This window comes from Hordeum vulgare, chromosome 7H (genome assembly GCF_904849725.1).
Source record: "Hordeum vulgare subsp. vulgare chromosome 7H, MorexV3_pseudomolecules_assembly, whole genome shotgun sequence".
In the NCBI taxonomy this organism is placed as follows: domain Eukaryota; kingdom Viridiplantae; phylum Streptophyta; class Magnoliopsida; order Poales; family Poaceae; genus Hordeum; species Hordeum vulgare.
Window position 1 is genome coordinate 510,975,513 of NC_058524.1, and position 72,089 is coordinate 511,047,601.

Genomic DNA, 72,089 nt, shown 5'->3' on the forward strand with positions numbered 1-72,089 from the left:
TCCACCTTTTACCAAGTATATAGGTGCATTAAATTAAATAGCATTTAATATGGTGATATAACAAGGAACCCATGTTCCACATGGAAGCAACTGCACCTCCAACTAGCAACGCTATCAACAGGGTTAAGCAAGCAGTAACATAGCCAATCAGTGGTTTGCTAGGTTGAACAGGTTGAATGTTTCATGGCATTGGTGAGAGGCTGATATTTAACATGTGGTAGGCAACGAGACATAAACGATAGCAACGGTAAAACTAGCATGGCAATGATAGTAATGGTATCTGGGGAAATGATCATCTTGCCTGAGATCCCGCTTGGAAGAAGAATGCCTCCGTGAATCAGACGAACCGACGTAGTCGAACGGGTCCTCACATCCGACACGCTTGCGGAACTCTATCGAGACGGAGGGAAACGGAAACAAGCATCAACACACGATATACACCACACGATGCAAGACACACATGATGCATGAACGGTCTAATGCAAGGCATGACAATCACAACAATCAAACACTACACATTAAGTGAAGCTCAATATGCAACGGGTTGCATATTGACGAAACTCCATGTTTAATTATTTAGTTCTATCCCGATTAAATACACGGCAATATTAAATGTGGTTAAACATGGCAAGAGGTTAAGCGTAAATAAACTACCTATCTAGGCATTTCAAATGAGGTCGGAAACGACATATAGCATCTCCGAGACGACCTCACATGTTAATTTACAATTCTGTCCAGATCTGAATTAACACCTTTAATTAGTTGTTAAACAGCAAAACAAATAGGTTCACGTGATTCTACGCGTCAAGGCAAGCAATCTACACGTAAAGAACATCTCCAACGGAGCTACGGTTCAAAAGATACAAGCACCGCAAGATATGATGGCATGAATGCAATATGTGTGCAACGACGGCTACGAGCACTTCAAAACAAACAACCCGCAAGAGAACAAATGAAACTACAGAAGATTCTAAGCAAGTTTCATGTAGGACACGATCAAAACGGAGCTACGGTTCGAAAACTACGAGCATAACAAGAACTCACTACAATCTGCCAAAATCAGCCACATAGCATTTTCTACGCCTCACAACTTCGGATACACAACTCCGATAAGCTCAAGCAAGGCATGGCACGGAAGAGGGCAAGAAGCACTACTACAAACATCTAACAACAACTAGCATGGCAGCAAGGAGCACTAGGAAAAGAAGACACAAAATGGCATCTCACACACTATTTCAGACTTAGTGAAAATTACACCTCATGAAAGTGCAGTTTTCATCCTGAAGGCATATTGACAGCAGAAAACTCCATAGCTACAGGACTCCAAATGGCATGAAAATTTACAGCATGCTAGAGAAACATAAGGGGTACAACTAACTCCATAGGACCAACCTCAAAATAGCTACAGATCACAAGATGCAAGCAAGACAAGACAGCAACAAAATAATAACAGATTCCAGACTTAGGAATATTTCAGCTCCTCTAAACAGCACTATTTCTAGCAACTTGAGAGCTAGCAAACAACACCTAAACATGCATTTCTATTGCAACCAAAAAATACCAGGGGCTAAACAAAACATCCAAGATCAACTCACTAGTTGACAACTAATTCAAACGAGGCACGGAATAACGCCTACGAATTAATCAAAAGGGCAACATAGCAAAATATCTCGCGAACTAACTTACTTGAAAGTTAAAACTAATTGCACAGAAAAATCCATGGGATTTTTCTACCCCGGAAACATTTAAAATATGTGGGGTTTGCAACACAAAATAATGCCACACATTAATGCCGGAAAATAACCTATATACGGGAAAATAAACTACCGGCAAATCCCTACACGCAAAAATACAAATGACTACTCTAAAATACACGGAAAAATGATTCCTATAACGCAGACATTTAATCTACGGTATACGGGCAGCCCGGACACGCACGACAAATTATACGGGTCGAAAACATAATAGGGCAGCACGCTAAACTAGGCAAACAGCATGCTAAACAACCTCAAATAAATATGCAAGTTGTGGAAACAGATTCTACGCGAAATTCTACGCCAAAACCATATAAAGATCACCTCGATCCGACTTACGGAATATAAGTTACGGGGGTTCTAATATATGTCTAATTCTGAAATTATCTAAACCGAAAAATAAATAAATAAATCCTATAGAGCTACTGGGCCGAAACTGAGGCGTCAAATTAACTAAGAGGCGCCTATGCGTAAATAAAATAAAAAGGGGCTGGGGATCTCACCTAGCGGGCCTCCACTTGGGCCTGCCTGGTGCTGCTGGTGGAGCAGGCGGGGGGAGAGGTGAGGCGGGGCCGAGCCGGCTGCTGGGCCTGGCTCAGGCGCTGGGGGGAAGCTGGGCCGGCGGGGCCCACGCGCGGGTCAACGGGGCGGTTCTGGGGAGAGCGGGGCGCAGCGCCTCGTCGTGCCCGAGGCACGAGCCTGGCGGAGGCGCGGCCTCCAGCGGACGGCAGCGACGAACTCCCGGCCGACGGGGCTGCAGGCGACCGGCGGGGCCGAGGCGGCGGTGCTCCGGCGTGAGGCACGGCGGGGCCCAGGCACGGCAGCGCGCGACTGCAGGGAGGCCCGACGGGGATACAACTGGCGGCGGAGGAGGAGCTGCTCCCGGGCGCAGCTGCGGCCCTCCGGCGAGGCGCTGGGGACGGGGCGGCGTGACTGGGCTGGGGCACCGCCGGCGAAGGGGTTGGAGAACGGGAGGAGGCCGGCGGCTAGCCGGGCTGGCGGCGCTCGAGAGGAACTCGGGAGGCAGGGAGCTCGGCAGATCAGGCGGCGGCGGCTCGGGCCCGGGTGGCGGCGTGCGGATGGGCCCGGCGGGCTCCAGATGGGCCTGGGCGGGCCTGTGGGAGGAGAGAGGAGGCTGGAGGTGGATGGCTGCGCGATTAGGGTTTCGGGCACGGATTTCGAGGCACAGCAAGGGGGCTGTCTAAAATTAAGGTGGAGGGGTATTTATAGGGAAAAGAGGGGCTCGGTTAACCGGAATCTCGTTCCGGATCCAACCGCGGGGTCAGATTCGGACGATTCCGAACGCGGGACATGCTAAGTGACCGTGTTGTGTAGATGTCCGGAGACGAGAGGGAGAACGGGCGGCGCGGCAACGATTTCTTTTAAAACACCGACACACGTCCGACGAACAACCGGAGACGGTGCCGCTACGGTCGACCGTTCGAGTACGAGACGGTCTCCGATCGCGACGAAATTCGACAGGCGGCCCAGCTATATCTAATCGCGACCGCGTGCCACATTTCACCTCGATCAGAGAAAGTTTTAAACGCACTTTAAAAACAGGGTTACGACGGTGCCACGGGCGCGTGCGTGTGCGGTCAGGCTCAGAACGGACAACGACGAAAACCGGCAACTAACAACGGATGCAAGTTTTTAAAACTGGCGGCAACGAAGATGCCAATGCAATGCTGATGATGCGCATGATGCGATGATGACAGGACAAATGAAAATACCCACACGACGAAAATGGAAAGAAAGGGGAATCTTCTGGAACGTCGGCATCGGGTTGTCACAAATGTACCTGCGCAAAAACAAACAAACTTGCACCCAACGCTATAAAGGGGTTGTCAATCCCTTCACGATTAATTGCAAGGTGAGATCTGAAGGTGGAAAGTGCAACAAAGTAAAAGTGTAGAGCTGCAAATATGATGTAGAGTAGACCCGGGGGCCATAGTGTTCACTAGAGGCTTCTCTCATGATAGCAAGTATTACGGTGGGTGAACGAATTACTGTCAAGCAATTGATAGAACCACGCAAAGTCATGATGATATATAAGGCAATGATCATACATATAGGCATCACGTCAGAAACAAGTAGACCTATACTGTCTGCATCTACTACTATTACTCCACACATCGACCGCTATCCAGCATGCATCTAGTGTATTGAGTTCATAACAAACAGAGTAACGCCTTAAGCAAGATGACATGGTGTAGAGGGATAAATTCATGCAATAGATATAAACCCCATCTTTTTACCCTTGATGGCAACAACACGATGCGTGCCTCGCTACCCCTTCTGTCACTTGGTGAGGACACTACATGGTATGAACCCAAAACCAAGCACTTCTCCCATTGCAAGAATTATAGATCAAGTTGGCCAAACGAAACCCACAACTCGAAGAGAATTACAAGGATATGAAATCATGCATATAAGAGATCAGAGGAGACTCAAATAATATTCATAGATAATCTGATCATAAATCCACAATTCATCGGATCTCGACAAACACACCACAAAAGAAGGTTACATCGGATAGATCTCCATGAAGATCATGGAGAACTTTGTATTGAAGATCCAAGAGAGAGAAGAAGCCATCTAGCTACTAGCTATGGACCCGAAGGTCTGTGGCGAACTACTCACGCATCATCGGAGAGGCAATGGTGTTGATGAAGAATCCTTCCGTGTCCGAATACCCCCTCCGGCAGGGCACCAGAACGGTCCCGAGATGGGATCTCGCGGAGACAGAAGCTTGCGGCGGCGGAAAAGTATTTTCGTGGCTCCCTCTGGTAGTTTGGGATTTTTAGGGAATTTATAGGTGGAAAAGGTAGGGCAAAGGAGCCACGGGGGCCCACAAGCCTGCTAGGCGCCCCCCCCCCCCCCAGGCCGCGGCTAGGGGGATTGTGACCTCCCGTGGGGTCCTTTGCCTTGGTTCTCAAGTCCCGTGTGTATCTTCTGTTATGGAAAAAAAAACTTTCCGAAGGTTTTATTATGTTTGGACTCCGTTTAATATTCTTCTCTGAAAAGGGTCAAAAACACGGAAAAAACAGGAACTGGCACTTGGCACTGAGTTAATAGGTTAGTACCAAAAAATATATAAAATAGCATAATCATGCATATAAAACATCCAAAGATGACAAGATAATAGCATGGAACCATCAAAAATTATAGATACGTTGGAGACGTATCAAGCATCCCCAAGCTTAACTCCTGCTCGTCCTCGAGTAGGGGAGTGATAAAGACTGAATTTTTGATGTGGAATGCTACCTAACATATTTGTCCTTTGTAACTTCTTTCTTGTGACATGAATGTTCAGATCGGTAAGATTCAAAACAATAGTTTACTATTGACATGAAAACAATAGTACTTCAAGCATGCTAGCAAAGTGATCATGAACTTTTGAAATAACAAGGCCAAAAAAAAGTTATCCCTACAAAATCATATAGTCTGGCTATGCTCCATCATCCCCACACAACGAATTTAAAACATGCACAACCCCGGTATTGGCCAAGTAATTGTTTTCGCACTCTTACTTTCTCAAACTTTTTCAACTCTCATGCAATACATGAGCGTGAGCCATGGATATAGTACTATATGTGGAATAGAGTGTGGTGGAGGTTGTGAGGCAAAAAGGAGGAGATGGTCACATTGACTCGGCATATCGACGGGCTATGGAGATGCCCATCAATAGATATCAATGTGAATGAGTAGGGATTACCATGCAATGGATGCACTAGAGCTATAGGTGTGTGAAAAATCAAAAGGAGAACTAGTGGGTGTGCACCCAACTTGCTTGCTCACAAAGACCTAGGGAAATTTTGAGGAAGCCCATCATTGGAATATACAAGCCAAGTTATATAATAAAAATTCCCACTAGTATATGGAGGTGTCAAAACAAGAGACTCTCTATCATGAAGAACATGGTGCTATTTTGAAGCACAAGTGCGGAAAAAGATAGTAGCATTGTTCGTTCTCTCTTTCTCTCTCTCTCTCTCTCTCTCTCTCTCTCTCTTTTGTTTGGGCTCTTTGGCCTCTTTTCAAAAAAAAAATTTGGGCATCTTTGGCCTCTTTTTTTTATTTCCTCACATGGGACAATGCTCTAATAATGATGATCATCACACTCTTATTTACTCACAACTCAATACTTAGAGTAATGATGACTCTATAGGAAATGCCTCCGGCAGTGTACCGGGATGTGCAACGATCTAGCTTAGCGTATGACATTGAAACATCTCGCTAGCTATCTTACAATCATGCAATGGCAATATGAAAGTGACGGCAAAAGTCATGAGACGGAACGGTGGAAGTTGCATGGCAATATATCTCGGAATGGCTATGAAAATGCCATAGTAGGTAGGTATGGTGGCTATTTTGAGGAAGGTATATGGTGGGTTTGTGCACCGGGGAAAGTTGCGCGGCACTAGAGAGGCTAGCAATGGTGGAAGGTGAAAGTGCATCTATACCATGGACTCACATTAGTCATGAAGAACTCATATACTTATTGCGAAAGTTTTATTAGTAATCGAAACAAAGTGCTAAACGCATACTCCTAGGGGAAGGGTTGGTAGGTGTTAACCATTACGCGATCCTGACCGCAACACAAAGGATGACAATCAATAAATCAATTATGCTCCGACTTCCTAACGTAACGGTTCACCATACGTGCATGCTACGGGAATCACTAACTTCAACACAAGTATTTCTAGATTCACAACACCCTACTAACATAACTCTAATATTACCAAATCCATATCTCAAAACTAATTGAGAGGAATCAAACTTCTCTTTACTAATCAATGCACATGAATATGAAAGTTTTTATTATATCCTCTTTGGATGCCTATCATCTTTAGGACTCTTTCATGGCACACGCCAACTACCAAGTTACTCAGAGAGAGCACTCTCAAAAAGATATAAGTGAAGATCGAGAGTTCTTATTTCTCCAAAATATGACACCGCCGTGCTCTAAAAAGATCTAAGTGAAGCACTAGAGCAAAGTTATCTAGCTCAAAAGGTATAAGTGAAGCACATGCGAGCTAAATTGCCTAACTCAAAAGATATAAGTGAAGCTCAATGAGTATTCTAGCAAATTCACGATGAGTGCATGTCTCTCTCAAAAAGGTGTGCAGCAAGGATGATTGTGACAAAACAAAAAGAAAAGACTCCTATAATACACGACGCTCCAAGCAAAACATATATCATGTGGTGAATAAAAATATAGCTCCAAGTAACGTTACCGATGGATTGAAGACGAAAGAGGGGATGCCTTCCCGGGGCATCCCCAAGCTTAGGCTTTTTGGTGTCCTTGAATTGGCTTGGGATGCCTTGGGAATCCCCAAGCTTGAGATCTTTCCACTCTTTATCCCATTGTCCATGAGAACATCACCCAAAACTTGAAAACTTCACAACACAAAACTTAAACAGGAACTCGTGATATCATTAGCATAAGAAAACAAACCACCACCTCTTTAGGTACTGTAGAAAACTTGATTTCTATTTATATTGGTATTATATTACTGTATTCTCACTTTTCCATAGCTAGTACCCCCCCCCCAATACTATCCATAGTTTCATCAAAATAAGCAATCAACACAACAAAAACAGAATCTGTCAAAAACAGACCAGTCTGTAGCAATCTGTATACTTCGTATACTTCTGGTATCCCAAAACTCTTAAAAATTACGAAAATTAGGGAAATTGGCATATCAACCAGAAGCAAAAAGAATCAACTCAAAAGCTCTTTCTGGATAGGAATGAAAAATAATTTCATGAGCGCAAAGTTTCTTTGTTTTTCAGCACGATCAAACAACCATCACCAAAACTAGTCATAAAGGTCTTACTTGGCTCAAACACAAAAAACACAATCATAACATAATTATGATGCTGTGGACACAACAAAATAGAAAGCAAAAATCAAAGATAAATTCATTGGGTTGCCTCCCAACAAGCGCTATTGTTTAACGCCCTTAGCTAGGCATAAGGCGATAGAATCAAGTATCGTCGTCTTTGGTGCTCAAACCATAAGTATCCCTCATCATGGATTCATAAGGCAATCTTATTTTCTTTCTAGGAAAGTGTTACATGCCCTTCTTTAATGTAAATTTAAATCTAATATTCCCTTCCTTCATATCGATGATAGCACCAATAGTCCTAAGGAAAGGTCTACCAAGAATAATGGGACATGTCGGATTGCAATCAATATCAAGCACAATGAAATCTACGGGTACATAGTTCCTATTTGTAATAATAAGAACATCATTGATCCTTCCCATAGGTTTCTTAACAGTAGAATCCGCAAGATGCAAATTAATAGAGCACTCATCAATCTCGTTGAAGCCTAGAACATCACATAAAGACTTTGGAATGGCGGAAACACTAGCACCCAAATCACACAAAGCATTGCATTCATAGTTTTTAATATTGATTTTGGTAGTAGGTTTCCACTCATCATGAAGTTCTCTAGGAATAGAAACTTCCAACTCAAGTTTCTCTTCAAGAGATTTCATCATAGCACCAACGATATGATCGGTAAAGGCTTTATTTTGGCTATAAGAATGTGGAGAGTTTAGCATGGATTGCATCAAGGAAATACATTCAATCAAAGAGCAACTATCATAATTGAATTCCTTGAAATCCAAAGTAGTAATTTCATTACTACTCAAAGTTTTGATATCCTCTACTCCACTTTCAGTGCTTTTAGCATCAATACAAATAGACTCCGAATCATTGGGGCGTTTCTCAACCAAAGTGGATTCATATCCAGCCCCATCATCATTAGGTTTGACATTTGAAAAGAAGGATTCAATGGGAGTCACACCAAGCACTTTAAGATCTTCGTGATTCTCATCACGAGAACACTCCTTTTGAAGCCATTCATGTCTAGCATGAATTTGGGCGGATCTTTCTTTACTCTCATTCGTGGAAACACGCATAGCTTTCAAAGTTTCATCCATGTTTATCTTGGGAGGAGCACATATCAATTTCAAAGCAACAATATCAAGAGACATTCTATCAACGGTCCTAGCCAAGTCATCAATTTTGAGAAGTTTTTATTCTATGGACGCATTGAAAATCTTTTGCGAGTTGATAAACTCTTTAATATTACTCTCAAGATCAGAGGGTAATTTATTGTAATTTCCATGAATATTGTTGTAGGAATTGCCAAAGTTATTAGAGGGATTACTAGGAAAAGGCCTAGGAATAAAGTTACCTCTATAAGCATTGTTGTTGCCAAAATTGTTCCTACCAACAAAATTAGCATCCAAGCTTTCATTGCTACTCTCAATCAAGGAAGACAAAGGCATATCATTTGGATCCAATGGAGCACTTTTACTAGCAAAGAATTTCATTAACTCATCCATCTTAGCACTCAAAGAGTTAATTTCTTCTATAGCATGCACTTTTTTACTAGTAGGTGACCTTTCAGTGTGCCATTGAGAATAGTTTGTCAAGATATTGTCTAGGAGTTCTGTGGCTTCTCCTAACGTGATTTTCATGGAAGTTCCACCGGAGGCGGAATCCATGATATTTCTAGAAGCAAAATTCAAACCAGCATAGTAGATTTGTATAATCATCCAAAGACTCAAGCCATGAGTGGGACAATTTCTAATCATCAATTTCATTCTCTCCCAAGATTGTGCAACATGTTCATGATCTAGTTGCTTAAAGTTCATGATATCATTACGGAGAGAGATAATCTTAGCCGGTGGAAAATACTTGGATATATAAGCATCTTTACACTTGTTCGAAGAATCAATATTATTTTTGGGCAAAGATGAAAACCAAGTTTTTGCTCAATCTTGTAATAAGAACGGAAATAGCTTAAATTTAATCACATCGTTATCCACATCTTTCTTATTTTGCATATCGCATAACTCAATGAAGGTATTAAGATGGGATGCGGCATCTTCACTAGGAAGGCCAGAAAATTACTCTTTCATAACAAGATTCAGCAAAGCAGCATTGATTTCATATGATTCCGCACTAGTGGCGGGAGCAATCGGAGTACTAATAAAATCATTATTATTAGTATTCGAGAAGTCACACAATTTGGTGTTTTCAGTCATGGTGACTTCAGCAAGCAGACAAGCACACAAGCGAACACAAAGCAAGCGATAGAAAAAGGCGAACCAAAAAGGCAAATATTTTTGTAAATTTTTGTTTTCCAGAAGTGGGGGAGAGGAAAACGAGAGGCAAAAGGCAAAAAAAAGTAAATGCAAGAGATGAGTTTGCGAAAGTTACTTGGATAAGCTTCACTTAGAATAGTCCTCGGTGCGAGAAATTGACACGTTGAAGGGAGACTATTCTTGACTTGATACTCCCCTGCAACGGCGCCAGAAATTCTTCTTGCTACCTCTTGAGCTTGCGTTGGTTTTTCCCTTGAAGAGGAAAGGGTGATGTAGCACAGTACCAGTAAGTATTTCTCTCAGTTTGAGAACCAAGGTATCAATCCAGTAGGAGTATCAAGACAAGTCACCAATGTACCTGCGCAAAAACAAACAAACTTGCACCCAACGCTATAAAGGGGTTGTCAATCCCTTCACAATTAATTGCAAGGTGGGATATGAAGGTGGAAAATGCAACAAAGTAAAAGTGTAGAGCTGCAAATATGATGTGGAGTACACCCGGGGGGCATAGTGTTCACTAGAGTCTTCTCTCATGATAGCAAGTATTACGGTGCGTGAACGAATTACTGTCGAGCAATTGATAGAACCGCGCAAAGTCATGATGATATCTAAGGCAATGATCATACATATAGGCATCATGTCCGAGACAAGTAGACCGATACTTTCTGCATGTACTACTATTACTCCACACATCGACCGCTATCCAGCATGCATATAGTGTATTGAGTTCATAACAAACAATGTAACGCCTTAAGCAAGATGACATGATGTAGAGGGATAAATTCATGCAATAGATATAAACACCATCTTTTTACCCTTGATGTCAACAACACGATGCGTGCCCCGCTACCCCTTCTGTCACTGGGTGAGGACACCGCACGGTATGAACCCAAAACCAAGCACTTCTCCCATTGCAAGAATTATAGATCAAGTTGGCCAAACGAAACCCACAACTCGAAAGAATTACAAGGATACAAAATCATGCATATAAGAGATCAAAGGAGACTCAAATAATATTCATAGATAATCTGATCATAAATCCACAATTCATCGGATCTCGACAAACACACCGCAAAAAAAGGTTCCATCCGATAGATCTCCATGAAGATCATGGAGAACTTTGTATTGAAGATCCAAGAGAGAGAAGAAGCCATCTAGCTACTAGCTATGGACCCGAAGGTGTGTGGTGAACTACTCATGCATCATCGGAGAGGCAATGGTGTTGATGAAGAAGCCCTCCGTGTCCGAATCCCCCTCCTGCAGGGCACCAGAACGGTCCCCAGATGGGATCTTGCGGAGAGAGAAGCTTGCGGCGGCGGAAAAGTATTTTCGTGGCTCCCTCTGGCAGTTTGGGATTTTTAGGGAATTTATAGGCGGAAGAAGTAGGGCAAAGGAGCCACAGGGGGGCCCACAAGCCTGCTAGGCGCCCCCCCCCCCAGGCCGCTGCTAGGGGGCTTGTGACCTCCCGTGGGGTCCTTTGCCTTGGTTCTCAAGTCCACTGCATATCTTCTGTTACGGAAAAAATCTTTCCGAAGGTTTTATTCCGTTTGGACACCGTTTAATATTCTTCTCGAAAAAGGGTCAAAAACAGGGAAAAAACAGGAACTGGCACTTGGCACTGAGTTAATAGGTTAGTCCCAAAAAAGATATAAAATAGCATAATCATGCATACAAAACATCCAAAGTTGACAAGATAATAGCATGGAACCATCAAAAATTATAGATACGTTGGAGACGTATCAGACAAGCGGCTAGAACTATGGCACGGGGCTAGGCACGCGCGGTCCACTGAGGTGACGGGAGAGGCAAAGGAGATGCACATGTAGCGTTAGGGATGCGCGGGCGCGGACGGGGCGATGATACTTGTGATCTACGTGGGTTTTCCGTGAAGAGGGATGGGTTATAGCAGCACAATGTGGGTAAGTATTTCCCTCAGTTACGAACCCAAGGTTTATAAAACTAATAGGAATACTGACCACAACCGTCTTCTGCGGCTGCACACAAAAGAACAAACAACTTGCACCCAATCCGGGCAAGAGGGTTGTCAATCTTCTTGTCTTGTTATTTGCAAGCAAGTGAGGTGTCTAGATAATTGTTGATAGAAAGATAACATAAAATAAGTAAATGGTAGCAAGGTAATGAAGGTTTTATCAATATGTTGTGAGTAGACCTAGGGGCCATAGCTTTCCCTAATGGCATGTCTCATGAAAAATAGCAAACAATAAGTAAACAAATTACTATTGGGCAATTGACAGAAAAGCGGATAGTTATGCAATATTCACGGCAATGATCATGTGTATATAGGCGTCACGTCCATAAAAAAATAGGCTGACTCCTGCCTGCATCTATTACTATTACTACACTCATCGACCGCTATCCAGTAGGGATCTAGAGTATTAAGTAAAAGAGAGTAATGCATGGAGAACGATGACATGATGTAGACAAAGTAAACTCAAGCAATATGAATAAACCCCATCATTTTATCCTTAATTGCAGCAACACAAAGATGCATATTGTCCCCTTCTGTCACTGGGATATAGAAATTCACTAGGTTGAACCTACCACAATGCACCTCTCTCATCGGAGAAATATCAGTCTAGTTGGCCAAACTATTTCAATACATCGGAGATAAATATGAAGCTATCATAATCATGCACATAACAATCATATAAGTACTCAGAGGAGACTCAAATATTTATCATGAATAATCTGAACGTAAACCCACAATTCATCGGATTCAAACAAAATGTACCACACAAAAGTAATTACATCATGTGGATCAAAGCGAAGATGCGATGATCATTGTATTGAAGATCAAAGAGAGATAGATTGCCATCTAGGTACTGGCTATGGACCCGTAGGTCTGTGGTGAACTACTCACACATTATCATGAGGGCGGCAAGGTTGATGAACATAGACTTGTGGTGGCGTAAAAAGTGTTTCGAGACTCTCTCTCTCTCTCTCTCTCTCTCTCTCTCTCTCTCTCTATCTATCTATCTATCTATCTATCTATCTCTCTCTCTCTATGTGGTGTTTTTAGGTTAGCTGAGAATTTATAAGCCAAAGAACGGAGTTGGGAGGGCCACGAGGGAGGCACAAGCCATGAGGGCGCCCCCTAGGTCGTGCCTTATTGTCTTGTGGGCCCCTCATGAGGCCTCCAGCCTTCTTCCGATGCTCGTTGGTCTTCTTTTGTTCCAGAAAAAATCACCAAAAATTTTCAGGGCAATTGGACCACGTTTGGTATGGAAAACCTGCAAAGTGAAAAACACACAGAAAACAGCAACTCGCACTTGGCACTAGGTCAAAAGGTTTGTCCTCAAAAATAATATAAAATGGTAAATAAATATCCCAAAAGTATTCTAGAATGACAATATATTAGCATGGAACAATAAAAAATTATAGATACGTTGGACACGTATCAAGCATCCCCAAGCTTAATTCCTGCTCGTCCTCGAGTAGGTAAATGATAAAAACAGATTTTTTTTATGTGAAGTGCTATCCATGGTGTAACTGTATCCATGTATGCTCATTGAGAAACGATGAATTGAGAAGTATTAACATAGCAATACTTATAGGCATAAGCACAAAATCATTAATCTTTCAAAAGTATATGGTCCTCAAAGATTGTTTTACCCCACCCATCCATCTTTATTATATTATCAAGGCATGGCTCCATCATTACCACTTCAATACAAATTTCAACCACCACGGTGTTCAAGTCAGGCAGTTGGATCGCACTTTTTCAATATGCATCAACTTTTTTATTTTTCATGCAATACATGAGCGCGAACCATTGTACATAGCATAAAGGTGGAATAGAATATGGTGGTAGGTTTCAAAGTGGTAAATGTGGAGAAGATAGTCTCACACCAACTAGGAGTACCAACGAGCAATGGAGATGACCGTCGAAAGATATCGATGTGAGGAGTAGGGATTGCCATGCAAATGATGCACAGTAGTTATAAGTGTATGAAAATCTCCACTGCAACTAAGTGGGGTGTGCATCCAACTTGCTTGCTCATGAAGAACTCGGGTATTTGAGGAAGCCTGACATCAGAATATAAAATCCAAGTTTATGAAAAAGTGATTCCCACTAGCATATGAATGATATAACATGACACTCTCTATATGAAGAACAAGGTGCCACTTTGAGGCACAAATGTGGTAAAGGATAGTAGCAAAGTCCCTTCTCTCTTTTTTCTCTCATTCATTTTTTTATGGTGGGGTCATTTGGCCTCCTCCATTTTTATTTCCTCACTAGGACAATGCTCTAACAATGATGATCAACACGCTTTTATTTACTTACAACTCAATAGGAAAACTGATAGGACGATATGACTCTGTACTAGGATGTGCAAATATCTAGCATGACATGTATCAAAAATATGATGGACGGTGGCTTTGCCACAAATACCATGTCAACTCTATATGACCATGCAAAGCATTATGATGATGAACGAACTAGTCATGTGAAGTGATGATGGCATTTGCATGGCAATATATCTCGGAATGGCTATGGAAATGCCATGATAGGTAGATATGGTGGTTGTTTTGATGAGGATATAAAAAGGTTTATGTGCAACAGAGCGTGTCATGTCACGGGGTTTGGATGGACCGGCGAAAGTTGCACCGATCCTCAAGGTCAGAACAGGTGATGCACGGTACCAAAAAGGCTAGCAAATATGAGGAGGTGAGAGTGCATATGTCCATGGTGTTGCATTTGTCATGAAGAACTCATAAACTTATTGCAAAGTTTTATCAGTTTTATTACAGATCAAAGTACTACTCGCATGCCCCGAGGGAGAGGGTTGGTAGGATTTAACCATCGCGTGACTCCGACTCAAAACAACACAAGGATTTCAACGAGGAATAGAAATGCTCACACATCATCACCATGACCGTTTAAAAAAATTAGATGAGCAAGAAGTTTAACATCTCTTAATATCGACATCTATCTGAATTAATAATAAAGCACTCACAACTTTCTTCATATCACCACATCAATATCAATAACCCATAATTTCTCTATATGTGCTACATGATGGTTTTAATTATCATTCATTGAACACCTATTATTTTTGGTCTAGTCTTATGACCATGCAAATTACCATCACTATTTATTTAAATCTTAAACAAATATAAGTAAAGAACGAGAGCATAATATTTCTATAAAATCTACACGCCATCGTGCTCAAAAAGATATAAATGAAGTACTAGAGCAACTGCTGAGCTCAAAAGATATAAGTGAAGCACATAGAGTATTCTAACAAATTGTGATGATCTGGTACCTCTCTCAAATAGGTGTTTCCTAGAAAACAATTATTGTGGAAAACTTAAAGTAAAATCAAACGACGCTCCAAACAAAACTCATATCATGTGATGAATAAAAATATAGCTCCAAGTAACATACCGATGGATTGAGATGAAAAGAGGGGATGCCTTCGGGGCATCCCCAAGCTTAGATGCTTGACTCTTCCTAGAATATTACCTTGGGTGCCTTAGGAATCCCCAAGCTTAGGCTTTCGCTACTCCTCAATCCTTTGTCCATCAGGACAATACCCAAAACTTGAAAACTTCAATCACATAAACCTCAACAAAACTTCGTGAGATCCGTTAGTATAAGCAACATATCAAATACTTTTAGGTGTTGTTACAAATTGATTCTTATTTTATTTTGACATAGGGTACTGTATCTTAACTCATCTATGGCTTATACCCCCCCCCCCCCAATACAATCCATAGCATCATCAAAACGAGCAAACTATGCAAGCAAAAATAGAATCTGACTGAAACAGAATAGTCTATTGTAATCTCTAATGAACCAATACTTATGTAACTCCAAAAATTCTGAAAAATGAGGCCGGCCTCTGGAATTTGTATAGAAATACTTTGTAAACAATTCAGCTTAAGAATACGTTCCACTAAAATCAGAGAAATTTTGCACTGGATGTCAAAGCTTCTATTTTTGCATCGTATCAATTCTACTCATCATAAAAATCATCCCAAAGGCTTTACTTGGCAGAAGCACTAACTAAAACATAAAAACACAATAATTACGGAGGCAATAATCATGGTATCACAAAAAATGATAACTATTGGGTTGTCTCCCAACATGGTCTTTCTTTATAGCCATTAAGATAGGCTTGAGATAATAATGATGCGCACCTAAAAGACAAGAACTGAAGCACAAAGAGAGAATCAAAAATCAAATGAAAATAACATTTAAGTCTAACATGCTTCCTATGAATAGAAATTTTGTAATCAAACATATTTTCAAGACAGGAAGTGTCTAGCATAAGCAAGTAGGAAGAATGAAGCATTAACAATTTGAATATCAAGAGAGGTAAGTGAGTAACATGAAAATTTATGTAACCATATTTTCCTCTCTCATAATGATTACATGTAGGATAATATTCCAATTCAACGATATAGAAATCATGCTTTCATTCCAGGAACTATCATGAATCGCTTTATAAATTTGACAATTTTTGGATTCATGATTTTCAATCAAGACCGCAGAAACACAATCTAGTACACTCTCACTAGCAATTGTTTCAACAAAACAACTCTTTTGAAAAGATTATCTAGTGGATGAGGATCTATTTATCCTAATCTTTGCATCTTACTTTCTGTTTTGGTGTCACAAGCATAAAGATAACATAGCTAGACAAGTAAACTAGAGAGGAAAGATGCCAACTAGTGACAAGCAAAGGTAGATATTTTAGTATTTTTGTTTTTTATGAGACAAACTAAATATACCAGCAAATAAAAAGTATAACAATGGAATGAAAATTTGTGGAGTTACTTGGTAGTTGGTGATGATATTCCCCGGCAACGGTGCCAGAAATTCTTCCTGATACTTGTGATCTGCGTTGGGTTTTACTGAAGAGGAACGGGTTATCGCAGCACAATGTGGGTAAGTATTTCCCTCAGTTGTGAAATCAAGGTTTATTGAACCAATAGTAATATCAATCACAACCGTATTCAATGGCTGCACACAAAAGAACAAACAAGAGGGTTTTCAATCCTCTTATCTTGTTATTTGCAAGAAAGTGAGGTGTGTAGATAATTGTAGATAGCAATATAAAATAAAATAAAAGTAAATTGCAGCAACATAATGAAGGTCATATCAATATGTTGTGAATATACCCGGGGGGCATAGCTTTCCCTAATGGCATCTCTCATGAAAAATAGCATACGGTGGGTAAACAAATTACTGTTGGGCAGTTGACAGAAAAGAGGATTGTTATGCGGTATTCACGGCAATGATCATGTGTATATAGGTATCACATCCATAATCAAATAGGCCGACTCATGCCTGCACCTATTACTATTACTTCACTCATCGACCGCTATCCAGCATCCATCTAGAGTATTAAGTAAAACAGAGTAATGCATGGAGAACGATGACATGATATAGACAAAGTAAACTCAAGCAATATGAATAAACCCCATCGTTTTATCCATAGTAGCAGCAACATAAAGATGCGTCTTGTACCGATCTATCACTGGGATATAGAAATTTGCCAGGTTGAACCTACCACAACGCACCTCTCTCACTGGAGGAATATCAATCCAGTTGGCCAAACTATTTCAATAGATCGGAGAGAATTACAAAACTATCATAATCATGCACATAAGAATCATATAGGTATTCGGAGAAGACTCAAATATTTATCATGAATAATCTGAACATAAACCCACAATTCATCGGATCCCAACAAACGCATCGCACAAAAGGAATTACATCATGTGGATTAAAACGGAGATACGATGATCATTGGATTAAAGATGAAAGAGAGGGAGATTGCCATCTAGGTACTGGCCATGGACCCATAGGTCTGTGTTGAACTACTCACACATCATCGTGAGGGCAGCAAGGTTGATGAAGAGGCCCTCCATGACTGATCCCCCTCTAGCAGGGTGCTGGAACGGAGCTTACAGTGGACTCTCTTCAGAACAGAGACTTGCCGCGGTGTAAAAAGTGTTTCGGGACTCTCTCTCGTGTTTTTAGGGATGAGAATTTATAAGCCAAAGAACGGAGTCGAGAGGGCCACGAGGGAGGCACAAGCCATCAGGGCGCCCCCCGGGTCGCACACTATTGGCTTGTGGGGCCCTCATGAGGCCTCCAGCCTTCTTCCAATGCTCATTGGTCTTATTTTGGTCCAGAAAAAATCATCAAAAATATTCACGGCAATTGGACCTCGTTTGGTATGGAAAACCTGCAAAGTGAAAAACACGCAGAAAACAACAACTTGCACTGGGCACTGGGTCAATAGTTTAGTGCTCAAAAATAATATAAAATGCTAAATAAATACCCCAAAAGTATTCTAGAATGATAATATATCAGCATGGAATAATCAAAAATTATAAATACGTTGGAAATGTATCAGGCGAGAACATGGGTATCCGGCCACATGACACACGAAGCACTCGCGGGCACGATGGCTGGCGCCGGTGAGGCAGCTTCTGGAGGGCGGTGACAAGTCATGGGGCTACGTGGGTGGAGGATAGGGTTGGACGACACCAGGGTACGCTAGGAAACGGTCAGGAAGACGAAGCCCGACGCTAGACGACGTGCAGAGCGCGGCCATAGTGGTAGAGCACGCGCGCTGGCATGTGAACATCGCGGTCACCGTGTGGCTTAGAGCGGAGACAGAATGAGGTCATGAACAAAGTTGTCTCTGCTGTAGTCCCTTCACCGTGGAGAATCTCTGATGCATTGGTTCGATAAAAGCAATTTTGTGCTGATGCGTAACGTCAACAAAAGTTTGCTGCAGCAGGCTTAGACTAGAAGTTGGGGTCCAACTACTTGATCCATAAGGAAAGGAAGTTGTCACAGGGATTTAGGGAAGGAAGAAGTATAATCCCGTGGAGTTGGAAATGATTTGGACCATAATTTAACATAGTTGCTTCACAACTATCAATTTGTTTCAGAAAATGGAATTGGATGATGCAATCACATGGAGTACTAAATTGGGCCAAAACTAGGTAGAGCATGTTGATTTTGGCATATGAAGACACTGTAGAAGTTTCATACCATTTGAGAAAATAAAAATGGTACTTCCTTCAGAGTGTTTTATTATGGATAGAATCTTCGGGAAATTGTTGAGAGTAATTGGCGAAATGAAATGACCCCAAATGTTTTACAGGCAAGTGATATAGGTAGGAGAATGTCCTCATAAATATAAAATATAATTGCTTCACAAGCTAAAAATATGAACAGAAACAAAGATTTGATGCCGAGATCACATACATCGTTCGATGGACGTGAAATTTCTGGAGAGTCATTATTGGAGCATAAGAAGATGCAGGAAAAATTTCAGCTCATTTGAGTAAACATAGCTCGTACTTCCTTCACAAAACTTCGCTTGGGACAGAAACTTGGAGAAATTTTATGCGGAATATTAACTAGTCAAATGGTGTTGAATTTTGTCATGTGGCAATGATTTGGATATGAGTGAGTGCTCCAATAGTTTGAGGGCGATAAAGGAAAGATAAATGGCACTTCCTTCACAAAGTGCCATTCTAGACAAAATAGGAAAATGAATATTCTTGAAATACTGTTGAACTCGAAAAGGAAAAGTTTTGACATATTTGAGGAAGATGTGATCCAAATAATTTATGAGAATTTTGTGGGAATTTTGGGGATGGCAAAAATATAGGTTCCTTCACAACCTAGGTCTAAAAGGATTATTCCTTTAATAGAAAAAGGAATATTCCCAATAAAGTAATATTGGGGTTGGGCTAGGATGGAAATGACATGATCTTGGAAAGTCTTACTGGTATGTCAAAACCAAAGAGCCACGGAATAAGACCAAAGAGCCACAGAAAATAAATTCCAAAGCAAAATACAAAGAAATCCGAAAGAAAAAGGAAGGGCCAAAAACGGGTATGTTACAAACCTCCCCCCCCCCCCCCCCCCCCTAAAGAAATCTCTTCCTCGAGATTTGGTGGCTCAGAGAACAAGTATGAATATTCTGACTTAAGAAAACTGTTTCCAACTCGGGTATCTTTTTCCTTTATAAATTGTTCCCACAAAATTTTATATGACTGCTTTGCTCTAGGGTGGTTTGCTTCACCGTATCCACATCCTAACAGGTCTTTCCTGATTTGTACAATATTATGTTGACTCCAATTTTTTCATATCTACTTACTTACGTGATATATTATCATGACTCGAACGTGTCATCTTATCTCACAAGTCCGGGAGTGATTTCCACTTGGCTTGTCATTCTTTTATCCAGTACTGGTAGCAGCCCATGGAGTTGTGAACAAATTTTCCTCGGTAGACACAAACATGTACTCCTTGTATCAGGTTACTCTAGTAGATGCATGTCCTCTGGGTTGAATATGATGCTGGGGATCATAACTGTTATCTCGGCAGAACTTGACTACCTGCAGGGATTTCTGAATCATCTTGGTAGATTCCACTGTCTCGAGTATCAAACCATACAAAAGATTCGATTGTCGTCTATCGTGACTAGAGTAATATCTTATAGCGGTAGCTTCTATAACTTGGCTGACGGTGGTTCTGGCGGAAGAATCTTTTTCACGGCACGCTATCATTTCATTTAGTAGCATATGTGAGGACACATGATCCGAGACTTCTATCTCGCCTTTCGATTACCCGTTATGTCGGTATATCCATAGGTCATGTGATGCTTTAACATGGTCACTGAAGCCAATATGTTGAGTTGGCCTTTGGTAATGATATGACATACTTGTATATCTTGTACGGACAGTTCTGAGCATAAGAGTTGGACAAGCGGGTTACCTTGATTTGCAGTCCTTACAAACAGAGTAAACCCCTTGGGTGTTCCATCATGGTGATTGATGCCGAATCAGACTCTCAAGGGTGGTTGCACCATGTTGTTCATGCAACAATTATTGTTGTCGATCTTGTCCTTCAGTATTTATTTCTTTGTCTGGATCCTTTTCTTATCTTATCGGGCGTGAGGAAGCTAGCCTTAACAACCACTGCCTAGATTGGCGTACCAATGTGGCCTTTCTTCATAGCATGTTAGTCCTGGCAGTACACTGGGGTGTATAACTCGCTTTCATAACTCATGTGGTTGTTGGATTTTCTCCGTGCTTGCATCATCGTATGAGTGACTTGCATGACTTGGGCAGCATGCTCATGCTATATATGTGATAGGTCTCTAACGTATCAATAATTGTTTATTGTTCCATGCTAATATATTATCATTTTAGGGTACTTTTGGGGTATTCATTTACCAATTATATTATTTTTTAGCACTAACCTATTGACCCAGTGCCCAGTGCGAGTTGTTGTTTTCTGCATGTTTTTCACTTTTCAGGTTTTCGAAACCAAACGAAGTCCACTTGACCTGAAATTTTTTGGAGATTTTTTTGACCAAAAGAAGACCAACGAGTATCGAAAGACGACTAGAGGCCACCCGAGGGCCCCACAAGCCAACCCGACGCGGCATGGGGGGCTGCGCCTCGATGGGTTGTGGGCCCTATCAGTGTCAAAACCGGCTGATCTCGAGTAGGGGGTCCGAACTGTGGATCTAAGGTTGATGGGTAACAAGAGATGAATAAGACGGTGTTTACCCAGGTTTGGGCCCTCTTTATGGAGGTAAAACCCTACGTCCTGCTCTTGTTGGTATTGATGGAGTAGTACAGAGTACATAATTGATCTACTTCGAGATCGGATGTTGTGGTCTAAACCCTAATCGTAATAAGCTTAATGTGTCCTACGAATTATGGCCCCCTGGCTTATATAGATTTCGAGGGTGCTAGGGTTACACAAGGTCGGTTACAATAGAGAAGAAATATGTCGATTACTATATCGCCTTGGATTGTACGCCAAGTCTTCGGAAGAATCGATCGTGAGTCCGATACTTTTACTGATGGTCAAACAAGCCCGGGAGTCCGGCCCATGAGAATAAGAAGATGGCCCAAGGACCCCCCCCCCCCTAGTCCTAGACTCCCTCGGTAGCCCCTGAACGGGCCTCCAATGCTAAAACCTTCTTCTTTGGTCACTTCATGGGGACTATGGCTTGCGAGGCGAGTTCCTCTCTTACTTTAACCGATGATAGCTCGGTTGCCGATGACATACCCTCCTTCAAATGCATAGACAAAGATGTATATATAAAAAATTTAATTTCTAGGCCGACCGCTCGACAATTAGTAGCATATTTCCTTATTTGAAAGGTCGTGGTTGTTCAAGGCATGTAGTATTTTATGAGAGAGCGGTTCGAGATCGTTTTACTGACACGTTCCATCACGGAGATCGTGCCCCTCTTTTCCAGGGATATGGGTTATGATTTGGGTTTATCCCACGCCCCCGCAGTCGCATGATTTTATTGGTAGGTGGCGGAGTTCACGGTGCAATGGTGGGCCCTTCGGTATTCTGGCGAGCCATAATAAGTAAAACCGTTCCTCGGCCCCTTCACGCACCTAAGATCTCGCAACACCATCGCCATTCCTTGCTCCCAAATCTCCAACGCCCAGGCTTCCCTTCTCCTTCCCTCCTTTTGAATCCCTTCATCAATCCGGCAATTGAAAGCGCCGGTTCCAAGGGCAAGTGGGAGGCCTCCTTTGTTCCAAGGACATTCTGGAGCTGAAGAGCGCCGGCTACCTACCGAAGAACATAGCCCATCGTGCTCCGGAGAAGGACCAGGTCATCCCCACACCCAAAGATGGGGAAAGGGTGGTTCTTATTCCTCATTTTATTCGGGGCTTAAGTTTTCCCCTCCATCCATTCGTTCGGGGAGTCATGTTCTATAATGGGCTTGACTTCCACGACCTCCCCCCGAACTCCATCACCCACCTCTCAGCCTTCATCAACATCTGTGAGGCATTATTACAGGTCCAACCCCACTTCAGCCTTTGGCTGAAGGTTCTCAATGTCAAGCCGAAGGTCGTCAAAGGCGATCAGGCGAACACGCACGGGGGGGTGGGGGTGGGGGGTCGATGATCAGCAAGCTCAGCGGGGCCACATGGCCGGAGGGCACATTCATTGATACCATCAAGTCTTGGCAGAAGGAGTGGTTCTATATCACCGAGTCGCGCAACGCACGCGAGGCGGCTCCTCGTGCATTTAGATATTTCCCTCCCATCTGTCTCGTGTCCTGGACGAAAAAGGCCCTAGATTAGGGGGAGGCAGTGAAGGTGAGGGAGCTCACGAAGAAGATCTCCAATCTACTCGAGAAAATCAAGCTCATCGACGTAATCGAGGTGATGTTACATCGCCGCCTTCTCCCTTGCCAGCGTCGGCCCGTCCCAATATGGGACTTCCACCCGAAGGATCCGTATAGTGCGGTGGGCCCTGTGTGGAGGTTTTTCTGCACTACTCGTGTCGTCATTTTCATATAGGGGGTACCCTGACGGCATATGCTAGGGGATGGCTAATCGAGGTAAGGGCAAGGTTGTCGTGGAGGATCCGGGACGGGATAGGGTAATAGTACACGGTGGTTTACCCAGGTTCGGGGCTCTCCGAGAGATAATACCCCTACTCCTGCATGTGTGTGTGTATGATGTATATTGGCAGTACAAGGTTGCTCCTAGAGCTGTATTGGAGGAGGAAGAGAGTTGAGCGCCTCCTCCTTGGCCTCATGTCTGAGTGTGTATGTGGGGGAGTGAGAGCCTGGCCTGATGTGAGAGCAGCCTAAGGCCTTTTGTATGGATGCGTAGCTTGGTATGTAAGCTACGGTGGGTAGCTTACATACCAAGCTGCTTGGCATGTAAGCTACTATGGGTAGCTTACATGCCAAGCTATATGTAGCTTCGGAGCTAAGCTATGCTTGTCCCGTGGGGCACTTTATAAACCAGCGCCCAGGTGACAAGTTACACTGTAGATGAAGCAGTATGATGCCCGAGAGGACGTCGTAGTTGACTACCGATAGCCGTCAGGCTGGCGTAGCCGGCTGGTCAGAGGAGCCGGACGTGGGCGAAATGGGAGCAGCCGGCCGGGGCAGGCAGGCACCCAGCTCGACTCTGCGTCTTTGGGGTACCTGGGGATCATTCCCCGACAGTAGCCTCTGAGCCTCCGTGCGACTCAAAGAACCGGACGGAAGGTTTTCGCAATCGTTGTTGATGCAGAAGTTGTCGATGATGGTCGATTGCAAGCCGGGAACGGCGTGGCTTGTTTTTAGCGGGGGCGCGCCAGCGCACCCGCTGGGTGTAGCCTCCGAGCCTCTAGGCGACTCGAAGAGTCGGGAGGAGGGTCTTTGTTGTTGCTGGAGTAGACGGTAGCGTCGGGGATGTCGGGCACGGACGCAATGTCCGCCGACTGATGCGCGCGAGGCGCTGCCGGGCACGGGCGCGGGGTCCGCCGGCTGGTGCGCGCGAGGCGCTGCCGGGCGCGGACGCGGGTTCCGCCGGCTGGTGCACGTGAGGTGCTGCCGGGCGCGGACGCGGGGTCCGCAGGCTGGTGCGCGCGAGGCGCTACTGGGAGCGGACGCGGGGTCCGCTAGATGGTGCGCGCGAGGCGCTGCCGGGCGCGGACGCGGGGTCCGCCGGCTGGTGCATGCAAGGCGCTGCCGGGAGCGGACGCGGGGTCCGCTGGCTGGTGCGCGCGAGGCGCTACCGGGCACGGACGCGGGTCCGCCGGCTGGTGCGCGTGAGGCGCTGCCGGGAGCGGACGCGGGGTCCGTCGGCTGGTGCACGCGAGGCGCTGCCGGGCACGGACGCAGAGTTCGTCGGCTGACTGTTTCCATCGGGGGCGCGCAAGCGCACCCGCTGGGTGTAGCCTCCGAGCGACTTGGAGAGTCGTGCGGAGGCTTCTTGCTGTTGTTGTAGCAGATGTTGACGATGTTGGCCGGCCACGGGTCGTGGCCGGCAAGGCTCTAGCCGAACAGGAGTAGCCAACGGCCGTAATGGCCCCAGCCGGCGAGTAGTCGGAAGCCGGCCGGGCTCCAGCCAGCCGGGTGATGGGAGGTCCCTGCCAAGATGATCGTGCAAAAGACAAGGTTAGCCGATGCAGACATGTCTAATATTTGGTATTGGGAGTGCAAGTTTATGCAAAGGGCGTCGGCTCGGTTTCGACTGAGCCCCCTTAAGTCTTTTTCATGTTCTCCCCGCTCTTTGGCTTTTGCTCTTGCTAGCCGGACAGCCGGGAGCCGGTCTGTAGCTGAGGCGAAGAGTGTGCCGCGGAATGGAGTGTACAGTACTCGGACTCTGGGAGCAGACTCGACCGAGCAGATACTCACAAATGAAACGACCGAGCCCCCTTAAGTCTTTTTCATGTTCTCCCCACTCTTTGGCTTTTGCTCTTGCTAGCCGAACAGCCGGGAGCCGGTCTGTAGCTGAGGCGAAGAATGGGCCGCGGAATGGAGCGGACAGTACTCAGACTCTAGGAGCAGACTCGACCGAGCAGATACTCACAAATGAAACGACCGTGTCGCCCAAGCCGTTTTCTCCCTCGGCATTTTTCGCGTGTGGTGACCTCCAGCTTTTTCTCTCGCTAGCCGGACAGCCGGGGTGCGGTCTGTAGCTAAGACAAAGAGTGGGCCTTCGGTACCGTACAGGCTACTAAGCCGTCCCGTGGAAACGAACGTATCGGACCAAGCGGCCAACCCCGGGCCGAGACTAGCTAGCACCGGGATGAACAGTAAAGCAACTGAAATAGATGCGGGGATGGCCTTCGAGGGTCGCTTGGGGTATCCATATTTTGTGCATGCTGTAAAAATATGCGGATGAACATCTCACATTGCTTTTTTGGAGTCGCAAGGCGGTTGTTGTGGCCTTTATCCAATGGAGCGCGTCGGGGCACCCGCTGGGTGTAGCTGCCGAACCTCTGACGGTCGGCGGGAGACGTGGATGGAGTGGAGCGCCACGAAGCGGAGCCTTAGAGCAGCCGGTCAAGCTTTGCATAAAATGTGCGCAGGAGCCGGAGCAGAGCGCACGAGCCAGGGCAGCCGGACGGGCAAATTGCAGATGGGCAGCCGTAGCCGGCCAAGCAGCACCACGCAGGGCGTGTGTGCATGCGGCCATGTAGCAGCCGGCCCGGGCATGCATGCGTGCGCGCACGCGACCATGCAATGGCAGCAGCCGTCTAGTGTTGTGGCCATGCAGCCGGCAAAGCTACGGCGGCCAGTCGAGCAGTGGCAGATGGCCAGGTAACCGGACGAGCGCAAGCCGGAGCCGGCTGGAGCGGCGAGCCGGCACGGGCGAGAGAAGCCGGGCCGGAGCCTTGACGAGGCTTGTGCGATCCTGAGGAGGTCGATGGACGCACCGCGGCCGCGGGGCGGCTGCGCTCGCGACGTCGCCGCCCGCTCGCACATGAGTCATGCTAGATAGCCAAGCCAGCATTCACGTAGATGAATGGATTGGCCTTGCCTGCTAGCTAGCTTGCTAGGCGCAACTGTGCGCACGTACATACACGGAGATGGCCAGCTTGCGTGCGCACAGAGGCATGGCTGAGGGGAGATCAGAGCGGGACGAGGCCGACGACGAAGACGCGCCGACCTGCGTGGTCGGTAAGGCGTTGGAACGGACTGGAGATGGACGAAGTCGATGGCGGGGACGCGCCGTCCCGTGCGGCCGCCCCAAGGGCATGTTGGTGTCGAGCCCCCGAGCAACGCCGGAGAGATGGCGGCAGCACCGTGTTGGTGATGACGAAGAGGGTCCTCCTCGGACCGCGGTTCCAGCGGCAACTGGCCCCACGATCGACGCCAAATGTCGTCGTTTTCATATAGGGGTACCTGACGGCATATGCCAGAGGATGGCTAATCGAGGTGAGGACAAGGCTGTCGTGGAGGATCCAGGACGGGATAGGGTAATAGTACACGATGGTTTACCCAGGTTCGGGACTCTCCGGAGAGATAATACCCCTACTCCTGCATGTGTGTGTATGATATATATTGGCAGTACAAGGTTGCTCCTAGAGCTGTATTGGAGGAGGAAGAGAGCTTAGCGCCTCCTCCTTGGCCTCATGTCTGAGTGTGTATGTGGGGGAGTGAGAGCCTGGCCTGATGAGAGAGCAGCCTAAGGCCTTTTGTATGGATGCGTAGCTTGGTATGTAAGCTACGATGGGCATCTTGCATACCAAGCTGCTTGGCATGTAAGCTACTATGGATAGCTTACATGCCAAGCTATATGTAGCTTCATAGCTAAGTTATGCTTGTCCCCTGGGGCACTTTATAAACCAGCACCCACGGAACAAGTTACACTATAGATGAAGCAGTACGACGCCCGAGAGGACGTCGTAGTTGACTACGGATAGTCGTCAGGCTGGCGTAGCCGGCTGGTCAGAGGAGCCGACCGTGGGCGGAATGGGAGCAGCCGGTCGGGGAGGGCACGCACCCCGCTCGACTCTGCGTCTTTGGGGTACCTGGGGATCATTCCCCCGACAACTCGTGAGAAGCTGTGGAAAGCGCTTTTTAAGCCACAAACGACTTGGCCCGCCGGTGAGGAAGATGAAGGCCTTTCCCTCCTCAACCATTGAGGGCCGATGAGGTTTTAACCATATTTTTTAGATTCCATCCCTTCCTTTTTTGACGAGGTGCTCACTTCTTCATTCCCCCATGCTTGCAGACCTAGCTGAAAAAGTCCGAATAGATTAACTACCCGACACCTTTGCCTGAAGACGACATGACCCCACTGCCGGCGGCCATGTTAGCCGAGAATCCTTACACGACTCCGAGAGGGAAGGGGAGCAGAAGAAGGGGAAGAAGAAGATCCGAAAGGGTCTTTGGTCAAAGGACCCCCCGGATACTAAGTCCGAAGAGACGCTGGCTCCTTCCAACCTAGATGAAGAAGAGGATGAGGAGGAGGTGAGCGACTCCTCCCATAGAAAGAAATGAGCGACGTCCAAAGACGCCAAGGGAGATCTAGCTCCCGTTATTTCAAAGAAGCAACGTAAATTAACGGAATTTACAGGGCAACTCTCTTCTGCTTTTTTAAGAAATCGAGATCCTTATGGCCGAATTTCAAAGAAAAAAATAGATTAGTTGGTCTAAGGGGTTAGATAATCCAAGTATTGAATGTTTCCAGTAATTTTCTCCCTGAACCATGACGGCGCTACCTCATTCGCCTCGTGTCTCCTCTGCCACAAGTATTGGAGGTCAGGGTTTCGGCGAGTAATTTTGGGGATGAGCATGTAAGTACCTGGCTACCAAACGGGGCATGTGGGGAATTTAAGGGATTTCTGCACCGGTCGGCAATGTTTAAGAAATCGGTAACCCTACTCGGTCGTCTTGGGAGTAGCCATTAATCGGTGAATCGGTTTATTGACTGGATTAATCGGTCGATCATTAATCGGTAGATTAAATAAAAAATTCCAACTTATATCTTGATTTTTAATGTATTATACCATAATTCCACGCACCTACACTAGTGGAAAACGGGCCTTTGGCCGGGACCCTTTAGTCCCGGTCTGCCTCTGGGCCGGGACTAAAGGCCCGGCCACGTCGCCCCAATTCTCAATGCCTCCCTCGAGGCTTTAGTCCCGGCCCGTAAGGAGCCTTTAGTCCCGGTTCATGTCCCAAACCGGGACTAAAGGGCTACGCGGTGGACAGTGGTGGTGGCAACCGTTCGTATCCCCCTTTAGTCCCGGTTGGTGGCTCAACCCGGGACTAAAGGCCTAACACGTGGCCTACCGTAGTGGTGGCAACCGTTGGTATACCTCTTTAGTCCCGGTTGATGGCTCAACCCGGGACTAAAGGCCCAAACGGTTTGCATCCCGCGTCGTTTCGGGCGATGAAAAGCACGAATCGAAGCAGAGTCGCCATTTCTCGGTTTCTTCTTCTCTCTCGCTCTCGCTCTCTGTTCTTCTCCTCTCTTCTTCCCTTCTCTTCTTCCACCATGCCAACTCGCTTTGAAGAGGTGCTCGCACATGGCACGACCATGCTCGATGTCGTGTACACGAACGAGAGCAGGGAGATGCCGTTTTTTCTGAACAGTTGAAGGAACGATGGCTTGACGCCGCAATGGATCATGAGAAGTTCTTGGGGCTTGATCTGGAGTACACGGCCGATCAACGCGGTGTTGTCATCATCCAACTATGCTTCGCACACCATGTCTTGATCTTCCAATGGGCGAGGTAAGTTTTGAGGCTTTCTTTGATCCAAGATAATGACATTGTAAGTTTATTTGTTTCAATCATAGTTGGTTCCCTTCAAATAGTTGTAGTGAAACAATTTTGATTAGTTGAAGGGGAACACAATCTAATTGGAATAGTGTTCCATAATCTGAAAAATCGTATTAGAATCAACTAGTGTTTAATATGTTCCATTGGAATCATAGTTGGTTCCCTTCAAATAGTTGTAGTGAAACAATTTTGATTAGTTGAAGGGGAACACAATCTGATTGGAATAGTGTTCCATAATCTGAAAATCGTATTAGAATCAACTAGTGTTTAATATGTTCCATTGGAATCATAGTTGGTTCGCTTCAAATAGTTGTAGTGAAACAATTTTGATTAGTTGAAGGGAACACAATCTGATTGGAATAGTGTTCCACAATCTGAAAAATCTGATTGGTTCAATATGTTCCATTGAAATCATAGTTGTAGTGATACAATTTTATGCGGTGTTCTTTGATCCAAGGTTATGAAAATTGCATATAGCTAGTGATCTCTCTAGGTTCCATTGGATAGCAATATGATATGTCATAGTCATGAAAATTGCATATAGCTAGTGATCTCTCTAGGTTCCATTGGATAGCTATAGTGATCTCTCTAGGTTCCATTGCATATGTTCTATTTGAATCCTAAAGATAATTTTCTCTTTAGTTGTAGTGAAACATGTTTCCTTATTGCAGCAGTATGTAACATTTGTTCCATTTTAATTTGTTTCTGTTGCAGTAGTGACAAGCATTGTCCAGAACTCATGGACTTCCTTCGCAGCGGCATCACTTTTGCTACCATTGACATAAGGAACGACAAGCTGAAGATGAGGTACAGCTTCGGTATTGAGATACCAACTGGTTGCCTCATTGATCTCCAAACGGTATTCAGGCTTCGACATGTGAGGACTTCGATGGCTCATATGGCAGTTGCCTTGATCGACGAGGAATATGGTGATACGAAGACCAATTTCCCAAAGTCTCAGCACAAACTTTGGGAGAAGGCCCCACTTGATCGTATCAACATTGAGTATGCAGCAAAAGATGCATACGTTTCATACGAGTTGTACCGCAAGATTCGAGTCGTCAACTATGGCCAGCGTCACCTCGAGGAAGGTGGACATTCGGATTCAGACGATTCAGACGAGTAGTGTTCTCAACGTCGAACACTTGTATATATATCTATGGTAGCTATTATTATGTACTGTTTGGACTAGTATCATGTACTGCTTGGACCAATTTATATATGTCTAGTTTCTGTTTGTGACATTATAGTTTCCAAATTTGAATGGTTTAGCCCTTTCTAACTTCATTTGCTACTTTTGAATGGTTTAGCCCTTTCTAACTTCATGGTATCATGCATTTCGACCACATATATATACAAAAAGTCTTCAGTTCAAATAAGTTCAAAAAATGAAATCCCTTTTGTAACAGATCTGTTTTTGATTAAAACAGTCATTTAAAAATGAAAGACCATTAGTCCGACGTGGCGTGCAGCGGAACCACGTGGCGTGCAGCGGAACCATGTGGCGTGCCGCGGAACCACTTTTGTTGTGGGGGTCGCTTTTCCTTCTTCTCCTTGTGCTAGATATTTGTTATGCATTAGGGAAAGAAGGAATAGCGACCATCATCGACGGTCAAAAAATCAGGTGAGGGAGTGTCCACCATACATGAGAGAAGAAGAATGCCGACTGTTTTTGTGGGGGTTGCTTCTCCTTGTTCTCTTTGTGCTAGATATTTGTTATGCACTAGGGGAAGAAGGAGTAGCGACCATCATCGGCGGTCGAAAAATCAAGTGAGGGAGTGTCCACCATACATGAGAGAAGAAGAATGTCGACTATTGCTGTGGGGTGTCGTTTCTCCTTCTTCTCCTTGTGCTAGATATTGGTTATGCACTAGGGGAAGTAGGAGTAGCGACCATCATCGATGGTTGAAAAATAGTTTTGCATTATTTATTCAATTTCAAACACTTTTCATTATCATAGTTTTGTCAAATTCTCAAATATGCAAAAAGAATTTTAATAAACATAGTTTTTAATTGAATATAACAAAATAGTTAATAGTTTGGATAGTCAAAATAATTACTTTTGAAAATAGAAAATAATTTTGAATTATTTATTCAATTTCAAACACTTTTCATTATCATAGTTTTGTCAAATTCTCAAATATGCAAAAAGAATTTTAATAAACATAGTTTTTAATTGAGAATAGCAAAATAGTTAATAGTTTGGATAGTCAAAATAATTACTTTTGAAAATAGAAAAAAGTTTTGCATTATTTATTCAATTTCAAACACTTTTCATTATCATAGTTTTGTCAAATTCTCAAATATGCAAAAAGAATTTTAATAAACATAGTTTTTAATTGAAAATAGCAAAATAGTTAATAGTTTGGATAGTCAAAATAATTACTTTTGAAAATATAAAATAGTTTTGCATTATTTATTCAATTTCAAACACTTTTCATTATCATAGTTTTGTCAAATTCTCAAATATGCAAAAAGAATTTTAATAAACATAGTTTTTAATTGAAAATAGCAAAATAGTTAATAGTTTTGATAGTCAAAATAATTACTTTTGAAAATATAAAATATTTTTGCATTATTTATTCAATTTCAAACACTTTTCATTATCATAGTTTTGTCAAATTCTCAAATATGCAAAAAGAATTTTAATAAACATAGTTTTTAATTGAAAATAACAAAATAGTTAATAGTTTGGATAGTCAAATTAATTACTTTTAAAAATAGAAAATAGTTTTGAATTATTTATTCAATTTCAAACACTTTTCATTATCATAGTTTTGTCTAATTCTCAAATATGCAAAAAGAATTTTAATAAACATAGTTTTTAATTGAAAATAGCAAAATAGTTAATAGTTTGGATAGTCAAAATAATTACTTTTGAAAATAGAAAATAGTTTTGCATTATTTATTCAATTTCAAACACTTTTCATTATCATAGTTTTGTCAAATTCTCAAATATGCAAAAAGAATTTTAATAAACATAGTTTTTAATTGAAAATAACAAAATAGTTAATAGTTTGGATAGTCAAAATAATTACTTTTGAAAATAGAAAATAGTTTTGAATTATTTATTCAATTTCAAACACTTTTCATTATCATAGTTTTGTCAAATTCTCAAATATGCAAAAAGAATTTTAATAAACATAGTTTTTAATTGAAAATAACAAAATAGTTAATAGTTTGGATAGTCAAAATAATTAATTTTGAAAATAGAAAAAAATTGAAACTATATGAGAATTTATAGAGAAAATTCAATCTAAATTCAAAGTGAACTCACTTTGTTCGAAGTGAACTCACTTTGAATTCAGGTTGAATTTTCTCCATAATTTCGAATATAGTTTCAATTTTCAGTGAGTTTAGGCCCGTAAGCCTGCTTTAGAGAGGAGCTCGATGGAGAAGCTGCGACGGGGCTTATAAACAAGTGTTAGTCCCCCTCGCTGGGCGAGGTGGGACTAAACTTATTGTGCAACCGAGGAGGGGCTTTAGTCCCAGGTGGAGCCACGACCCGGGACTAAAGCCCCTCGCCTGCCGCCTGCCGAGGAGGGGCTTTAGTCCCGGCTGGAGCCACGCACCGGGACTAAAGGCCCGTGCTTCCCGCCTTCTGGTCTGCCCGAAAAAGGGCCTTTAGTCCCGGATCGTGGCTCCACCCGGGACTAAAGGGGGTCTTTAGTCCCGGTTCGAGCCACGAACCGGGACTAAAGATCCACCTATATAAGCGGGAGTTAGAAAATTTCCAACCCAAATCGCATTTCCTTCTCTCCTTCTTCCTCGTTCTCCTGCTCGGCGCGGCACAGCGACGAACTCGACGACGCCGTCAGGCTGCCCGCAGTCCTGCTCGCCGCCGCCTGCCGTCCTCCTCGCTGTCGCCGTCGTCCTCCTCGCCGCCGCCGTCCTCCTCGCTGCGCACCGCCCTCCTCCTCGCCGCGTGTCGCGCCGTCCTCCTCGCCGCGCGCTGTCGACACCTCCGGCCGGTAAGCCCCCCGCCCCCTCCTCCCCAACACTCCGGCAAGTAGAAGAAAAGAAGAAAAAGGAGAAGAAAAGAAGAAAAAGGAGAATAAAGGAAGAAAAAGGAGAAGAAAGGAAGAAAAAGGAGAAGAAAGGAAGAAAAAGGAGAAGAAAAGAAGAAAAGGGAAGGAGAAGAAAATAAGAAAAAGGAGAAGAAAAGAAGAAAAAGGGAAGAAAGGAACAAAAAGGAGAAGAAAGGAAGAAAAAGGGAAGAAAGAAAGAAAAAGATTTTTTTTGTCATTCAATTCCTATTGTTATTAGGTTTGTGCTAGATTATTAGGGTTAGTAATATTTAGAATTAGGAAAAAGGAAAATAAGAAGAGGAGGAGAAGAAAAGAAGAAAAAGGAGAATAAGAAGAGGAGGAGAGGAGAAGAAGAGGAAAAATAGAAGAAGAGGAGAAGTAGAAGAAGAGAAAAAATTAGAAGAGGAGGAGAGGAGAAGTAGAAGAAGAGAAGAGGAGAAGTAGTAGAAGAAGAGGAGAAGTAGAAGAAGAAGTAGAAGAAGAGGAAAAATTAGTTTAGGGTTACAAGAAGAAGAAATGTTTTTTTTGTCATTTAATTTTGCTATTGTATAGTGTATATGCTGAAGTGTTAATAGTGTTTCTTAGATTATTGCTTAATTTTGCTATTGTATATGCTTAAGTGTTAATAGTTTAATTTTGCTATTGTATATGCTTAAGTGTTAATAGTTTAATTTTGCTATTGTATATGCTTAAGTGTAATAGTTTATTTTTAGCAAGAAAATTAATAGAACTAGTTTATTTTTTTAGTTCATTTTACGATGCCTATCCCGCATCCTCGTCGTCGACTCGGCGAAGGACACCTGCTTGATCAGAGGGGCCCTGTCCGGGACTGGGCTCCGCCCGGCTGGTATTGGGAGGTGCTACCTTCCGGAGGGTGTAGGTTGGTGAGGAGCCAGCCCGTCGTTGACCCGATCCTTGTTTGGTGGCGGTCGCGTGGGCCAGTGAGGGTGTCGAGGCTTCCGGACACCGCGGAGGTGGTACGTCACCGTGTGAGCGAGGAGGATGAGCACATTCGTCGCTACATGGTTGCGTTGGAGGGCAGGTTCGAGCATACCTGGCAGGTTCTTCGGGGATCTCACTGGAGCTATGATCCTGTGATGGTTCCTTCTCTTTGGGTGTCCACCGCCCGCGTCGATACCCGTCGGGCGCTACGGTTCTAGATGTATCAGTGATGCTATATGTATGATAGTATTCGAGGAGTATTAGTGATAATATTCGACGATGTACGGACAAAAGAGATGATGTATTTGCTTATAATTGAATGCATGCTAATTTGAATACTACTTTATTTTACGATTTGGTTTTGCTTATTGAATGCTCAAATTGGAAAAGTACTCCTACTTTGAATACTATGCAGAAATCTAGGAGTCCCGGTCCACCCGGGACTAAAGTTGTTTTGGAACGGAGTTCCTGATAGAATAATTCTTTTTTGGTACAAAGGTTAAGAGAATCCGTTTTTTGCAGAACTATGGATCCACATATCAGGAACCTCGAAGAGGAAGAACTTCTCGAAGATATAATCAAAGACGGCCACGACGTTGAACCAGCTGAATCTCCGTCGTCATATCTAAACCCCGACGTTGGAATGGAGGTCGAGTGACACGAAGATGAAGCCGATGGGGCAGGAGATAGGTCCAATGACGGAGAAGGTGATAGCTCCACTGATGGAGAATCCGGTGAAGAAATAATAAAGTCCGGCGAGGTATACATATGAAGTTCGACAATCACTTGTAATATGTGAAAAATATTGGAGATAGCTCTATATTGTATACATATACATTCATTTGACGAATGTTTCTCCCTCTTAGGCCTCCACATCAAGCAAAGCTACGAAACGAGGCCCGACTAGAAAGTTGGATGCACGGACGCATTACACCTTTGAGGTGATATTGCCTACGGGCGAACCCAAGCTTCCTAAGAATGCTGCTGACACATTCAAGAAGCAATGCGGAGTTCTCGTTAGGGATCACGTCCCGATCAGCGTTCGAGAGTGGAATAAGCGCAAAGGGGCAGCCGATAGTGACTATGTCGCCGAAAGGTACAAAGATAAACTTTGGAATGATCTCATGTCACATTTCAACCTGCCAGAATGTGAGAATGAAGACGCCGCAGACAAACTGAGGGCCAAAGTCAAGCGGTGGACTCTAAAGAAGATGGTCGAACTGTTCCGTAGCTCGAAGAAGAAGCTATGGAAAAACTATCTGAAGACAAAGAAAGTGCCAGTATTCGAGGGGTATCTAGCCAAGCACGCGAATCACTGGAAGGCATTTCAAGAGTACAAGGAGTCAGAAGATGCCCAGGCATTATCAGAAAAGAACAAGATAAATGCAGACAAGAAGAAATATCACCACAAGCTGGGGCCAGGGGCTATGAGACTGCCATCCCAAAGTGGGATAAGAAAGAGCAAGATCTGCTAGATAAAGGCATCGTACCTGAACCACTCCGTGATGAGTGGGAATTGAGAGCAAGAAATTGGTTCCTTGCGCATGGTGGGTCGTACGACGAAAAAACAGGGGACCTCATCTGCAGTGACGGTCTTAGGATACCCAGGGAGAATTGGAAAAGGATAGTGAAAGAAATTAAGGAGGGAAAAAGAAAGTTCACTGCAGATAGAGAGAAAGATTTGCTCACACTGGTCCTCGGCAATGACGAACATGGAGGACGAACGCGAGGCTTCGGTCCTTCTTACCCGTGGTGGCTTGGGTTTGCCAGAGACCAAGACACTTACAGAAGCCGAGAGAGAGCAAAGAAACGGCAGCAGGATGAGGAGAATGACAAGTTCAACCAGTTGCTTGCCAGGATTAACGAGCAACAGAAGCAGATTGATGAGCTTAGAGGAGTAGCGCGCCAGGAAGATCCTGCACTTGATATTACCGGCGCCCCACCTAAGCGGAAAAGCAGTGTGGCTGAATCTGAGGCCCCGCCGGCGATGCACGAAGAATGATAGAGGGCGGTCCCGGCTACCCCGTGGATGGAATCAATGAGTCAACATCATGTGAACTCCATCAGAAATTCAAGAACATATCCATGAAGGTGGCCGTCGGACAAGCTTTACCTTCTGGCCCTGATGCACGCTGGCATGGCCGTGAGATTCCAGCTGGCTTTGCTAAAGTCGGGGTGGATGAAATCATGACGGGGTTTCATGATATGGAGCTCGACATAGCTGGACCCGAAGATGAGAGGACACTCGGAGAAGTACTGGGTGGAGTCATCCTATGGGACAAGAACTACATCAAGCTTCCAGGCTCGGCCCCAAGGACAACACTGCCTCCGAGTCGTCGCAGGTCACCTACACCTCCATTACCTCCAAGCCCTCCACATGACGTCGGCCAGCACAACACGAGTCCATATCGATCACCGCCGCCGGACTTGGGTCGTCCGTCTCCGCCGCCGCCCGCACAGGATACTAAGCGGAAGCGTGCCACCAAGAATGCTCTGCTGACGATTCCTAAGCGACGGAGCCCCCCAAAGCGCAAACGGTCGCCCCTTCCAAAGGTACCTCATGCTAATCTTCCTATCAGACCTTATGATCGTACCCCCGAGGAAAACGCCAGGATAGCAAAGGAACATCATGATGCGCAGATGAAAAGGAAGGAACCCGAGCCCCGCCCGGAATACACCGAGAAGCAAATAGCATGGGCAAAAAGACTTCACGACCCTTCCATCACAGTATGACTTACACCATAAGCCTGATGACTATACACGAAGATTGCAGAAGGAAGTGAAAAAGAGCAGATCACGTGCAAGTGCAAGTGGGAGCAAATCAAGTTCAACTATAAGCAAGAAAAAATCAGACGTTCCTCAGCTTGGACAACAGGCCAAATAGTCGATCCCACCCCTCAAGGTGTTAACCGAGAATGTTCCCCCTCCGGTGCAGGGGCAAGCTTTTGAAATAGCAAAGGAGTGGGCGGCTGAATGTGGTGTCTCGGTTGAAGATTTGCTGGCTTCCCAAGACGATAGGATACCCAAGGCTGTGGTAGCCCCTAAGCCACAGTTTGTCATGGGAGAGCCTTTGGTCAGCAAAGATGATCTCCCAACAAATATGCGTTACTTGCATCAATGGTACTTAAGTGAATCAAAGAATGGGAGAACGATGATCGTGCTGAGTGTCCCACGGGAGTACTACGGCCGCCCCAAAGAAATCCATATCGACTTTGATGAACTCTTCCAGATGTACAATGACGACGCCCTCGACAAATCACTTATGAGTTGCTATTGTCTGTAAGTTTTTCAATTCGTTGTCTACATATAACTTGTTTAGTTATTTCAATTCATTGTCTATATATAACATGTACTCTATTATGCAGAATGAAGATTCTGGATTGTAAAAGTAAGAACATCCTAAATATTGGGTTTATTGACCCAGATAAAATACATATAGCGACGCTAACTGATAAACCCAAGGAGACGGAGGAAAACCTTCTAAGGTTTCTAACAGATCAAAATTTCTGTGACCACATACTGTTTCCATACAACTTCAGGTGAGGGTCCTTACTCTGTTGTGTCCATTCACTTATAAGTGTAATTGATAAGTTACTGACGCATATATATATATATATATATATATATATATATATATATATATATATATATATATATATATATATATACATGTGCAGCTTCCATTGGATTCTGTTGGACATTCAAATTGATAAGGGAAGAGTTGATGCCTTCGACCCATTATCGAGACCCTTGGAACAGTTCCAAAGCCTGCAGGACATGCTCCAAGGGTAATTTCAATCATTCTTGCGCTCTATCGGTCTCTTTCGATGATTTTCTGATATATCAATTAATGAAAAACTTAGCAAATCATTATCCTTGTCGGGCAGGGTTTGGAAGCGGTTCAAGTGCGTGACTCCCGGTAACTTTCCTAAGAAGCTGACCTTTAGAGCGGCTCAGGTAAGTAGTAGTATGATATACTTCTATTTTCAATACATTTATGATGCTAGATTATTATTTTGATTATATATATTCTATTCCCGTAAAGTGCGACCAGCAGCCACGGGGAACGCATCTATGCGGATACTATGTTTGCGAGACCATTCGCACGTTTACCTCTGAGCATAAGGATCACAGATTCGACGTAAGCAATGAACATTCACACCTCTATTTTTACCCGTCATTCTTTGTTATCATGATTGATATTCATATTCATCTCCTCTTCTTATATAGCACACGGCCATGAGGACGAAGGTCCTACTAGAGCAACGCGCGATTGCTGTTGCAGAGGAGCTTGCGGGATTTCTGAGGACGGAAGCTATAGATGACAAAGGACGATTTAGTGTAGCTAGGGGCCATTACTGATGTTCGTCCATGTAATCGAATAGACGGGCTCTAGTCCCGATAATTCAGATCTCCATATAATTGTATATATATGCTCGCTTGTAAGATAAGTTAATCATATATATATGCATAATTATTTCTATTTAAATTATATGAAAACTAATTCCCGAACACCAAACGAGGCATCACGTTAATCTCCCGAACACCTAAACCCTAAAACCCTAAAACCCTAAAATAACTTCATTCAAAAAAAAACCCAAAAATAAGCAAAATCTGAAACTCTTTAGTCCCGGTCCGTGTAACGAACCGGGACTAAATGGCCTGCCCCTGGGGCGGCTACGAGGCGCCCACGTGGAGCACCTTTAGTCCCGGCTTGTAACAGGGCCGGGACTAAAGGTTAGGCCTATAGTCCCGCCCCTTTAGTCCCGGTTGGTGAACCGGGACTAAAGCCCCTTACGGGCCGGGGCTAAAGGCCCCGTCCCCACTAGTGCTAGCTATGTAATATACCAAAATATTCTGTTGTAGGCATATAAAAGAATAGACAAGAGGTAAAATTAATAATCGTTATACATCCAAATATATAAAATCTCAAAATTCAAAATTATCAATTAAACATTTAAACTTATCTACATACTTGCTAACATACATCACACGATATACTCCAGATAACAACCAAAAACAACAGTTCCATCCACCCATCTACAAAATTGTAATTCATAATCTACTAATATATGAATGTGGATTCTCTACTAAGATAGAGGGAAAGATGGTAGTGCCTTGCCTACTGGTGATGTCATTGAGGAAGAGATTGTGAAGCATCCCATGTGAGGGGATGGGGAGTGGCCAAGTGGGGTGGGGTCTAGGCAAGCGACCAGAATGACGGAGCAACTAGATCTTGCAATTGTAGTGTGATGACTGACACTGGTGAGGACACAACTAACCCCAGCCAGGTTAGGAGGGGATGAAAGGAGAATGAGGAAGCGGGAGGAAGGCCAAACCTTAGGTATTTAGTAGCAAGAGGGGGTGGTAGGGGTTACGTGCCAAAATTTTGGGATTCGTTTGCCCACCAATAGTAATTAATCGGTCTGGCAACTGATTAATCAATATGACAACTGATTAATCAATCTAACGGGCCAATTAATCAGCATGGCAAGTTAACATGATGAATAAGTGTTATTCGATTTAATCATCCTAAGAGTAGCAATTAACTAGCAAGTTAAGTGGTTAATCGAAAGAATTCTTAAACAATGACTGTCGGTAAAGTACTTTTTGAAACATGAAAATACTTGGTGACAAAACGAGGCCTAAAGTGCTTAAAATAACAATTTGGACCACGAAGTTCATGTAACGAATCAGAGATAACAAGAAAAACAAAGCACACTTATACTGCTGACTTATTTCAACAATCAAATGAATAGAACAAGAAATAGCTACAATCACTGAGTATCACTCGTCTATCATCCAGACAATTGAAGTTCTAAACAACTGATTGGTCCTGTCTATGCTGAACTACATGAAGAGATGAACCAAATAAGACAAGGCCCTGCAGTGCAGCAGATCCGGTCCCGTCCTTTGCCACGGGAACCGGCACAAGGTGACTTTCTATCTTTTGATCTGTTCCCTCGACTGCAGATTTGAGGTGACACAACAGCTGTGATGAGAGCGAGGCAAGACCAAAAAAAATCATATAATTTACACATTTACTAATGAATCAACAGGGGCGCAATCCGCTAGCACAGCAACCAGGCAATCTTGGACATCGGCTGTCTCTTTTGGCCCCGAGGGAGTATCTGACACTGCCCTGCACTGTCCCTCTGGTTGAGTGCGGAAGGGCCTGGCCTTTGAGGGCGGGCAATGCGGCAAACCAAGAACGATAAATTTTCTCTAGAGAATTTTCTACGCATAATACATATACAGGCTATTTGCAGCAGCGCATGCAATGGAATTCTCGGTGGGGTGCCATGCAAGGTGGAGCAACTTCGTCGAGAAGTCTAATGAGTTTCCATTGGCATCAACACCTAGATTTTCCCCACCTGTAGACAAATTGTCTCGGGAATGAAGCTATAGATAAAAAAAAAAGAACTGCAGAAATTTCTGAGTCAATGTTCAAATAAAGACACTCACCTCTTCGCACACCACGGGTCATAGAGGTCAGCGTCCCCCGCGTGGGTCTGGTTGGGTTTGCAATCTGACGTCTACATGGTAGCCAAATCCAACAATGAAACACAAGTTCGGACAAATTATAAAACAGTAATTGCATGACTAGGCATGACAATAAAAATTGAAGCAGGCAGTACTATTGTAAGAGTTGCTTCCAAACAAAGACCACTGAGTATTGTTAGCTCCAGAACGGAGAAGGTAAAGTTGCTCCTGCTAGGAGCTTTGTTTGAAACAGTCCAGGTTCAATTCCAGATTTAAAAAAATATGATAAAAGGTATCTCAAGCTCAACGAGTATACCTCATCGGGTTCCTGCTAGCTTCCAAAGTGGTCACCTCCGTGCTACCAGGAGTAGAACCAAAAACACGGAATAGATTACTGCATTTAAAGACACAAGCATTTTGAATATATAAGCATTAACAAACAGGATTGTAACGTTGTACATGTAGACAATAACAAGAACAAGGAGTTACCCATAAGAGCCAGTTGCAACATGAAGTCCATCCCCACTAAGACAACACTCAAACTTGTCAAATATTGAGTCGTTCTCATACAGATCACAAAGCTGAAAATAGTGATATCATGTGACTAGATTATATATCGGTCATCACATCACATGACTGCTTTGCTAATCATTCAGTTGAAAAAATCTCACCCTTGGTCTTAGATGTTCATGGACCTGGAAGGTTGAAACAGGGCCTGAATCCATGTTTAGATCCCATAGCTGACAGAAAAAAAGACGAGATTAAACATGAAGTTTTAATGTTTGAAGTAAATTTACCAAACAAGAAGTTGAAACATGATCCTGAAAGAAAGATCTAATCTTCAACTACAAAAAAATAATGAAACACCACAAATTTCAATGCATAGAAAGGACAACGACTAAAGGCAGACCCTTAGGATTTAAAACATTTTTAGCAAAAAAAAGCAGCGCCATATTTTTAGCGTTGCTAAACATTCGCTAGTTTTAGCAAACATTTATTTGTATATCAGGCAACCAACTACTTCCTCCGTCACGGTTTAGAAGGCGTGCTTGGAAATTCTCTGGAACCTAGGTTGTTATTGATTGGCTATGAGACGGGCTAAAAAATAGCATTCACACTACAACGGAGTACTAATTAGCTGCTAGGAATAAATGCAATGCGCCCTAAACCTTGTCCATTGTGGAAATGCACGTAAATTTAACTCTCATAATGGGGCTAGAGTGAAGGAAACAAACAGTAGTCTGAAAATCTATTTCCTGTTAGTTACTTATAGGATAATTTAGAGTAACTAATACTCCCTCTATCCCAAAATAACTAGTACAAAATTGTACTAGCTCTAGTACAAAATTGTACTAAGCTTAAGACACTTATTTTGGGACGGAGGGAGTAGTTCCTACTCCATGCTGGTGCTACAGACAAGCTGGTGCCACTGAACCACTTCCATAACCATTAACCACAGCTGAGTCTGTTTCATTTTCCAATACAAGCATTCAATCTTGAACCATATTCCTAATACGGAACGACACACATTTCGATGTGTGTTCGAGAAAAAAAAAGATACTCAACCATATTCTATTTTATCAAGTTACTCAGTACCATCACAAAGATGCATCTGGAAAATACTATATTGGTGAGGCAACAGGTAGGGCCTAGGTCCACATGCCAGTGCACATTGCTTGTATTTCCCAACTCAGTTGATCTTTGCAATGGTACAGAACAGAAAAGTACTCTTGACTTGAAACAGTGCCAAAACATTAGAATGTGTCAAAACTGAACTAGCACATGGATTTGAACAACTGTGACTACTAAACAGCTAAATAAGAACACTGAGATAAAGGTAAGTGAAGAAGCCAGTAACATACTTTGAGAGTCATATAATCACGACTAAGAAGATATCTTCCGTCCCTTGAAAACTTTACATCTGAAATTGATGCTATTATCTCCGTAAAGAACGATCTTGCTCCAGGTGCTTCATGTTCCTCAAATCTGTTTACAAGTTCTTGTTAGCTCATACAGCATGTTGTGAGATTTTAGCAATATAACTGAACACGTTCCAATCCTCCAGTCACATCAAGTTTTTGTCCAGCACGGATGGATAAAATGTTGCAGGGAAAGGTATAGGAGAAATTACTAACATTTTGGAATGGTTGTCACACAATGCAGACTGTCGCAGATCGATTAGCCGGATAGAACCCTTTGAGCTACTATAGGCCAGTGTATTACAATGAGTGGGGTGGAACTCCGCACAAGTAATCACCTCTGAAATTTCAACAAATTACATCATGCAGTGCATATTGATTGCCAAGACATGAAGAACAATACTTGCAGTAATTTTGAAGAAAAAAAAACATGAGGTTCAAATCATCTCACTAGAAAAGGAACTAAACCATTACTAATTTCCTGTCTAATGTAAACAGCAAAATACTCCCTCCGTCCGGAATTACTTGTCGCACAAATGGATAAAAATGATGTGTCTAAAACTAAAATACATCTAGATACATCCATTCCAATGACAAGTATTTCCAGACGGAGGGAGTATCAATTAACAGACTGACAAAAATGGCATGTGATCATATGGATAGTGTTGACTTCATTCACTTGGCTAAATTCTCTAATGAACAACTATCACCAGATTTCCCATAGAAAAATTTCTACTGTGTAATTTCAGTATACAGCTTCCACTCTACTGGAAATTCACCAATTAGATCAATAAAACTGATGTCCCATGAATAGTAACTTTTATTAGCTCAGCATCCATGGCACTATAAGCCAATCCAAATGAACAAAGATTGATAATATTCAAACCCTACCAACCAAAGCTACCACGCTATATGGATCAAACCAATGAGCTAAAAACAACGAATACCCAAATAAAATACTATTATACAATGGCCTTCATCTGCTATGTCATATGATATCCATAGCTTTTGTCTGGCAATGATATATTTCATCAGCCCACCATTACTTTATTTAAGACGTAGTCAGGCTGAGTAACCATGACATGGCCACCAGGCACAATATTCTGATGTTAATTCTTACTCAAGTACTGAACAGAGAGGCACAGGTTACTATCACGGTACAACAACAAAAATCACTTAATGATGAAAGAATATTCAGTTACTCACTGTAACACATGTGTGGAGTCAGTATGCCATCGTGCGAGAAACATGGCAGGACTTCACAATAAACAAAGGTAAAGAAACTATAGAAGTCCTACGCCAAGTCAATTTTACCATGTTGCACTACAGAAAGAGATTAGGAGACTAAGTTGAGTTACCTGTTAGATCTTCCATGTTTGTAGGCTTCACATCAACAATGTTAAAGCTCTGGCTGTTTATGTCCAAATTCCATAGATTTATTCGCAGATCATCTGCTGATATGAATGTTTCACCATCACTGGAATTAAAGGACAGAATATGTATGAGCACAATGTCCACAGATGACAGATCACAGCATGGCAGAGCAGTTAAAAGTTACGAGCACACAAGCTTCAGAAAATTAGGTTTATAACACTGTAGCAATACGAAAAACATAAAGAATTGCTAGGGTATACTTCTCCGGTTCACAAATCAGAATCGAGTTCACCTACTCTAGCATGTGTCATATTATATAGCTACACAAGAGACCTCCGAGTTCCGTACAAAGCAGATCCTTGCATAACATGTAAAAAGGAAAAGAAAGAACAAGACCAGACTGGGTGGTCTCCATCCAGCCAACTGGGACCACTTCCAAGTGAGCTCTACCCTGAATTGGGAGCAAACCCGGACACTTCCAAACCACGATGTAAATTAGTATTCAAAGAGGTTTTGAGCAAATCCGGTAACTATGTGTAGGATATGCATACATGTTGAAATGCCCAGATTGGGAAACGTCTACCATGATCCTTAGTAGGTAAAGTATGAATACTACTGTACTGATGCATGACAGCACAATACATTACAAAGGCACTACATGAGTGACACAGACAGTTCTTTTTCTTAAAAGCACAAAAGTTATATCTGATTTGCCTATCTAAATGTTCATTTGGTAGAAGATGCAAATGATTGCACAGTACCTGCTGAGACCTACAAACTTGGAAGCGGTACTGTGGTAGCAACACAAACAAATGGCTTATTCCATTTTAATCAATAAGTGATACTTGCTTAGAGATTCATATAAATTTTACAGGAATTGGTTAGTAAATTACACATTGAGTTTTAAGAAGATAGATGTTACTAGCTTTGGTGTATTCTTATCTTGTTTCTGCAAGAAAAAGACCAACATAAAGGGAAGAAATATGAAAACTCATAGAAAAATAATGCAGAAGGGATCGGTTGACAAGACTAAAACTCAATGCTCGTGGCAAGACTAACCTATTATTCGAAATAGAATTAATATGGTAATCATGAGCATGGGCATATACGCGTCGACATCTAGCAACAAGGTTCACATCTTGACTAGTAATCTGCATGTGGTTGGAAGCGAAGTCAGTTGGACTTGATAATAGCTTGATAAACAATTATATAGTGTCAGCTTCATGCACTAGAGCTGATAGACTTTTGGTACAGTTACCACAGGTAAACGCAGCGATGGGTAACCTCCAGGTGGAAATACGAGATTACTGTTGAGGCTATCAGAATTTTTTGAACATCCACCATTTGGAAGAGGAGGCTCGGAAGTACTGGTACTCGCATGACTAGTGGTACCATCCCCTACAGTTTGGGAAGTGTCCAAAGCCATAACTGAAACTTGTTTTACCTTTTTCTCTTGGACCTGCAAGGACAGCAAAGCAATAGGTCAATACAGATGAAACTTGATAACGGCCCACAATTTAAAAATGCAAATTCAAGGTTCGCACTAGTTAATCGGATAGAAGAATGTCTACTTCATTTGTGGTTGCAAAGGCCCAGCGATAATAGTAAAAAGGAAGGCCTGAACATATGGGCCTACTAGTACTCCCTCCGATCCATATTACTTGTCTTAGATTTGTCTAGATATAGATATAGACAAATCTAAGACAAATAATATGGATCGGAGGGAGTATCAATAATTTCATTCATTGACATTACTGCAACAAATATACAGTTCATCTACGGTAGAGCTAGACTGCCAGCATATATGAAACAGTAAGGAAAAGATTGACATGCGCAAGAGAACTTAAAATGCACCCTGACATACCTTCCAGTATTTGATAGTCTTATCATTTGTGGACAGTAGAAAGAGTGCATTGTTGGATGTCTGGCACCACTTGATTTTGTTGATCTTCTCCTCTATTTCCAAACTTTTGAGGTAGTCAAACTACAATTATTTCATACAAACGAAACAGCACGGGTATTAGCTTCCATCTTCCCTGCCATGACTAAGTTAAGGAAACCTTTTCCGTACACCAGCTTCCTAAGTTTATTGTGGAACTACAACTTTAATGGAGATAGAATAACTTATATGGACTACAAAAACCAGTCTAGATTGATATATACCTCAGGTTCATGACTCTGAAACTCCGTTTTATAGCGGAACTCAGGATGTCTAGTAATTGGAACATCCTGTCTCTCCAGTTCTCTCCGATTAGCATGCTCCTGTTAGATTAACTTCATGAGGGCAAAATATTTAAACTGAAACCCTTATAAGTTCAACTACATGGTGCTTACATCCCGAGCATCTGTTCTCTCAAATAGAACAACACGTCCTCCTCTGTCTCCGGTGGCAAGATGATCACCAGATTTATCAAACTCGATTGCAGAGATGATGTCAACTGAAACAGAACAGCATACCCAATCAGCACGCAAGCAAGTATTCAATTGAAATGCAAATGGATAAACCGACAAAGTAGCCTTAATCAAGGCTATGAGTGTTTATCATGCACGTACGAATCCCAAATAAAATAAGCTAATAATCAAATGAAGATGCTTTCTGATTCAGAAAATGAAAAGGTTCCCATCGTAAGGATTAAAATCTTTAACTGCGTCAAAGTGGATGATCAAATCAACACAAACGGACCAATGCAGCATCTCTATCTCTACATCTACAACTCATAAAAGTAGTGAGTCCTAATTCTTCTAGAGCCACCAAAGTTAGTGAATCCAGAACAACCCACGTCCTATGATCTAATCAATCTATTTAAATCTAAGAGTTGATATTGCTTCCGTGGTCTGCCATCAAATCCAAGGGCTCATATTCCATGTTCTGCCACAGCCCCACGCACGTCCTGCCCAGTCACGTAGCCACGACCTCCCTCACACAATCCTCCCCTAATTAATAGCATACCTAATATCCATGCTAGCGCTAACCAATTAATTATATCCTGACTAATATTAACATGCAACTAAATCATGTCAAATATTAGTGTGCAGTGCAATTAATACATTGCCTAATATTAACGTGCATTGCACATACACGATTACTAGTGGACATATAAAATATTAACAGTGGACAGTTTCTCCCATGCACAGATGGAAAGCATGTATGTCCTGTCAAATACATCCAAATCCGACAAAAGATCAAAGGCACTGTGAGCCCATGCAAAATCATGCTAGAATCATCCTAAATAATCATAAGCTTCTCCCCTTACGTGATCAACACGGTAACATAATTCAGTTCAGGTTGCCACCAAGTCATCATAACCCTTAAGAAGAGCATTAAGCAACACATCTCCTACAACTGTGAATCTACTACAAGAGCTCACGAGCTCCACACCCTCTTAGGACCTTTCCTGCATTCCTCAAATCACATGATCGAAAACCTGTCTTTATGACCGAATTCTTCAAAGTCCAGCTGAGGCCTTGTGTGACAAGGCCGTAAGACCGACGAAAGATTCGGCTTTTAACAAATGAAAAAAAAAATGTTCCCAGCGTGAAGCATATTAACGGCAATACCGACTTGGGCTCCAAAACCTTCTGGCAAGGCGGAAGCTGCTAGCACAGAAGCACACTAGCCACCATAACCATCCATCGACTCCACAAAATACAGCAGAACATATCTGGCGAGCGCATTTTCCTACGAGCCAACGGACCAAGCGCTCCAGTTCCCTAGGCAAAAATAACACCAATCCCACAGGCCACAGCCACCGATCCTTGACCTATCCTCCCGATCCCCGCAGTCCACCAGCACAGTTCTCCGGCGCGACCCGGCCTCAGAGGCCCCACGAATCGAGCGGATCTCGGGGGCGGGAAGCGCGAGCCCGTTGTTGCGCGCGCGCAGACGTACCTTCCTGCACGTCCTCGCCCGCCGCGCGCTCGCCGAAGACCTGCGCGAACCTCCACTCCAGCGATTGCTGCTGCTGCTGCTGCTCCGGGGCCGCCGAGGACGCACCCGCCGCCGCCCCGGGGCGGTCGTCGTCGGAATCTCTGGGATTCATTGCGCCGTGCTCACGCGATCACGCCGCAGGGGCATCGCATCGGGGATCGTGATGGGGGGTAGGAGGTCCTCCCCAGGCGGAGGGCGGCTGGGCGGGCGGTGATGCCGCGGCGGTCGACGGAGATCGAGTCGGGGAGGGGCGGGGTGGGCTCTGCGAGGGAGGAGAGGGGGAAGTGATGTGGGGGAGGGCTCGGTCGAGGTATGTCTCTGTCTCTGGCTGGCCCTCGCGTTCGTGTGTGAGCTTAGCTCTTCTTTCTTTTCTTTTCTTTTCCTTATTATATTCCTCCATCTGACATGGTAAAAAGCGAGCTTGTTCCATGGTAGGAAAATTAGGAGAGCAAGTGTGTCCCTCACATGGTGTAAATATAACAGTTGTTTATGTTAGAAAAAAGAAGAGGTGTCCATGAGAGAAAATGAGAAGCTCGTCAGGGCTTTCTCTGAAGATAGGATTAGGGAGTCAGCCACCCGATGTGATGGTCTCACTTTTCTTGTTTATCAAAAGTTCTAAAATATTGTAAAACGTGATCTTATAGTCTTATTTGAAGATTTTAAAAATAGAACTTTTAGAGTTTTTTTACTAGTACTACCTTCGTCCGGAAATACTTGTCCTAGAGATGAATGTATCTAGATTTATTTTAATTATAGATACTCCCTCCGTTCCTAAATATAAGTCTTTTTAGAGGTTCCACTAGTGGACTACATACGGATGTATATAGACATACTTTAAAGTGTAGATTCACTCATTTTGCTCCGTATGTAGACCCCTAGTGAAATCTCTTAAAAGACTTATATTTAAGAACAGAGGAAGTACATCCATTATATGCATTTTTAGGACAAGTATTTTCAGACGGAGGGAGTATTATTTTACCAGGAGGACTCTTTAGACTTAATTTTGTTATGCCAACTTTATAATTCCAAAAGAGCCTAATGAATTTCTCCTAATAAGTACTAGTACATGGTAATATCTTGAGTGGCCACTTTTTTAACATTTTTGCTAAAGCCAGTATACTAAGAGGTTGAGTTGATGCATTGGTAGCTTTATTGGATTTACCCATACTTCATTTACAAAAGGAAGGTTCGGCTTGGAGAGTATGGTGTGTTCATGTAGTGCACGAAAAAAGAGGAGAACACACATCAGATTACGGAAAAGCCTGAGACAAATTGTATTGGTCCTTTTTAGACAACATGCTTCGACTCGCATGTTTTAGACATATGTGAAGAAATTGAATGATTGTGTTGATTCATAAGGGATTTGTTAGTGTCAGGATTGATACGCAACATACTATCTGTTTTAAAACTGACGAGGGGCTTAGACTTATGGAACCCATGACCATTTTACCTTTAATTCAGCCTTGGCGTCTTTTTCTTCTAAAATACCCAATGGAGCTACTAGACAAGGGCCCAGTTTTTTGAGCTTGTGGCTAGATGTGAAAATAAGTTGCCACTCTCCTAGATTATTTTAGAAGACCAATATATAAAAAAAATAGAAACCTATTAGTTGACTCTTGATTAGTAGGCTTCTAAAATAAAATTTTAGCTTGGGCTTCTAGAATTAGATGGGGAGGTGGCACCTTATTTTCCCAACGAGCAATAAACCCCAAAGGAACTAGCCCAAGGTATGATAATTGGTCTTTCATATGGCTTTTAGCCTTAGGGGTCGGTTTGAAATCTGCATATGATACACTCCTATTCTGGCACAAACATATATAAAAATCTATTGATATTAAAGTGTGTGTATAAGCGGCTCCCTAGGAAGCACATTAATTTTAGTAAGTTTGACTTAGTTCCTATTATTATTGATCGCACTAGTGTGTTGGGAATTTCTCAAATTGGTAGGCGTAGGTTGGGAGATTTTCCTAATAAGTATTTTGGAATTCCTCTCCATTATAATAAGCCGGGAAAAGAACATATGCAACATCTTATAGGCAAAATCCTTAAAGGGGTTGCTAGACAGAGTGATTACTTTCTTTAGGGGAGAGAGAGACTAGCCCACTGAGTTCACAAAAGGGGGTCAATGAAGCCATTAAATTTAGTATGACCAACTGTCTTATGGGATAATTATGAGGGTCATATGAAATGTCGTCTGTATAATTGGGGCTTACTTGGTCAGAGAAAAAGAGTTTGGAGGATTGTGTATTGGTAGTCATAGAGATCTGTTTGTTTGTTAGCATCTTGGATTAGGAGATATCAACTTGACAGATTGAAGGTTTGGAGAGAGGTTGTGGATTTTAATATAGTATTGGAAGTCCAAACTTGTTCTACTATTCTGGATTCAACACTTCCCCTTTTTGGGAAGGGTTATTTGGGTTAGCGGTGGTTGTTGGGTAATGGCAGGTCTAACCATTTTTTGGGGAAGATCAATGGATAGGAGGTGTTAGCCTTGCAATCCTACGTCAGGGTTTGTAGTTCATAAGTAATGAACAAGGGAGAATTGTTAATGATATCTCGGACGGCAACCAAACTTAGATCGACCTTTTGGGTAATATTTTGGGGATTACCTCATGTCTATAATGGGAGGATTCAGTTGCTCTTATTCCAGGGATTCATTTTGTAGACACGAAAGATACTTTAATTTGGAAACTTAACTCTTCAAGTCCATATGATGTGTAATCATTTTGTACTACAATTAATTTCTGAAAAGGACGTGGATGTCGCCTAGAGGGGGGGGGTGAATAGGCGCTTTAAAATAGTTAAGGTTTAGGCTTGAACAAATGCGGAATAAAACTAACGTTTAATATGTCAAGCACAAAACCTACAAACACTAGGCTCACCTATGTGCACCAACAACTTATGCTAAGCAAGATAAACAACTAAGTGATAGCAAGATATATTACAATAAACAATATGTCTATCACAAAGTAAAGTGCATAAGCAAAGGGTTCGGCTAAGAGATAACCGAGGCACGGGGAGACGATGATGTACCCCGAAGTTCACACCCTTGCGGATGCTAATCTCTGTTAGAGCGGTGTGGAGGCACAATGCTCCCCAAGATGCCACTAAGGCCATCGTAATCTCCTCACGCCCTCGCACAATGCAAGATGCCGTGATTCCACTAAGGGACCCTTGAGGGCGGTCACCGAACCCGTACAAATGGCAACCCTTGGGGGCGGTCACCGAACCCGTACACGTGGCAACCCTTGGGGGCGGTTACCGGTACCCGTATAAATTGCTCGGGACAACCTCCACAACCTAATTGTAGACCCCGACGCTTCCCGGAGCTTCACACCACAATGATTGAGCTCCGAGACACCACCAAGCTTCTAGGACGCCAAAGCATCCACGAAGAACAATATCAAGGGTACTAAGTACCAAAGGTAGTAAGCTTCTCAACTTCTCACTTCCACGTATCACCGTGGAGAACTCAAACCGATGCAACTAATGCAATGGCAAGAACACACGAAGTGGTCAAGTCCCTCACACTCAAATCCCTCCACAACAACAAAAGCTATGGAGAAATATGAGAGGAAGAACAAGGAGCTCACAAAGAACTCCAAGATCAAGATCCAAGGGGTTCCCCTCACATAGAGGAGAAAGTGATTGGTGGAGATGTGGATCTAGATCTCCTCTCTCTTTTCCCTCAAGAACAAGCAAGAATCATTGGAGGGATTGAGAGTAATCAAGCTCTAAGAATGTCAACAATGGAGGTAGAACAAGAGCTCAACAGGATAGCTAAGACCAAGGGGGAAGAAGACCCCCTTTATATAGTGGGGGAAGGAATCAGACCGTTACCCCCACTTTCTGCCCGAGCTCCAGCGGTACTACCGCCGGCACTCCAGCGGTACTACCGCTGGCCCCTGGTAGTGCAACGGCACTACCACCGCCAAGAAAGTCTTCGCAAAAAGGTCCGTCCACGAACAACTGCTAGGCAGGCGGTACTAAGCTCCTGGAGCGGTACTACCGCTGACCAGGGGCGGTACTACCGCGAGCCAGCGGTACTACCGCTAGGGCCAGCGGTACTACCGCCAACTCTAGCGGTACTACCGCTAGGTCGAGCGGTACTACCGCTAGGTCCAGCGGTACTACCGCTCGCCACTGAAACAGCCATAACTTTCGCATACGAGCTCCGAATCGAGCACACCCAAGCTTGTTGGATTCAGGACGACAAGGGATATCCAAACAGCGACTGGAAATCTTAAGACCATGCGGTTATGAATATGCCAAAGATATAGAGATCTGAGATCTCTATGAATGAAGAACCGGCAAAAACTCCAACATCGAAAACATCATAGTAGATGCATATGGACTCCGTTTTCGATGAACTCGAGCTTGTCACGAAGATGACCATAAGCTCTAAAACTCACAAAGAGAGACACCAAACAAGAACCAAGAAGTATGATGCAAGGATGCAAATGGTTTGAGCTCTCAACGAACGATACGATCAAGCTACTCACTTGAGAGCCCCCCCCTTGATAGAACAACAATCTATCCTAACCAGAAAACCTATCAAGGGCAAACCTATACCTTGCACCTCGTCCTCTTGAGCTAGATGATGATGATCTTGGCTTCCTCAAGATGGACCACCTTTCTTGATTGTGTTGGCTTGATGAAGACCAGTTGATTGCTCCCCCATACTCACTATGGGTGAGCTACTCTTCAGCATATCTTCACAAGTCCATTGCCACCACAATGGACGGCAAGCTTCAAGCATGCTATCTTCGTGCTGATCCACTTGATCTTGCTAGTCGCAATCTTGATGACGATCACAACTTGACGTCATACTCCATGGGTTGTATGAGATCTTCCCTTTGACGCAAGCTCATGGAAACACACCTAACCCCCACATAGAACTCTCACGAAGACCATGGGTTAGTACACAAACACGTAATGGACAATGCTTACCATACCATGGGATCACTTGATCCCTCTCGGTACATCTTGTACGCTTTGTGTGTTGATCATCTTGGTTTACTCTTTGTCTGAGATCTTGATCAACCATTGATGATGATCACAACTTGACGTCATACTCCATGGGTTGTATGAGATCTTCCCTTTGACGCAAGCCCATGTAAACACACCTAACCCCCACATAGAACTCTCACGAAGACCATGGGTTACTACACAAACACGTAATGGACAATGCTTACCATACCATGGGATCACTTGATCCCTCTCGGTACATCTTGTACGCTTTGTGTGTTGATCATCTTGATTTACTCTTTGTCCGAGGTCTTGATCAACCATGTGTCTCTATGACCATTCTTTGGATAATACCTTGAATACCATCTTGGTCATCATATAAACTCCTTGAACCCAACAAATGGACTTCAAGAAGTGCCTATGGACAAATCCTATAAATGTAACTTAAGGCAACCATTAGTCCATAGGAATTGTCATCAAGTACCAAAACCACATATGGAGATATATGCTCCAACAATTTCCACGGCATGCAACAAGTTTTTGTTCTTATTGTGTGGAAATTGAATCACTCCCCAAATTCATCTTTCATGTGGCTACAAAGTCACAATAAATTGCTTACTGGGTTAATTTGGTGAAAAAACAACATTCCCGTGTTTTTGTTTGTAATTTATGCTCTAGTAAAGAAACCATCACCACTTTTTTTGTGAAAATGATGTGGCTAGATTATATTTCAATGTGGGGATGTCCTATGGAAAAGTGACCACTTACTCACTTAGTAATAAGAATTATGGTTGATTAATATGATCACTATTGCAGTTTTATGGTCAATATGGAAAATGAGAAATGATGTTCACTTTGGAAGATGTACTTGGATTGGCATGTGAGTGCTCTAGCAAGAAAATGTTTGCATGGCCAGAATATGATGTCAGCTATGTCCAATCAAAGATGTGGAGAAGCTCAACAACTTGTAGTCACATCTCAAAAACTTCCTAAATTTAGGATGTGCATTTGGAAGCCTTGCATCCATGTTTTCATTACATATTTGTTTTTTTTGGAAACAAACAAGGCCAATTCTTAAACCCTAAGCCAATTTAGAGTTTAGTTAATGGCCATGTAGATTTTTAATCAAATGCATCTGGACAGGAAAGAAATTTCGTAAGATAAATACTTGCCCTATTTTATTTGAGTGATCAAAGGATTGAAAACGTCCAGTCACACAAAAATATTCTAATTGGAATTTCGAGCAAGTTTGCAATTTGAGGGAAAATCAAATTCAAAATGTAAAAGAATTTTCAAAAGTGAAATAGAGAAGAAAAAGAAAACAATAAAAAGAGTCCAGCAAGTCAAGCTAGAAGCAGTCCAGCTAGCCGACCGACCCACGTAGGGCCCTCTCTCTCTTCTCTCCCTCTCACTCACTAACAATGGGTCCTGCTTGCCACGACCACATGAGTGTATTCATCCACTCGCCCGCGGAACACGTGCCCATGATCCTCATGTCGCGCGTCCATCGTTCAAGCCAGCCACATCCGCAATGTCCTATAAATACCCCATGAACCCATTTGTGGAAAGCCCAACCTATTTCGCCAAAGCGATGTTAGGTTGCTTGTAGCAACAGGGCACCGTCCGCCTCGACCGAGAGATCTTTGGCCAAATTCCGGCGAACACGGACCACCCCACGACCACCCAACTGCACCACAATAAACCCCACTCAAATGCGACCCGCATAGACATCACCATGACACCCAATTACCACGAGAGTACCAAGTTCACCGGAACCCGAAACTCAAAATTACAGCCGATGAAGCTCCGTGACCCTTTTAGCCGCACACCTTACCCGTGCTCGCGCTCATCACCCGAACCATTTGGTTCATCCAAATTTTCCCACAAACGAGTGCGGGAGAATGTCAACGTGTTTGCATGGAATCTATGAGACATCCCTAATGTTTCGAGGGAGATAATCGAGCACCACCTAGTTGTATGCCTAGATGTTCACCCCATCAAGAAGAAGGTGAGGAAGCATGAACCAGACCGACAATAGTTCATCATTGGCAAGGTTGAGAAACTCACGAAAGTGTTACGTCCCACATGGATAGCTAATCATGTGGTCGTTCCCAAGGCCAATGGGAACCTAAGACAATGCATCAACTTCACATATTTGAATAAGGCTTATCCCTGTTGAAGTGATGATATGTCCATTTTGTATCATTGGCAAGTTCATCACCTGTATTCAATCTTTGTCTCAAAACCTCGGATTGGCACCTATGGGTTACTAATAGTGTTGATTACATCTCGTAGTTGATGCCTTTAGTTTACTTGGTGGAAGATAATATGTTCAGATCCTTAATCGTCATTATTACACCACCGATCTTTAACATGTTGATGATGTGTGAGTATTTACTTTTATTCCCGTGGACATGGGGAGGTCTTGTTATAAGTAATCATGTGAAGTTGGTTTTTGTTTGATATTTTGATGATATGTATGTTGTTGCTTCCTTTAGTCGTGTGAACGTCAACTACATGACACTTAACCATGTTATAGGCCTAAGGGAAGGCATTGTGGAGTAATAATCAGATGATGGGTTGCTAGAGTGACAGAATCTTAAACCCTAGTTTATGCATTATTTCATAAGGGGCTGATTTGGATCCACACGTTTCATGTTATGGTTAGATTTATCTTAATTCTTCTTTCATAATTGAGGATGACTGCGAGAGGGGGTAATCATAAGTGGGTTGCTTGTTCAAGTAAGAATAACACATTAGCATCGGTCCACCCACATATCAAATTATCAAAGTAATGAACACGAATCAACTCAACATGATGAACATGACTAGAAGGAAATTCTCATGTGTCCTCGAGAGCGCTTGCTTCATATAAGAGTATTTCCAGGGATGTCCTTTGCTACAAAAAGGATTGGGCCATCTTGATGCACCCTTGCTACTATTTTTTACTTGTCACTTGTTACGAATTATCTTATTATAAAACTATCTATCATCCTTACTCTCAGCACTTGCAGAGAATACCTTGCTGAAACTGCTTATCATTTCCTTCTTCTCCTTGTTGGGTTCGACACTCTTACTTATCGAAAGGACTATGATTGATCCCCTATACTTGTGGGTCATCAAGACTCTTTTATGGTGACGTTTGCGGGGGAGTGAAGCGTCTTTGGTAAGTGGAATTTGGTAAGGAAACATTTCCGGTACATGCTGAAATTTACTGTTGCTTGTTAATATGGATAATCACCCTTTGAGTGGTTTGTTTGGGGTATGTTCGCCTCAAAAGGAAGTGGCAAAAGCCCCTCCCCTACCTACTTACCTCTCTGAACATATTTATTATGATATTCCTTCGAGTATGTTAGAGAAACTGCTAGTGATGGGGTTATAGTCCTAGGGTAGGGTCATAGGCCTGCCCTATAAGTCCTACCCAAGGACTACCCTTCATAAGGGATAAGGCCCTTAGTCAGTTCCGACTGAATTAAGGACTTCCCATCATCCAGTCGGTGACGAATCCTCCAGCACCCAGTCGGAGATGAGCATTCGGAGTGTATCAAACTAACCGACTGGATTCCACTCTGTGCATCGTAACCCCCCTGGAGGGAAACGGTCATACGTTTCCATATGCCTTTATTAGCATTTAAGACGTACGTTACTTGTAACGTAGGCATTTATTCGCCACTACTCCACCCCTGTGCACCAGACCGTTGTGAAGGGCAGCGCACTCTATATAAGCCACCCTTCCCCACTGGTGCAGGGGTAAGCAATTCACTGTAATCCATATTCCACTCGACAACAAGCTCCCAGAGCACTGAGACGTAGGGCTATTACCTCCACCGTAGAGGGGCCTGAACTCATACAACCTCGCCGTAGCTAAGGCTCTGCCCATCCTTTCGTACCCTACACATCTACTGTCAGGCTTATACCCACGAAGTTGGCGCCCACCGTGGGGCAGGCGTCTAAGCGACTTCCGGCGAGTTTGCGACTACATCTTTTCGTCATGTCATCCGGTGGAGATTTTAGCATGGGTCACGAGATCCTCTTCGGTGCTCTCTCCTTCGTCGTCGACGATTCGGCGTGGCTTCGGGATGCCCCTCTCGACGTCGAGGCGCTCCCCCGTCGCGGGGCTATGCACTTCCGTGCCGGCGCCCGTGGTATTCTTCTTCTCCAGCAGTCGGCTCCGGTGTCGACCTTCACCGCCGTCACGCGCCGCAACAAGCGGTCCCGCCGTCCGCGGCTCCAGCGTTGGGTGCAACACGCCCAGGCGCGCCAGAACGCGACTTCACAAGTGGCGGTCCTAGAGTCGGTTGTGGTTGCCCCGCCGTCCCAGCGGTCGGACTCGGTTCCGACTGAGTTTCCTTCCGAGTACTTGGGTCGCGGGCCTGCAGCAGAGGTGCACATGGCCAACTCCCATGAAAGTCCTCGCCAAACTGGCCGGAACGAGCACGAGATCGGCGAAACATCCGGCGCTCGCCATCCGCCCCATCGTTCTGCCAGTCGGCACACTCAGCGGAGCAACGTGGAGGTGTTCCGCACACCCATCCTCAACTTGGCTGCCGCCGCCAAGATAGCCGATTCCCTTCAGCCGACTGATTCAGAGGCTGGCAGGGGGATCGAGCAAATCCGCGCCCTGCTGCACACGGCGCAACAGCAAAATTCGGCGGTCTCCCAGTCGCACAACAGGATCCACAATAGCTCTGTTCATGCAAACACGCATCGGTGAATTCACAGCCCTGGTTCTCATCAGCGACACAGATGAGGCAGCCGTTCCTTAAATCCCGAAGATCGTCGCCGTTCACGCACCCCTCCGCGGGGTGGGCCCTACGGGCCCCGACATCATGATGATCGGCGTTCAGTCGGTGACACTTACAATCCAAGGCCCGACGCGAGAGGGTATATCGCCCAGCGGAGGGTCGACAGGGGCCGAGCCCACCGCGATGGTCACGATATGGACCGTCCGAGTGGAAGCAGGACCATCGTATCTGGTCCCGAGTGTTTTAGTCGAGCCATCCGGTCGGCTGACATCCCTCCCAACTTCCGATTGGCGACGGGGATCAACAAGTTTACAGGAGAATCCAAGCCAGAAACGTGGCTGGACGACTACCGAGTGGCGGTCCAGATCAGAGGAGGGGACGACCACGTCGCCATGAAGCACCTCCCTCTGATGCTCGACGGCTCGGCACAAGCGTGGCTGAACCAATTGGCTCCCTCAAGCATCTACAGCTGGACATATCTGGCCCGAGTGTTCATCAGGACCTTCGAAGGGACGTGCAAACGCCCTGCTGGCCTCGTGGAGCTCCAGCACTGTGTCCAGAAGCAGAATGAGCCCCTGCGCGATTTCATTCAGCGTGGGACGACCCTCTACCACACGGTGGAGAACGTCATAGAGCACCAAGCAGTCTGCGCTTTCAAGGCAAGCGTGCGGTACACAGCGCTGTACCTGAAGTTCGGTCGAACAGGTGACATCTCCATGAGCAAGATGATGGAGATAGCAGCACGCTATGCAAATGGCGAAGAAGAGGACCGCATCCGTAGCGGCAAGTACAAAACAGTCGCCGATGGAGATGGGAATAACACTCAGAAGCAGAAGTAGAAAGCTCCGTCCACTCCGCAGGCAGAAGCCACAGCTGTTACCAATGCCAAGTTCAAAGGCAAGGGGAAGGCTCAATTCACCCCCAAGAAGAAGCAGTTCAGCAACCCCATCCTGGACCAGCCATGTCCGGTCCACACGAAGATGGATGAAGAGGGCAACGCCATATATCCGAAGCATACCACTCGGCAATGTCGCCTCCTGATCCAGGGGTTCGGCGAAGGGCAACCGAGTGAAAAGAGCAATGAGCAGGATGAGGAGGACAAGGAAGATCCGTTCCCCCAAGTCCATGCAACACTGATGATTTTTGCTGACGTTGAGAGCAAGAGTCGACTGAAGTTGGTGAACAGGGAGGTGAACATGGCCACGCCGACCAACCCCACATTCCTCAAATGGTCTCAGACTGCGATCACCTTTGACCAGTCGGATCATTCAGCACACGTACCCACCCCAGGGAGGCAGGCTCTGGTCGTCGACCCGGTGGTGGAAGGAGTCCGACTGCGCAAAGTCCTCATGGACGGCGGCAGTGGCTTGAACATCATGTACGCCGGCACTCTCAAGGGGATGTGCATTCCGATGTCCAAACTCAGCGAGAGCAGCATGCAGTTCCATGGAGTCGTCCCTGGACGAAAGGCCAAGTCACTCGGCCAGATCGCGTTGGACGTCGTCTTCGGCTCCGACAAGAACTTCCACAAGGAAAAGCTGACGTTCGGGGTGGTAGACTTCCAGAGTGCGTACCACGCGATTCTAGGCCGCCCGGCGTATGCGCGTTTCATGGCCCGTCCATGTTACGTGTACCTGAAGCTGAAGATGCCAGGCCCGAAAGGTGTGATCACTATCATAGGCTATCGGCAGCGGGCCGAGGAGTGTCTGCAGCAGGGATCGAGGATCGCCGATCAGCAAATGGCTGTCCTCGAGCTTGACGAGTACAAGAAGACAGTCGACCCCGCTGACTTGATGCGTTCAAAGAAGCCAGCTTCGGAGTCCGCATTCCAGTCGGCGGGAGAGACGAAGAAGGTCAGCATCCACCCGACGGACAACACCGCTGCCCCGACGAACATCTCCACCACCCTCGATCCTAAATAGGAAGCCGAGCTCATCCAATTCCTCCGTGAGAACTGGGACATCTTCGCATGGAAGCCCTCTGACATGCCAGGTGTACCCAGGGAGTTGGCTGAGCACCGACTGCATGTGGATCCTGCCGCTCGGCCTGTCCGAGAACGCCTACGACGGTCCGCCGCGCACAAGAGGAAGGCAATCGGAGAAGAGGTAGCCAAGCTTTTGGCAGCCAACTTCATTCGCGAGGTACACCACTCCGAGTGGCTCGCCAATGTTGTCATGGTGCCCAAGAAGGACAAGTCGCTCCGAATGTGCATCGACTTCAAGCATCTCAATAAGGTCTGCCCGAAAGACCATTTTCCGCTCCCCCGCATCGATCAAATTGTCGATTCGACTGCGGGTTGCGAGCGTTTGTCATTTCTTGACCCCTAGTCGGGCTATCATCAGATCCGTCTGTATGGCCCCGATGAATTAAAAACAGCCTTCATCACCCCATTCAGGTGCTTCTGCTACATCACTATGCCATTTGGTTTGAAGAATGCAGGAGCAACCTTTATGCGCATGATCCAAAAATGCCTCCTCGACCAGATCGGTCGGAATGTGGAGGCATATATGGATGATATCGTAGTCTAGTCACGCAAAGGTTCCGACCTGCTGACTGACTTGGCAGAAACATTCGCCAACCTTCGTAGGTACGATATCAAGCTCAACCCAGCCAAGTGTTCATTCAGTGTTCCCAGCGGAAAGTTACTCGGTTTCTTCGTTTCCGAATGAGGGATCGATGTCAACCCCGAAAAGATCGGGACCATCGTCCGAATGGAGCGGCCGGTCAGAATACATGATGTTCAAAGGCTCGCAGGTTGCCTAGCGGCTTTGAGCAGGTTTATTAGTCGACTCGGCGAGAAGGCACTTCCTCTGTACCGACTCATGAAAAAATCAGATACCTTCGAGTGGACAGACGAAGCCCAAGTCGCATTCGACGACCTCAAAGTCCTACTTTCCACCCAGCCGGTTCTTACTGCTCCGCTCAGTAAAGAGCCCCTTCTTCTGTACATCGCGGCTACAAATCAAGTCGTCAGCACTGTTCTTACAATCGAACGGGAAGAAGAAGGCAAAGCATACAAGGTTCAGCGGCCAGTGTATTATGTCTCCGAAGTCCTGACTCCTTCCAAGCAGAGGTATCCCCACTATCAAAAACTTATCTACGGGATTTACATGACTACGAAGAAGGTGGCCCATTATTTCCAAGATCACTCGGTGTCTGTCGTTTCTGATGCTCCGTTGTCGGAAATCCTCCACAATCGGGACGCATCGGGCCGAGTGGTGAAGTGGGCAATGGAGATGTTGTACCGCGACATCAAGTTCGAGGCCAAGAAAGCTATAAAGTCTCAAGCTCTGGCTGACTTCATAGCAGAATGGGTAGAACAACAGCAACCGACCCACATCTACTCGGCTCATTGGACAATGTTCTTCGATGGGTCTAAGATGTTGAATGGCTCTGGCGCTGGTGTTGTGATCATATCGCTAAAGGGTGACAAACTCAAGTGTGTGTTGCAGATACACTTTGATTCCTCCAACAATGAGGCAGAGTATGAAGCTCTCCTTTATGGGATGCGCATGGCCATCGCACTCGGCGTCCGTCGCCTGATGGCGTATGGCGATTCGGATTTGGTGGTTAATCAGGTGATGAAAGAGTGGGATGTCAGGAACCCCACCATGACCACATATTGCAATGCGGTGAGGAAGCTCGAGAAAAAGTTTGAAGGTCTGGAACTCCACCATGTTCCGCGACTGAAGAACCAAGCAGCTGATGAGTTGGCAAAACTCGGATCCACTCGGAGACCAGTCCCGAGTGATGTCTGCCTCGAGCACCTCCACCTTCCCTCAGTTAAAGAAGATCCTTTCACAGAGGAACCAGTACAACCAAAGAGCTCGACAGATCCGACTGAAGTCGACGTACCTGCTGTGGTTGATTTGATCATGGAGATTCTTGTTGTCATCCCCGATTGGACTGTGCCGATCGTTGCATACATCCCGAGGCAAGAATTACCAGAAGACGAAGTCCAAGCCAGAAAGATCATCCGCAGGTCAAAGTCGTTCACTGTCATCGACGGCCAGTTGTACAAGGAAAGCGTTTCAGGCGTCCTTCAACGATGCATCTCCCCAGAGGAGGGACAGTTAATCCTGGAAGAAATTCACTCGGGAACCTGCGGTCATCACGCCTCTTCAAGAGCAATCGTCGCCAAAGCATTCAGAGCTAGCTTCTTTTGGCTGCAGGCGAATGAAATGGCGAAAGATATGGTCGACCGATGTGAAGGCTGTCAGTTTTACTCTAACAAGTCCCACAAGCCAACATCTGTGTTGAAGACAATCCCTCTTGTTTGGCTGTTTGCAGTATGGGGATTAGATACAGTCGGTCCATTCAGGACAGGCCAAGGGGGATTCACACATCTGTTGGTGGCAGTCGACAAGTTCACGAAGTGGATCGAAGCCAAGCCCATCAAGAAGCTCGACGCCCTAACAGCCATCAAGTTTGTCAGGGACATCATCTCCAGATTCGGGGTACCTCACAGCATAATCACTGACAACGGAACAAACTTTGACTTGGATAGATTCAAAGGTTTCTGTACAAGCCAAGGTATCCGAGTGGATTTTGCATCTGTGGCGCATCCCCAAACAAACGGGCAAGCAGAGCGGGCGAATGGACTTATTCTGCAAGGTTTGAAGCCTCGACTCCTACGAGAGGTGGGACATGCCGCTGGCGCATGGGTCTGTTGGAAATATGCCCTAGAGGCAATCATAATTAGTTATTATTATATTTCTTTGTTCATGATAATCGTTTATTATCCATGCTATAATTGTATTGAATGAAGACTTATATACATGTGTGGATACATAGACAAAACACTATCCCTAGCAAGCCTCTAGTTGGCTAGCCAGTTGAACAAAGATAGTCAATGTCTTCTGATTATGTACAAGGTGTTGTTGCTTGATAACTGGATCACGTCATTAGGAGAATCACGTGATGGACTAGACCCAAACTAATAGACGTAGCATGTTGATCGTGTCATTTTGTTGCTACTGTTTTCTGCGTGTCAAGTATTTGTTCCTATGACCATGAGATCATATAACTCACTGACACCGGAGGAATGCTTTGTGTGTATCAAACGTCGCAACGTAACTGGGTGACTATAAAGATGCTCTACAGGTATATCCGAAGGTGTTCTTTGAGTTAGTATGGATCGAGACTGGGATTTGTCACTCCGTGTGACGGAGAGGTATCTCGGGGCCCACTTGGTAATACAACATCACACACAAGCCTTGCAAGCAAAGTGACTTAGTGTAAGTTGCGGGATCTTGTACTACGGAATGAGTAAAGATACTTGCCGGTAAACGAGATTGAAATAGGTATGCGGATACTGACGATCGAATCTCGGGCAAGTAACATACCGAAGGACAAAGGGAATGCCATACGGGATTATATGAATCCTTGGCACTGAGGTTCAAACGATAAGATCTTCGTAGAATATGTAGGATCCAATATGAGCATCCAGGTCCCGCTATTGGATATTGACCGAGGAGTCACTCGGGTCATGTCTACATAGTTCTCGAACCCGCAGGGTCTGCACACTTAAGGTTTGACGTTGTTTTATGCGTATTTGAGTTATATGGTTGGTTACTGAATGTTAGTCGGAGTCCCGGATGAGATCACGGATGTCACGAGGGTTTCCGGAATGGTCCGTAAATGAAGATTGATATATAGGATGACCTCATTTGATTACCGGAAGGTTTTCGGGGTTACCGGGAATGTACCGGCAATGACGAATGGGTTGCGGGTGTTCACCGGGGGGGGGGGGCAACCCACCCCGGGGAAGCCCATAGGCCTTGGGGGTGGCGCATCAGCCCTTAGTGGGCTGGTGGGACAGCCCAAGAAGGCCCTATGCGCCATAGGAAGAAAATCAAAGAGAAAAGGAAAAAAAGAGGAGGTGGGAAAAGGGGGAAGGACTCCTTCCAAACCTAGTTGGATTCGGTTTGGAAGGGGAGGATTCCCCCCTTGGTTCGGCCGAACCCCTTGGGGGTCCTTGGACCCCAAGGCAAGGCTCCCCCTCTTCCCCCTATATATACGGAGGTTTTAGGGCTGATTTGAGACAACTTTGCCACGGCAGCCCGACCACATATCTCCACGGTTTTACCTCTAGATCGCGTTTCTGCGGAGCTTGGGCGGAGCCCTGCCGAGATAAGATCATCACCAACCTCCGGAGCGCCGTCACGCTGCCGGAGAACTCATCTACCTCTCCGTCTCTCTTGATGGATCAAGAAGGCCGAGATCATCGTCGAGTTGTACGTGTGCTGAACGCGGAGGTGCCGTCCGTTCGGCACTAGAACGTGGGACTGTTCGTGGGACGGTTCGTGGGGCGGATCGAGGGACATGAGGACGTTCCACTACATCAACCACGTTCACTAACGCTTCTGCTGTGCGATCTACAAGGGTACGTAGATCGAATATCCCCTCTCGTAGATGGACATCACCATGATAGGTCTTCGTGCATGTAGGAAATTTTTTGTTTCCCATGCGACGTTCCCCAACAGTGGCATCATGAGCTAGGTTCATGCGTAGATGTCTTGTCGAGTAGAACACAAAAGTTTTTGTGGGCGGTGATGTGCGTTTTGCTGCCCTCCTTAGTCTTTTCTTGATTCCGCGGTATTGTTGGATTGAAGCGGCTTGGACCGACATTACTCGTACGCTTACGAGAGACTGGTTTCATCGCTACGAGTAACCCCGTTACTCAAAGATGACTGGCAAGTGTCAGTTTCTCCAACTTTAGTTGAATCGGATTTGACCGAGGAGGTCCTTGGATGAGGTTAAATAGCAATTCATATATCTCCGTTGTGGTGTTTGCGTAAGTAAGATGCGATCCTACTAGATACCCATGGTCACCACGTAAAACATGCAACAACAAAATTAGAGGACGTCTAACTTGTTTTTGCAGGGTATGCTTGTGATGTGATATGGCCAACGATGTGATGTGATATATTGGATGTATGAGATGATCATATTGTAATAGATAATATCGACTTGCACGTCGATGGTACGACAACTGGCAGGAGCCATAGGGTTGTCTTTAAACTAACGTTTGTGCTTGCAGATGCGTTTACTATTTTGCTAGGATGTAGCTTTAGTAGTAATAGCATGAGTAGCACGACAACCCCGATGGCGACACGTTGATGGAGATCATGGTGTGGCGCCGGTGACAAGAAGATCATACTGGTGCTTTGGTGATGGAGATCAAGAAGCACATGATGATGGCCATATCATGTCACTTATGAATTGCATGTGATGTTAATCCTTTATGCACCTTATCTTGCTTAGAACGACGGTAGCATTATGGGGTGATCTCTCACTAAAATTTCAAGACGAAATTGTGTTCTCCCCGACTGTGCACCGTTGCGACAGTTCTTCGTTTCGAGACACCACGTGATGATCGGGTGTGATAGACTCAACGTTCACATACAACGGGTGCAAAACAGTTGCACACGCGGAACACTCGGGTTAAGCTTAACGAGCCTAGCATGTGCAGACATGGCCTCGGAACACATGAGACCGAAAGGTCGAGCATGAATCGTATAGTTGATATGATTAGCATAGAGATGCTTACCACTGAAACTATTCTCGACTCACGTGATGATCGGACTTGAGATAGTGGATTTGGATCATGTACCACTCAAATGACTGGAGAGATGTACTTTTTGAGTGGGAGTTCTTAAGTAATATGATTAATTGAACTAATTGTCATGAACATAGTCTAATGGTCTTTGCGAATTACGATTTAGCTTGCGCTATAGCTCTATTGTTTTTATATGTTCCGAGAGAAAATTTAGTTGAAAGTTGATAGTAGCAAACTTTGCAGAGGATTGTCCTCGTTGCTGCGCAGAAGGCTTATGTCCTTAATGCGCCACTCGGTGTGCTGCACCTCGAGCGTCGTCTCTGGATGCTGTGAACATCCGACATACACATTTCTGATGACTACACGATAGTTCAGTGCAAAATACTTAATGGCTTAGAAGCAAGGCACCGAAGACGTTTTGAAACGTCTCGGAACATAAGTGATGTTCTAAAAGAGATGAAATTGTGATTTCATGCTTGTGCCCTTGTTAAGAGGTACGAGACCTCCGACAAGATTCTTTGTCCACAAAGTAAAGGAGAAAAGCTCAATCGTTGAGCGTGTGCTCGGATTGTCTGAGTACGACAATCGCTTGAATCAAGTGGGAGTTAATCTTCCAGATGAGATAGTGATGGTTCTCCAAAGTCACTGCCACCAAGCTGTGAGAGCTTCGTGATGAACTATAACATATCAAGGATAGATACAATGATCCTTGAGCGATTCGCGAGGTTTGACACTGCGAAAGTAGAAATCAAGAAGGAGCATCAATAGTTGATGGTTAGTAAAACCACTAAGTTTCAAGAAAGGCAAGGGCTAGAAGGGATACTTCGTGAAACGGCAAAACAGTTGCTGCACTAATGAAGAGACCCAAGATTAAACCCAAACCCGAGACTAAGTGCTTCTGTAATAAGGGGAACTGTCACTAAGGCAGAGCAACTCTAGATACTTGGTAGATAAGAAGGCTGGCAAAAGTCGAAAGAAGTATATTTGATATACATGATGTTGATGTGTACTTTACTAGTACTCCTAGTAGCACGAGGGTATTGGATACCGGTTCGGTTGCTAAGTGATTAGTAACACGAAATGAAAGCTACGGCATAAACGGAGACTAGCTAAAGGCGAGATGACGATACGTGTTGGAAGTGTTTCCAAGGTTGATATGATCAAATGTCGCACACTCCATCTACCATCGGGATTGGTGTTAAACCTAAATAATTGTTATTTGGTGCTTGCGTTAAGCATGAACATGATTGGATCGTGTTTATTGCAATACGGTTATTCATTTAAAGAGAATAATGGTTACTCTATTTGCTTGAATAATCACCTTCAATGGTTTATTGAATCTCGATCGTAGTGTTACACATGTTCATAATATTGGTGCCAAAGGATACGAGGTAATGATGATAGTACCACTTACTTGTGGCACTGCCGCTTGAGTCATGTTGTTATAAATTGCATGAAGAGGCTCCATGTTGATGGATCTTTATACTCACTTGATTTTGAATCACTAGTGACATGCAAATCATACCACATGAGCAAGGCCTTGTTTTCATTGAGATGAAACAAGATAGTAACTTGTTGGAAGTGATACATTTTGATGTATGCAGTCCAATGGGTGCTGAGGCACGCAGTGGATATCATTATGTTCTTACTTCAATGACGATTTGAGCAGATACAAGAGTATTTACTTAATGAATCACAAGTCTGAAAAATTGAAAGGTTCAAATTCTGTTTCGGAGTGAAGTTCGTCATAACAAGAGGATAAACTATCTACGATATGATCATAGAAATGAATATCTGAGTTACGAGTTTTGGTACGCAGTTAAGACAATGTGGAAATTGTTTCACAGCTCATGCCACCTAGAACATCATAGTGTGATGATGTGTCTGAACGTCATAGCCACGCACTATTTGGTATGGTGCATGCTATGATGTCTCTTATCGAATTACCACTATCGTTTATGGGTTATGCATTAGAGACAACCGCATTCACTTTAAATAGGGCACTGCGTATTTCCATTGAGATGACATAGTATAGACTGAGGTTTAGAGAAACCTAAACTGTCGTTTCTTGAAAGTTTGGGGCTTCAACACTTATGTGAAAAAGTTTCAGTCTGATAAGCTCGAACCCAAAGCGGATAAATGCATCTTCATAGGATATCCAAAACAGTTGGGTACATCTCCTATCTCAGATCCGAAAGCAAAGTGTTTGTTTCTAGAAACGGATCCTTTCTCGAGGAAAGGTTTCTCTCGAAAGAATTGAGTGAGAGGGTGGTAGAACTTGATAAGGTTATTGAACCATCACTTCAACCAGTGTGTAGTAGGGCGCAGGAAGTTGTTCCTGTGGCGCCTACACCAATTGAAGTGAAAGCTGATGATGGTGATCATCGAGCATCGGATCAAGTTACTACAAACCTCGTAGGTTGACAAGGTCGCGTACTACTGCAGAGTGGTATGGTAACCCTGTCTTGGAGGTCATGTTGTTGAGCAACAATGAACCTACGAGTTATGGAGAAAGCAATGGTGGGCCCGGATTCCGACAAATGGCTGGAGGCCATGAAATCCGAGAGAGGATCCATGTATGAAAACAAAGTGTAGACTTCGGAAGAACTACTTGATGGTCATAGGACTATTGAGTAAAGATGGATCTTTAAAAGGAAGACAGACGATGATGGTGATAAGTCACTATTAAGAAAAGCTCGACTTGTCGCAAAGATGTTTCCGACAAGATCAAACAGTTGACTATGATGAGACTTTCTCACTCGTAGCGATGCTAAAAGTCTGTTAGAATTATGTTAGTAGTTGCTGCATTATTTATGAAATATTGCAGATAAGATGTCAAAACATTGTGTCCTCGATGATTTCCTTGAGGAAACATTGTATGTGATACAACCAGGAGGTTTTTTCGATCCTAAAGATACTAGCAAGTATGCAAGCTCCAACGATCCTTCAATGGACTGGTGCAAGCATCTCGGAGTTGGAATATACACTTTGATGAGATGATCAAAGATTTTGGGTTTGTACAAGGTTTATGAGAAACTTGTATTTCCAAAGAAGTGAGTGGGAGCACTATAGAATTTCTGATAAGTATATGTGGTTGACATATTGTGGATCAGAAGTAATGTAGAATTTCTGTAAAGCATACAAGGTTGTTTGAAAAGAGTTTTTCAAAGGAATACCTGGATTGCGCTACTTGAACGTTGAGCATCAAAGATCTATGGAGATAGATCGAAAGCGCTTAATAAAAGTTTCAACGAGATGCATGCCTTGACAAGTTTTTGAAGGAGTTCAAAATAGATGAGCAAAGAAGGAGTTCTTGGTTGCGTTGTGAGGTGTGAATTTGAGTAAGACGCAAAACCCGACCTCGGCAGAATAAAGAGAATAGACGAAGGTCGTCTTCTATGCCTTGGCCGTAGAATCTGAAGTACGCCATGCTGGGTACCGCACCTGATGTGTGCCTTGACTCAAAGTCTGTTGAGAGGTACAGAGAGTGATCCATGATTGAATCACTAGTGTAAGTGCATCTAGTGCCCCTTAGTGATTTTGGTGGTTTGAAGACTTATAGGTTAAGTATCTAATGTGTTTATAAGTGTACACGGGATCTATAAGTCATTGAGGAGTTTGAGATATTTGAAGAATATCGACCCCTAAAAATATATGTCTTCAGTTGAAGAAATTGGTCTGAAGCTGAAGAAATGAATCACGAGGAATCTGTGATGAAATTGATATTCCTCATGAAGATATTGATATTGAGAAGATCGGTGGTTCCTGAAGAAAATCAGTTTGAAGAAATTGAAGCGTGAAGATTTACGTTTTCCGTTTTACTTTCCTCGCATTTGATGAATAGGAACACCGTACTGTTAAAGGGGGTCAAAGTAACGCTATGGAATGAATTTCCTCATGATGCTCAACCCAAGCCAAATCCTACCAAAAGCCTCAAGTGAGGAATATGAGTGACATGAGGACTCTCACAGTTGAGGGTCCCGACCGTTTCGATAGGCATGCCAAGTCACTGATCTTATCCACTCCAACGGTCATATTATTTAAGGGCATTAATGTCAAATCATGTCGGGATGCTCCCAGGCTATAAATAGCCGCCCCCACAACCACTAGCTGGTTGGCTGCTCCATTAGAAACTGACACTTGTCATAAGAGCAACACAATTCCTCAGAGCCTTCGAGAGTAAATCATCAGTGAGGAAATACACCACCCACCGAAACCACAAACCAAACCTAGTGATTGAGCATCACTGAAGAAGTTGTTCCTGTGTGGGACTGAAGCCTTTTACCTTTGAGGACTGTGCATCCTCCAGACGGTTAGGCGTCATGGTCTAGAGCAATCCAGCAGTCAATTGTGGATCGCCGGGTGACCGAGTTTGTGAGGGTTTGGAAGTCTTCCCTGAAGACTTACCACGAGTGTTGGGCGTGGACTGTGTGTCCTTAGCTCAAGGAGAATACGGTAGGGACTGTGTGTCCCGGGACTGCGTGTCCTTTGGTTTCAATACCAAGCCGCTCCAAACCAGATGTACAACTGTCACAGCAGTTGGAACTGGGTCATCAACAACAGTCTTCACCAAGAATCGGGTTCTAATTCCTCAACTCTTTACCTTCTCTGTATTATGTGTTGATGACTTTCACAGTGACAGTTTGAAGAATTTGCTGAAGACTTTCTTTGAATTTCCTCAACCCCAAATTCTTCACTTGAGTTAATCATCATCTGTATTCTGCGTGCCTGCTTACTGTGCAATCTGTTTTCATAATCTTCACTCTGTAATACTGCTGTTGTGAACGATTGCACGACTGATCCTTAACTGTTTCCGCTGTAAGTTAGTCATCGGTGAGGAATTTCCTCAGTGATGAAATTCTAAAAATCTCCTATTCACCCCCCCTCTAGTCGATATAACGCACTTTCAACTAGCAGCGGTCAAAATTTATCCTTAGTAACTGATGGACTAAGGAATTTTTCTTGATTATGGAGGTGGTTAAAGAGTTCGTCGTAAAGGGTTACGTCGATGCAAGCTTTGACACTAATCCGAATAACTATGAATAGTAAAATAGATTCGTATAGTAGAGTAGATATTTGGAGCATTTCCGAATAACACGTAGTAGCAACATCTATAAGATGACATAAATATTTGTAAAGAACGCACGGATCTGAAAGTTTCAGAACCGTTGACTAAAACCTCTCTCACGAGCAAAACGTGAGCAGACCCCATAACTATATGGGTGTTGGATTCGTTGGAATCACATGGTGATGTGAACTAGATTATTGACTCTAGTGCAAGTGGGAGACTGTTGGAAATATGCCCTAGAGGCAATAATAATTAGTTATTATTATATTTCTTTGTTCATGATAATCGTTTATTATCCATGCTATAATTGTATTGAATGAAGACTTATATACATGTGTGGATACATAGACAAAACACTATCCCTAGCAAGCCTCTAGTTGGCTAGCCAGTTGATCAAAGATAGTCAGGGTCTTCTGATTATGTACAAGGTGTTGTTGCTTGATAACTGGATCACGTCATTAGGAGAATCACGTGATGGACTAGACCCAAACTAATAGACGTAGCATGTTGATCGTGTCATTTTGTTGCTACTGTTTTCTGCGTGTCAAGTATTTGTTCCTATGACCATGAGATCATATAACTCACTGACACCGGAGGAATGCTTTGTGTGTATCAAACGTCGCAACGTAACTGGGTGACTATAAAGATGCTCTACACGTATATCTGAAGGTGTTCGTTGAGTTAGTATGGATCGAGACTGGGATTTGTCACTCCGTGTGACGGAGAGGTATCTCAGGGCTCACTCGGTAATACAACATCACACACAAGCATTGCAAGCAAAGTGACTTAGTGTAAGTTGCGGGATCTTGTATTACGAAACGAGTAAAGAGACTTGCCGGTAAACGAGATTGAAATAGGTATGCGGATACTAACGATCGAATCTCGGGCAAGTAACATACCGAAGGACAAAGGGAATGACATACGGGATTATATGAATCCCTGGCACTGAGGTTGAAACGATAAGATCTTCGTAGAATATGTAGGATCCAATATGGGCATCCAGGTCCCGCTATTGGATATTGACCGAGGAGTCACTCGGGTCATGTCTACACAGTTCTCGAACCCGCAGGGTCTCCACACTTAAGGTTCGACGTTGTTTTATGTGTATTTGAGTTATATGGTTGGTTACCGAATGTTGTTCGGAGTCCCAGATTAGATCACGGACATCACGAGGGTTTCCGGAATGGTCCAGAAACGAAGATTGATATATAGGATGACCTCATTTGATTACCAGAAGGTTTTCGGAGTTACCGGGAATGTACCGGCAATGACGAATGGGTTCCGGGTGTTCACCGGGGGGGGGGGGGGGGGCAACCCACCCCGGGGAAGCCCATAGGCCTTGGGGGTGGCGCATCAGCCCTTAGTGGGCTGGTGGGACAACCCAAGAAGGCCCTATGCGCCATAGGAAGAAAATCAAAGAGAAAAGGAAAAAAAAGAGGAGGTGGGAAAAGGGGGAAGGACCCCTCCTTCCAAACCTAGTTGGATTCAGTTTGGAAGGGGAGGACTCCCCCCTTGGCTCGGTCGAACCCCTTGGGGGTCCTTGGACCCCAAGGCAAGGCTCCCCCTCTTCCCCCTATATATACAGAGGTTTTAGGGCTGATTTGAGACAACTTTGGCACGGCAGCCCGACCACATATCTCCACGGTTTTACCTCTAGATCGCGTTTCTGCGGAGCTCGGGCGGAGCCCTGCCGAGATAAGATCATCACCAACCTCCGGAGCGCCGTCACGCTGCCGGAGAACTCATCTACCTCTCCGTCTCTCTTGCTGGATCAAGAAGGCCGAGATCATCGTCGAGCTGTACGTGTGCTGAACGCGGAGGTGTCGTCCGTTTGGCACTAGATCGTGGGACTGTTCGCGGGACGGTTCGTGGGGCGGATCGAGGGACGTGAGGACGTTCCACTACATCAACCGCGTTCACTAACGCTTCTGCTGTGCGATCTACAAAGGTGCGTAGATCGAATATCCCCTCTCGTAGATGGACATCACCATGATAGGTCTTCGTGCGCGTAGGAATTTTTTTGTTTCCGATGCGACGTTCCCAAACAGGGTCATCGAGCTACCTTCGGTGCTTTCGGGTCTCTGCACAACCCCAAATAGATCTACAAGGTGATCCCCGTTCTTCCTCGTTTAC

General features: G+C 44.3%; 1 protein-coding gene across 1 annotated transcript; it reads right to left on the reverse strand.

Annotated features, from left to right (window-relative positions):
* Nucleotides 1–39,610: 39,610 nt before the first annotated feature.
* LOC123407426 (serine/threonine protein phosphatase 2A 55 kDa regulatory subunit B alpha isoform) lies at nt 39,611–47,952 on the reverse strand. The gene is made up of 14 exons (XM_045100558.1): nt 47,576–47,952; nt 46,021–46,124; nt 45,850–45,948; nt 45,551–45,670; nt 44,945–45,145; nt 44,746–44,837; nt 43,671–43,789; nt 42,529–42,652; nt 42,256–42,379; nt 41,065–41,133; nt 40,883–40,974; nt 40,710–40,787; nt 40,376–40,446; nt 39,611–40,284 (listed from the first exon to the last, which is right to left on the reverse strand). The coding sequence occupies exons 1-14, from the start codon at nt 47,724–47,726 to the stop codon at nt 40,148–40,150; spliced, it is 1,581 nt and encodes a 526-aa protein (XP_044956493.1). The 5' UTR covers nt 47,727–47,952; the 3' UTR covers nt 39,611–40,147.
* Nucleotides 47,953–72,089: the final 24,137 nt, after the last annotated feature.

Coding starts and splice junctions, on each gene's coding strand:
- LOC123407426 (XM_045100558.1), bottom strand. CDS start 47,726: ATGAATCCCAGAGATTCCGACGACGACCGCCCCGGGGCGGCGGCGGGT. Junction 45,671..45,849: donor TTCAGAGTCATGAACCTGAG/GTATATATCAAT, acceptor AAATAATTGTAG/TTTGACTACCTCAAAAGTTT. Junction 42,653..43,670: donor AAACATGGAAGATCTAACAG/GTAACTCAACTT, acceptor TTGAAATTTCAG/AGGTGATTACTTGTGCGGAG.